The 66020-nt window shown below is 28.7% G+C and overlaps 3 protein-coding genes across 4 annotated transcripts in view; 1 reads left to right on the top strand and 2 right to left on the bottom strand.

The window, feature by feature from the left end:
* Positions 1 to 4506, top strand: part of LOC123300207 (uncharacterized protein K02A2.6-like) — a 4819-nt gene extending 313 nt beyond the window's left edge. The window contains exon 2 of the mRNA XM_044882734.1: positions 3281 to 4506. Within this exon, the coding sequence (XP_044738669.1) occupies positions 3281 to 4020 (740 nt within the window). The 3' untranslated portion in view covers positions 4021 to 4506. The remainder of the gene's footprint in view (positions 1 to 3280) is intronic.
* Positions 4507 to 5932: 1426 nt separating this feature from the next.
* LOC123299662 (retinol-binding protein pinta-like) lies at positions 5933 to 13473 on the bottom strand. 2 transcript variants are annotated; one of them, XM_044881951.1, is made up of 5 exons: positions 13261 to 13473; positions 12623 to 12794; positions 11404 to 11653; positions 7229 to 7442; positions 5933 to 6503 (listed from the first exon to the last, which is right to left on the bottom strand). In XM_044881951.1, exons 1-5 carry the CDS (start codon positions 13391 to 13393, stop codon positions 6352 to 6354), a joined length of 921 nt encoding a protein of 306 aa, XP_044737886.1. In that variant the 5' UTR covers positions 13394 to 13473; the 3' UTR covers positions 5933 to 6351. The 2 variants fall into 2 exon arrangements, with proteins under 2 accessions (XP_044737886.1, XP_044737885.1); XM_044881950.1 differs by lacking the exons at positions 5933 to 6503; positions 7229 to 7442 and adding exons at positions 9866 to 10079; positions 10672 to 10885 and having other exon boundaries at positions 13261 to 13455.
* Positions 13474 to 23493: 10020 nt separating this feature from the next.
* Positions 23494 to 35699, bottom strand: LOC123300163. Its single transcript, XM_044882667.1, has 3 exons — positions 35623 to 35699; positions 32167 to 34015; positions 23494 to 23602 (listed from the first exon to the last, which is right to left on the bottom strand). Exon 2 carries the CDS (start codon positions 33991 to 33993, stop codon positions 32176 to 32178), a length of 1818 nt encoding a protein of 605 aa, XP_044738602.1. The 5' UTR covers positions 33994 to 34015; positions 35623 to 35699; the 3' UTR covers positions 23494 to 23602; positions 32167 to 32175.
* Between the last annotated feature and the right edge of the window lie 30321 nt (positions 35700 to 66020).

The raw sequence follows: 66020 nt of genomic DNA, 5'->3' as shown, positions 1-66020 counted from the left end.
ATCCAATTTAACGATCAGTTTATCAAACAATGCTTTACCTTTAAGACCAGACCAAGCTACTCATCAAACTAATTTTTTTGCTAAGCCGAGTATTGACTCGTTCATTAATAAAGTTACTATTCTAGATATATCGATTCCAGAAAAAGTTGTGGAATTCATAGTTGATACACAACATTTAATCGACATTAATTTTTTACCGTTAGAAATGCTCTTAAAATCATTAATAAATAGATGTGCGTTAAATGCACAAGCTTTCTGGGCATCTTGCATAGCTCGTTCATTAGACTGGGAAGCAATTAAAAACAACTTACTCGAAATTTATATCCCACCTTTGACGAGGCAACTATTGGTTGATAAACTGGTACGGCGAACTCAACCTGATACAGAAAAGTTCTCCACTTTTGCTGCATCCATTATAAAATTCAGTAAAATACTACTAAAAGAATTATCTGAAGCACAGATAATTGAAATTATTTTTGCTCATGCCAATACGGCTATCTTGACAATTATGGGTTTAAATCAAATACCCGAAACTTATAATGATTTGTCAAGGCTGATCACAAAAATGGAAGAAATTCAATCTAGAATGTTGCCACCAATTCAAATTGCAAATGCTTCAACTCAACAAAAAACTAATTCTACAAACAAATACTTTTGTACATATTGCAAAGGCACTAATCACGATTTTAGGCATTGTTTTAAACGGATCAACAAAGATAATGGATCACCAAATATTTCAAAACCAAAAAACTAATAATAGACCCTAAATTTTATTTATTTAATTTAAATTTAAATTCATCTTCTTTACCTTTACAAACTATTTTTATTCTAGGTTATCCCATTTTAACACTGTTTGATTCAGGGGCTTCTATTAACGCGATTAAAACCGCAACCCTAAAAAAATTACAACTTATTGATAAAAATATAATCACTAAATCAACTAATAAAACAATTTCATTACCTGGTAATAATTTTTTAAAATGTTCCTATTTGGTCAATCTACACTTTAAAATTGACAAATTCTCTTGGAACCAAAACTTTTACATTATCGACAGTCTCCCCTTTGACGCGATTTTGGGTGTTACATCGCTAAAACATTGTAATATTATTCTCGATTTTTTCAAATCAGTTATTAAATTTTATTTTGAACCTAATATCGAAATTCCCTTTGCTGGTTTTAACAGTAATAATCGAATTATTAACACGATTTGTGAAGCCAAAATTAATATGAGTGCCAAACAAACTAAAATGTTAGATTCTTTAATAAAAAAATATAAATGTATTTTTTCAGAAATCCCTGGCCTTGCTAAGGATTATGAATATAAAATTAAGTTGAAAGATAACATTCCGGTTTGTAAAGCACCATATTATTTAGCACCTGATAAAGCTAAACTTTTGGATCAACATATACAGCAGCTAGTGAAACAAGGAATTCTTTCTGTTTCAAATTCAAATTATAGCTCACCTGTATTTTTTGTTAAAAAAAAAGATGACTCTTATCGTTTAGTCGCAGATTACAGATTCCTTAACAAACATATCGAATTTGATCCAATGAGTTCAGCTAATATTAACCATATCTTTGCCAGTTTAGGTAATTCGAAGGTTTTCACGCTTTTGGACATGAAAAGCGCGTTTCACCAAATTAAATTGTCAGAGGACACGAAACATGTTACTGCAATCGTCACGCAATACGGTACTTGGCATTATAATCGCTGCCCTTTCGGTTTATCTGTCTCAAGCCAGGCCTTATCAAGATTTTTGAACTCTAGTTTAGCCGAATTTCGGCATAATTTTTTTTTAATATATTATGATGACTTGATTGTTCATTCTTCGGACGTCGAATCTCATCTAAATCATTTAAATTTGTTATTCACTAAAATTAAAACACTCGGTATCACAATTAATTTAGACAAAGCTCGTTTCTGCATGTCTAGAGTACGTTTACTAGGTAGCGTTATATCCGCTGAAGGTCGTTTTATTGACCCTTTAAAAGTTCAGGCTATTAATGAAATGCCTATACCTAAAAACGTTAAAGAAGTTATGAGGCTCGTAGGAGCGGCTGCGTTTTATGCCAGATATATTCCTATGTTCAGTCAGATTGTAGCACCACTGAATGATTTAAAGAAAAAGAACATCAAATTCAAAATTACGAATGTGCATCTGGAAGCTATTTCAACACTAAAAAAAGCTCTAACTAATGCTCCAGTTTTAAAACATCCGGATTTTGAAAGAACTTTTGTGTTACAAACTGACGGTTCATCGACTGGACTGGGGGCAGTTTTACTTCAGAAATATGAGGATGGTTTACATCCAATTATGTACTGCTCTAGAAAATTGAATTCTGCAGAATTAAGGTATAATAGTCACGAGTTGGAAATGTTAGCAGTTATAACCGCTTTAGATAAATTTAAAGATTTTTTAACAGATCGCCACTTCATTCTCCAAACTGATTGTCGTTCTCTTCTTTGGATATTTAATACACCAAATAAATTCAATAAGCTGTCCAGGTGGATTCTTAAAATATCCCGATATGATTTCACTCCGGAACATATCAAAGGAGAGCATAATAAAATGGCGGATTTCCTCTCTAGACTATACGAATCAAATGATACAATAGTGAATAGCGAGAATAAATTAGAGCAAGAATCAAATGATAAATTTGTTAAAATTAAAGAATTGCATAGCGCGGACCCAGGTTATGCAATTCTAATTAAAAAGATAACCTCTTCTCTGGATTCATCTGATTTAGATTTGCTTAGTGAACAAATTCGGAATGATGTTCAATTGGACTCTTTGAACGTTATAAACAATACGAATTTTGATTTTCTATCCATCAAACAAGAACAACGAAATTCACCTGAATGTGAAATCATTTATCGCAACCTTAAGGCTAAGATGAATGTCCCTAATTTTTGCATCAAGGATGGATTAGTTTTCAAACTTGTGGGTAGGAATCACCTAAAACGAATTTTATTACCCGAGTCATTATTGAATTATGTGTTGAGATATTTTCACGACTCTAAATATGCAGCGCATTGTTCGGTTATTAAAACGTTCCGTGAAATTAGTAAAATCTTTTATTATAAAAACTTGTATGCAAAGGTTAGGGATTATGTCAGAACCTGTAAAGTCTGTCAGGCGATTAGACCTTATACACGTAATGATAAGGTCCAATTGAGCAGTTCCATTCCCGAATTTACCTTTCATACTCTTTACGTTGACTTTATCGGTCCTATTATTAAATCTCCCGAAAATTACAAATATATTTTTTCTGTTGTAGATGGGTACAGTAAATACGCTTTTGCATATCCGTGCAAGAAACAGACGACGGATACGGCTATTTCGATGATGCAGAAGATATTTCTACAAAATGGATACGCAACGGTGGTGGTATCTGACAACGGTCCTGCGTTTTCGTCTGTGAAATGGAAGACCTTCCTATTCAACAATGGAATCAGAGCGTCCTATTGTTCGAGTTATACGCCATCATCCAACAAAAGCGAATGTCTTAATAAGCAAATTAAGTACAACCTGGGGTGCATTCTTAAAGAGTATTCGATTCAACACAAAAATTGGTCGAAATTTCTCAACTTTGTAATATTTAACTACAACAATTCATTTAAGAATACTATAAACACTACACCAGCAGAAGTTTATTTCGGAAGAAAATTAATAACGCCATTTATTATCATCAACGAGCTAACAAATTTAGTCACAAGCTCTGTTAAACCGTCGCAACAGCAAATTAACGATGCATTAAAACTCGCCCATCAACAACGTCTTAACAGAACTTTGAACAGACCATCAGTTTCAAAGTACAGAATTGGACAATTGGTGATGGTTAAAAATTTGGCGCCGAACATCAACAAAAATAAATCAGCCAAATTTACAGCGAAATACAACGGACCGTATAAGATACAGAAATTCACATCTCCAACATCGGTTAGATTAAAACCCACTAACAGCAATAAGTCAACTTTTGGAATGTCAATCTACAATCTTCGGCCATATTATAAATGAGGTCATCATCGAAGTGGTTGTATTCGTTGACGGGTAATTTCTCATATTTCTAGTTTTCTAACTGCCTTATTTCACTAAGCTAATTTAATTTCTATTTAGTTTCATTAATAATTAGCATCTCGCTAATTTTTTTTTTGCCCCCTGGGGTGAGATTATTTTTTTTTTTGTTAATAAAGGGTACTTGATTTTTTTCTTTTAACCAAGCGACTGTTTTCGAAACAAGGATATAAAAACAAATTTTGTTAGACAAGGATGAGACTATCTTCTCACCTTCTCTTGCGAGATGTTATCGCAAATTTTTTGAAGAGAACCACTCTCTTTTGCATGGAAATTTTGTCGAGTCAACTGCTCATCATTAAACTTGAGATGTATTAAATTTTGTTTGGATTTTTATTTGCCTAAAGTTTGGGAGACGGTCCGCTATGTGGTTTCATCTATTTAAAAGGAAAAAGTCAGGTATTTTTTGAATCAAATAATGTAACACAAGGTAATATTTTCTTTTTAATACAAAATAGTAATTATAATATAATTTAATAATTATACAATTATATGTAGATGATGTTTTTTTTTTAATTTAGGGTCGTTTTTGTTGCTTTGGGCAAATCAATATTAATTTAAAAAAAAAGGGGTTTTCTAAGTTGCCTGTGTTTTGAACTTGACTTGATAAATTTGTTGTTTCCATTGTTTTAATGTATTATGAAGAATCTTTCATGATCCTTCCAAACATGGACACTATGCTCCTCATGGCAGTATTTTTTGAGTGTCAGTTAATCCATTTTGAATTATTTAACGGTTTATTCACAGTAATTTAATATTTTGTATATTTTTATATTTTTCCAAAGTATACACTGTTCTGTGGTACAAACCTTTTAGGTTAATTAATTTTTGATACCTCTAAACATAAAAAGTATCACTAACTGTGGTGACATTTTGTTTGAATGTATTATTTTCTACATTTTTATTTATTTTTCTTGAAAACAGTGGAAGTACGGTTTATCACTTCAATTTTCAAAATACTACGCATATTTTTCAATTGATTTGACATTTGATGTTCATAGAGGTATTTTAAAAAAAATAATAGACTTATATATATTTATTGGCAGAATTATGCTTAAAGTATTGTACGAGAGTTTATTTTCAAAATGATAATAAATTTTCTATTGTGATAAAGATAGATTTTTTTTTGTATGTAGTGATAATAAACTATTTGTAATAATAGTATTTATATTTGTAATAGTATTTTTGATGTAATAATAGTAAGACTGTTTAATTCAGATTTTTGAAGTTATTAAATAAGACTGAACTTTTTATGATATTTTTTTTTTTGATCATTCCCTGATTGACAGGATTTCAGGAACGCATAGACAGCCTAAAACGATCTACTTAATTCAAGGGCCCAGCATCTCTCCATATTTTTGAGTTTTAAAATATATTTTCACATTCTAATAAAATCCTTTTATGTAATATAATTTTATATTATATTTTGAAATTTTATTTTCATAAAATATAATTTTCACAGATTTTCAAATTTATTAAATAATATTATTTTTTATCATATTTTTAAATTTTATTTTCATCATCACACCGTTCTGATATATGGTTCTTTTTTTAAACAGCCTTCGACATTCTATGGGAGAGAATAACTTTAGGGACAAGGTTTTAAAAATATAAAAAAAAATTTAACAATAAACAAATAAATTACAAACTTTTATTAGCATAATAATATTATAATAGTTGTATCGAAATTTTCGACAAATACAGGCATGAGTTATACGCTTATTACGCTTGAGTTTACTAATTTTTTTATCGACAATAAATTATTAATTTATTTTAAATAACCTTCAATGTTCGAAAACAAAAAATTAAACATTAAAGGAACTATTGGAACATTGAAAGTAAATTAAATTAATGCATAAACATTATGCTGATGAATGATTTTTTTCAAAAAAAATAACTTTTTCACACCACCCCCAAAAAGTCCTTGTTCTGATTAAAAGCTCTCACGACCACAAAATTTTTTAGTGAGTAGTTTTCAAGCGATCAAATACTAGTTAAAAAATTTGATGGCCTTGAGAGCTTTCGACCAGAACGTTGTGAAGAACATTTTTGAGGCGGTATGAAAAAGTTTCATAGAAAGCCATTTTCCAATCTAATCATGCGGGGTCCTATATTATTGGCTATTGCATCGAATTGTACATTTTTATAACTGAGTGGAGAGTTGATGACTTAGCATACATTTAAAGCATGTAGAAGCCCAAATTGGATTAGTTGTATCGAAGATTGGAGTACTTGTCCACCTGGTGTTGTATCGAAAGTTGCTACTTTTAAATATTAGTCAACATCTAATTTTTTAAATGATCCGTGCATTGATCCAAAATATTCATCATCATTTATTTTTTCAATTCGTTTTGATTCGTCTGTACATGTTTTCGAGAGTTCAATTAAATTATCACGATTTTTTCTCATTACTGCATACCATTCATCTAGAAATTTTTATAAAAAATATTAAATTATAATCTTACTAAAAATCTTATTAAACTATAACCACTTTGGGACCACTTTGGGGCTCTCAACTCTTTGCGAAAGGGTTATCAACTCTCAAAGTTTGGTAACATTTGGATATTGTCCGAATAAATCTGAAGATATTTGCAAATATGTAAATACTAAAAAAACAGCTCGTTTACCTTGGATATTAAAAAAAAAAGATAAAATAATTAATTCATTCTTAATTTTAATCTATAATTAACTTTGTTTTTATAATTAAATCATATTTCAAGACTGACTAGCATCAAGTAATGTAATTGTTGATTATAAATAAATATATAAATTTCTCGCCGTAATATTCTAAATTATTATTCGTAAGAATAATTTTAATTCAAAATAATCGTAAAATCTGGAAATGCCGAAGTCTGGAGAAACTATAATAATTCGGGAGTCTCTTGACTAATTTTGTAGAGTTGATAACTTTTTTTTACGACTTTCAAACAATAACGGTTGAAGCAACTTATTATATTAATTATTAGCTTTTCCAGAACACGGATAATAGAATGTTATAATATTAGTAATGCATAGGCAATTTTGCAGGAGAAATACTTTTATGATTGTACAAACAAAGAAAATTACAATCTCAGGTAAAGGAAGAAAAAATCGTATTATTCTGTAAAAAAGCCAACATAAATTCTTGAATAAATCGAATAAAATAAAATACCTGCTATTGTTTGAACATCAGGTAAATCTCCACCAGCTGTTTTTGGTAAAAATTCTTTTGGAACGAATTTATGTAATGATTCATAACTATCATGTAAATGAAGACGTTCAAATAATTTTGGTTTCATTAAAGTTTTTAAAATACCCAAAATAAACATTCCACCGGGAGGCGGAAACAGAAAATGAACTCCAGCAAGTCGAAGACTATAGCCTTTCTGTAAAAAAAAACTATTAATTTATACACTGAAAATTTTTTTAGGAGTTTGCATACTTACAAGAATAATGTCCAAATATTTTTTTATCAAAGTTGGGGTTATTTGTTTGATCATGTTCATATTAACTCTTGAACAGTCATAAATAACAATTTCTCCTGTGTTTCGATCATATGGAATTCGTGTTTCAAGTGACATTAGATATGCTTTGCAATATGAAATAAGTACAAAATTACCATCAACTTTATCTGAGAAATCAATATAACTGATACGATTTAAGTCTTTGGTGAGCTTTGGAAGCGGTGGGCAGCGTCTAAAAATAAAGACCAAGAGTAGTGTTGCAAATTATTTGATGTTAAAGTTTTAATTTTCACAAAATCTGGTTGCATCTTTCACTAACTAATACATTTGAAGTTGCCATTATTAATTCAAATTTTTTTTCTTTTATTATTTCAAATTTGCTTTATTAATTCAAATTTTTTTTCTTAAATTTTCTTAATCGTTTTTCAGTTTAAATTATATTTTATATCGAGAGAACTGATTGCCAAATAAAAACTTTTCATAAAGGCCGAAAAGAACATGATAAAGCATGTACCTGTTAAAAGTGATCATATTAAAAATCACATGTATTTTATCATCAAAACTTAAAGCTTTTAAAGCATTCTGTAATTCTCTTAAGAATTGCGAAAAAAAATGCCCAAGGAATATTTAATGACTGGGCAATGTTAAGTGGTTTTACATTTATGAGCCTCAAATTGTCAAGATAAAGAAAAATTTCATATTTTAAAACGATTATTAAAACGATTGACATTTTATTTCAGAATGTTGATGAAGTGTTTGATTTTTATTCATTTAAAGGTATTGCTTGCATTATCAAAGTCATTTATAATTAGTTTCCATAATGTAAAATATTTATAATTACAAAATTGTTAATCCTATTTCAAATTCAGGACTACATGGATCCCAATTATCAAAAAACTCAGGATAAATATTTCTAAGCCGATAACACAAATCTAAATTTTTTTTAGTTTTCTCAATAGAAAATTTGTTAAATACGAGAAACGCTTCAATTTTTTTCCTGAATGCATTTTTATCTGAAAATAATAAAAAAAAACAAACAATTTGGTAAAAACAAATATTTATTTTAATATCTACCCTTTATTTTTGGAAAATGTGCTAGTTTTTCCAAAGATGCTAGAACTATATCCACATCACTTTGAACATCTTTTTCACTTTTTTTGTAGTATTCTAAAACACTTGATCGATGTGATTCTAACGCTTTATCCATGTTTATTGATTATTGTTTAAAAAAAACACACACACACTCCTTTTACTCGAAGTTAATTTTGATTTGATCAATTCTTCAATCTGTATAAGATATTTATAAACTTTTTGAATTGACCTTAATTAAATCTGTTTATTAATTTAAATAATAAATAATAATAAAAATGTTTTCCTTCATATTTTGGGATACCGGATTACATGTAACGCTTAAATAAATATTGAATAATTAACAAAAATTTTGCGTGCCATTTACATAAATTTACAAACTATAATATTATTTTAATTAAATATTTAACTAATATTACGCTTTATTGAAATGAAATATTAGTCCTGAGTTGTTATACATTGCTATATAGGAAATATATATGTATATCAAGGTATGCTAATTTTAGTCTCAAGTTTATAAGGCGTAGAAATATTGATGATTTTACAAAATTTTGGTACAATGTTTTAATAAAAGCACTTTATTAGTTTCTGTTTGTCCGTCTACATGATAGCTCAAAGATGAAAAAAGATATCGAGCTGAAATTTTTAAAGCAAACTCAAGACGTAAAAAGTGAGTTGGATTTCGTAAATGAGCAATATAGGTCGTTTGTGTTTTGGATTTGAAGGACCCATTTTGTAAACCGTAGGAAACTAAAGTTTAAATATAAAAAATGTTTCTAATGAAAAAATAAAAAACCTTTTTCTGAAACATTCTTTTATAAATATCATTGTTTTCCCGTGAGAGAGCAAAGGTAGGAAAAATTTTGGTGTCCATTTCCTCCAAACCTATAAAAGATATTTCTGAAGAACTAAAAAAATTCCAGAAAATTATTCGAAATTTTCGAACCAAGAACAAATGACGATCGGAAGGCTGCCATAAATGTGTTGCGTTTTTAAATTTTCTAATTTATTAAAAATAATGCAAGCATGATATTCAACAAGGGTAATACAGGTATTTCAACAATTAACTCATTCAATTGTCTATTTTCACTATCGCGGCATCACTAATTGGAGAGTTAAGTTAAAAGATTATGGGTTTTGTGAATATAAAAAAAATAATGAAACACATAATAGAAAAAAATTGAAACATATTTATTGACATAAATTAATTTATTAAAAAAAATATATCTTAAAGTTCTTTTTGAATATTTCTCAGAAGTACGATATACCTAAAACCTCGTAAATAAATTCCCAAATACAAACTTTTGATAAAATATTATTAGTCAAAATCTAATTTTTTAAACGTTCCATGCATTGAACCAAAATATTCATCGTCGTTTAATTTATCAATTCGCTTAGATTCGTCTGTGCGTGTTTTCGACTGTTCTATTAAATTATTACGATTATTTCTCATAACTTCATACCATTCATCTAACAAAAAAAATACGATTTTATAAAAAAAAAATTGAAATCATGATTTTGTTTTAACTTTTATTACACTTGCATCACATGAATTCTCTGAAAGCAACTCAAATACGACTAGGAAAAGAAACTATGATTAAAATTTAAGATAGATTCACAGATAAATAGAGATCTCAAAACTATAATAATACGCAACCTAAAACAATATAATATGTGGATCCAAAACAGCTATAGTTGTTTTAGGTCCGCAGCATCAGGATTGACGTATTTCAAAACTGAAAAAGTTTCGTTTTTACCCGCACCATGGTAGATAATATTATTTATATACATTAATGTTGCAGTGAAATACTGCTTTAATAATAAAGTTAAATAAATGATTTGGATAGGTAGGGCCGAACCTAGGAATCTTTTCCCCTCGGGACCATTTCTGAGAATTTATTCAGTATGTAATAGCTAAAGAAAAACTTTATAACTTACTAAAACAGCCAGGGTGGATAGGTTTCTGTTATACTCTGATATGACAAATGACGAATAAACGATACCATTATATCGAAATTTGAAAATATATAAATTTGGAATAAATCATATAAAAAATAAATACCTGTTATTGTTTGAACGTCTGGTAAATCGCCGCCCACATTTTTTGGTAACAATTCTTTTGGAACCAATTTATGTAATGATTCAAAATTATAATGTAAATGAATACGTTCAAATAACTTTGGTTTTATTAAAGCTTTTAATAAATTCAAAATAAATATTCCTCCAGATGGTAGATTAAGGAAATGTAAGCCAGCAAGTCGAAGACTATAACCTTTCTGTAAATAGAAAATTGTTTATTTATATATCGAATATTAGTAAATATTGGTATTCAAATTCATTGAGTTTTCAAATTGAAATTTACCCTTTTTAGAAAAGAAAATCAAATTTTTATTGAACTTCAAAGGAGATTTTATTTCATTTATATATAAAAAAAGGCGAACTACAGCCTTCAATTGGAAATATTTTCCAATTGGTTTATTTTTGGCAACTGAGATTGATATATTGTCTTTGTAAGAAATTGAAAGCTATCGGCAGCCTTGAAATCGTTTATTGACCTCTAAACTAGACAGACAAATGTTCGAGATAAAAAGTTTCAAAAATGTAAATAAATATAAAGAGTGTTACATAAAAAAGTTGTTGAATTGAATTGAAAATTTAAAGAAGCGCCCGACATAAAATTAGGTTTTTTTGTTTTTGAAAGGTAATTTGACTGGCAATGATCATAACTATGTTTCAAGAATATCTGTTCAGCCGTTTGATGGATTTAAAAATATTTCAGAATTTGTATACTTACGAGATTAATATCCAAAATTGTTTTTAGCATAGTAGGTGTTAATTGTTTAAGTATGGTCATGCTAACTTTTGAACAATCATAAATAACAATTTCTCCTGTATTTCGATCAAATGGAATTCGAGTTTCAAGTGACATAACATATACTTTGAAAGACGTAAATACATCAAAGCTATCATCGAATTTATCTGATAAATCGATATAACTAATACGATTTAAGTCTTTTGTAAGTTGTGGTAACGGTGGGCATCGACTGAAACAATTTTAAGTTACTACTTGAGAATACAGGGTGGACCATTTTAATATATTATGACTAATAGCTCGTTTTGTAGTAAGCCAGTCAAAAAATAACTTTAAAAAAAGTTGAAGAGTTTGATGGAGGACATCATATTCTGAAATTAGATTGGACCTAGTTTTTCAGGTGGATTTAATGGTCAACTTAGATGCTAATTTTCGAAAAAAATGTTAATATTGATTTGTATAAGTTTAAAGTATTATTCTATCTTTATTTTTTAGGAACGAATTTGATTATTGAAGCAACCCGGAGAACTAGGTCCAAATTAGATCCAATGTTATTTCAGAAAATAATATCCCTCATCGAACTTTGCAACTTCTGTTATTTTTTGATTGGTTAAATACAAAACGAGTTAGTAGCCATAATCGATTAAATGATCCACTCTCTATATTTTTTTAGTTTGTTTGTGGTTTAGTTAGTTATTATATGGTAGTATATAGTCTTAAACTACTGCTTTAGAGAAATTGATTGAAAATTTACTATTAAGCTACTGCTTTAGAGAAATCGAGTAAAAATCTACTCTTAAAGTATTGCTTAAGAGAAATTGAGTGAAGTCCCAAAATACAAAATTTGATTTTAGGTAGAAACATTTACAATTTTGGTGTCTAGAACTATCAATGTGTCAAAAACTTAAAGAAAAAAAAATTAATAGAATAAATTCTAGTAAATGTTATTTCCTAAGGGTCGAAACAAAAATTTCAAGTGAATTGTGAGTAATTTACCTTTACAGTAAAATCCTACATTGCCTCCGGTCTATAAAGTTTGGTGCGAGTTCGGTAATCGATAATTGTCACTCTATTTCAAGTAGTAAATACTGTTTTCGAAACAATATTTACTACAAAACATATTACTTACTACAACTTATTGCATAAAAATTTATAACAAAAAAATTTTAAATAAATAAAATAAAATTGTGCTAATAATTACTAAATTTTCATTGTTTTTTCAAATCCAGGAGTACATGGATCCCAATTTTCAAAAAAATCTGGATAAACATTTCTAAGCCGATAACACAAATCTAAATTTTTTTTGGTTTTCTCAATAGAAAATTTGTTAAATACGAGAAACGCTTCAATTTTTTTCCTGAATGCATTTTCATCTGAAAATAATAAATAATAAAAAAATATTTTTCGTTCAAATTAATTAAATTGAAAAAGAGTTTTATTTTTCTATTGAACCTTGACTAATAATGATAGTTACAAAGATACAAACTAATAAAGAGCAAAAATTTTTATTTAAAAATTTTTTATTTATTTTCATACAAAAGTTTAAAAGATTCCATACGTTAAACCGTGTTAAATTTAATTTAATTTTACATTTTTATGTTTTGGTAATCAAACATTGAATCGCGCGAAAATTAGGCATGATATGATTTTCAATATAAAAGCTGTGCTTTCATTAAATCATCGTTATATAAACATTAACATAAACACTTTAAAACAAGCATCACTTATAACTGTCTTCATTAAACTAGCTTTAAACAAACGAATAATTGTATCAAAGTATTTTCGGAGATAACTAAAGACAAATACGATGATCTAAGATATTTAAATTCAGAGGTGTACCTTTAATTTTTGGAAAATGTGTTTGTTTTTCCAAAGCTGCGAAAACTATATCCACATCACTTTGAACATCTTTTTCACTTTTTTTATAATACTCGAAGACACTTGTTCGATGTGATTCTAACGCTTTATCCATTTTTATTGATTATTCAAACACACTTATTACTTGAATTTAACTTTGTTATGATCAACTAATTCAACCAGCAAGAAGGCCACTTATGATTTTTTTTTTAAATTGACCTTCATATTATTAATTGTATTTAATAGTCAAGACGCGGGGTGGAATTGAGTACATCTGAAAAATTCCAAGTATACAGTTAATGTTGCTAAAAATGGTCAATCCACCCCACTTCTTTTAGAGGATGTAACCATATGTTTTGTTTAGTTGTTATAAAAAATTTATACAAGTGAAATTTTCCCAAATTTAAAAAACCCACGTCAAATTTTTCCGGTACGGAACCCTAAACTCGCATTTAAAACATAGGTAAGAACACTCCTCGTTAAATTACCTTTCAAACGAAATCAAAAAAATTAAAATCGGATCATCCGTTTAGGCACTACGATGCCACAGACAGACACACACACATAGCGGCCAAACTTATAACGCCCCATTTTTTAGTTCGGGGGTTAATTAGAAATATCTGCCGCTACAGCCAATTATTCCCCGTAATCAAAGTATTCCCACAAGTATTTTCCACAATTAAACTCTTCTCAGAAAATTTTATCACAGGAAAACATTCTTTGCTTGCTAATTCTTAGTAATCCAAAGTTTAGTATATGGTGCTTTTCCTAGAAACAGGGATTCTCTTGTATACTAACCAGGCAACATGGATGACTCATTTTAACAACTCAAAAGAACAATATTTTGGTTATCGAATCTAGCATACTAAAATCTACCCAGCGCTTGGTCTATATCTAAATAGTTTTTTCTGAAAATGAGAATTAATCTGTTTATTAATTTATTCTTATATATGCGTAAGCCTACTCACTCCATTGACTCTGACTAACTTTAAGTATTCACACACCAATCACTGTTAGAAGATGGCAAAATACTTTGTTATTTTGGTTAAACTCTGTATCTTCGGAATACCACTATATAGGCAATTGAAATCTTGGTTCAATGTTCATAAAGGCCAAGGGTCTTACACTTCTTTAGGATAGCGGATAACAAGCAATCCATAAAGATATTGAATAACTAAAATTAGTTGTAAAGGAATAAGATTCAAAGAAGTTATTGTAATAAGTTCGATTTTCAAAATTGAAATTTTCATCATATCTTTACGTTTCATGGTTAGGACAAGGCATTAATACCAATTTTGCAGAAAAAGTATGTATGTGTGTGTGTGTGTGTGTGTGTACGTACGTATATAAATACGTACGCCCGATTACATTTTTTGCATCGTCGATATTGTGCGAATAAAAAAGTATCGACTAAGTTCAGGCGCCGATCGAACAGTATTAACGGCAGTATGATCCGAAAATAATTTCATAACATTCAGTCGAGTCGGTCGAGTTTTAATGTTTAAAAATTTTTATTATGCTGGGAATTTATTCGTGTTGACCTCAAGAGTCGCACCAGACTCTACTCACGGCTTGTTAAACTAGAGATTAGTCTTGGGTCAATGGGAGACAGTTTGGAAAGTTTATTGGCATTTTACGCAACAAAGTTTACGCATATTATGTAATATTAATGTGCGATATAAAACATGTATTGGTCAAAATTAGACTTTTCTCCGTAATTCGAAATTTTCTCTAGCTTCTTATGCAAAAAATAACATAATACATACATTTAAAATCTGAAACTTGCCTCATGGTTGAGAAAATGAAAATGCTAAAATGTAATTAGCTCTCCCTTAGATATTTAATTTAAATATTATAAATTTATGGTTGCTTTATAAATTTAATTGTGAATGCAAATGTGAAATGACGTGTTGTTTAACATTTAGTGTTATCAAACAATAAATATTATAATTATTTCATTATCTACAGAAAATTATTTCTAAGGCATTTTAAAATTACAAAAAAAAAAAAATGAGAACTTGTTTTTATAATAATTATTATTTGATATTGATTAGAAAATTATTTTTTAAATGCAAATTAATAAAATTTATAATTGACTTATTGTGTAAAACAATTAATTTTGTATGTAAAATAGTCATTTGTGAAGTTCTCTTTTGTAAGAAAAAGCTATTTTTGCATGGAAAAGCTATTAAAAAGAAATAAACCAATTCTGCTGAAGCTGTAATAAAAAGAAGTTCTGAAATGAAGATCTTTCCTCTTCGATCGGTGGGCATTGGGTCCAAAAATCATCATGAAGCGTTGACAAAATTCGAATTCAGCAGAGACTTACATGTTATACCCCTAAATTACTAGATAAGGCTTCAAAATTAAGTAAAACGAAAGGATTTCGTTGTAGCCCCATGGATAATTTTATACAACTTTCCCTTTACCTATATTGTGTAATTCATTTTTGTTATAATCTTATATTGACAACAAAAATAACGTGCAAAAATAATGATTTTTCATTTACGCTAATGGATAATATTATTCAAATACCACACCCCTTAGTAATTATTAAAAGATATTTTAGATGTCGTGTAAGCTTTTAAAGGGATTTAATTAATTACATTGATAAAACAAAAACGAAAACATTAATTCTGAATACATATATACAACTGTTAATTATTAGCGAATTTCGAAGGAAATGGAGCTATTGTTATTGTAGTGATGATGGAATTTTGAATTTTTTCTCCAAATGTTCATCGAACCTACTTAATAGATGTCAAAAATGACCATCGTTAAAATTTATATGTATAACTTAACAGACGAGAAAACGGGGTTTCATACAGAGGAAATGGCACTATTGAGGCCATTGCCGGCTTCTGTAGTCTCGTCTGCCATACTTGATCCTTATTACAAGGTTATATTAGTATTAACAAAAGAAAACAAAATTTAAAAAACCCTCGACAAATGCGATTGATTCCTTGTAAACCGATTTTTGGAAACTAAGCTATAAAATGTTCTCAATGAAGTCGGTTCGTTTAGGGGCTACGATTTCACTGAGAAACACACAGACGCAAAGATAAACACTTTAAACTTATAACACTCCTTCTTAAATCAATATCCAAGTGATGGTCAAGGACATTAGATGAGATGAAAAGAATACTTAGAGAGCTATCATTTTTTGGGACAAATTTTTGGAAAAATTTTAATTGAAATTGAAATATTTGAGCTGATTTTGTTCTTTTGAATTATTGTTTTGAATTACCTAATTATTTTACCATTTCACTTTTCGAAATGAATTGAGCCAGGTTTATTTGACCATTCATTTCCATGGTAATAATTTATATGTTAAAATTATATGTCATGCCTTTTCCAAACAGAATCAATTTTGAAGATCCTCGCCAATTATTTAGTTTTCTCGTATACGGAAACCTAAGCACGCACTTGAAACATAGCTAAGAACACTCTGCGTTAATTTACCTTTCAAATGAAACCAATATTAAAATCGGTTTATCCGTTTATGCGCTACGATGCCACAGACAGAACGCACACAGACACACACACACATAGCGGTCAAACTAAACACCCCTTTTTTTTTTTGGGGGTTAAAAATAATAAACGGACAAAATTTACTGATGATTTTAGTTTATTTTTTTCGGTAATCACATATATTTCTATATATATAAGATTGAAAATACAATTAATTAATTAACACAAATATTTGTTTTTAATCTGAATTATGAAGTCTTATTCTTATCCACACTCAAAAAGAAAAAAAATAATACATACAAAATTATAATGAAATGAAACACAATCATGGAAAAATTTGGGACAAACTCAAAAATACAAAAAATTATCTATAAACATACCTACAATATTTTAAGAATTATTATTGAGTTGAGATAAATTGAGATATACAAAGTTTTATATATTATGGCAATTAAAAAAAAAATTAATTGAAAATACAGTCAAACGTAATCTTTTTTTTTTTTTTTTATAAATAACAATTATTAATATAAATATTTTACAAATCACATACAACTGTCCTTAATTGATGTTTTTTGAAAGTTTTCGATAGGTAGAATCACCAAAATATAGGACGGATTCATCTATTATAGAGTTTTAAAATTGGAAATCAACAGCATTTACATGAGACAAAATCTTAATTGAAATTGTTTGTTAAATGTCATTATATGAATCGAATTCGAATATCGAAATTTTTAACTTCTCAGAGAAAGTTAATGTAATAGGGCCGATTTTGAAAATCTCCAGTTTTACATATTTCCAGGAACCAGTTATGAAATTAACAGGTGCGTGGACTTATTCGACGCGTAATCACGTATTTAAGCACTGAAAGAATTTTCAGCAGAATAAGTTGAGCCGTTTTTTCATGGTAATAAAAAAACTGGAAAAACAGTATCTGAAAAGTGGATAGAACACATCATCTATGTAGATAATGATCGTTCCAGCATAAGCTGCAGTACATGTTCGAAGAATAATCTATGAAGGCTAACAATACCTTTTTTTATTGTTCTTTCCCTCTCTGAGTAGTTAGTCGTGAGGACTACAGGGGTCGCACTCACACGACTTCAGTACCACACCGACTATGTACTGCCAATTTATTTAATTAAATATGATCTGCATTGTGTGTTGAATATTTATTTTTAGGTCTTTAATTGTTTGTGGATATTTTACTTTTCAGATAAACTCAAAGAAAATAGCCCAATTGAATTATATGATTTTAAATGAAACCAAACGCCACTGTCCCTCTGATTTATTTTCACTTAAAACTCCAATTACAGATAATTCATCCTATGTTTGTCTTTGTTACTTTCATGTTCTACAATTTTTTGATAAAAAACATGAATCGAAAAACTTGCTAGTCAAAGAGACAGCCGCTCAAAGCTTTGTTTGTGCAAGTCAGTACAATCAATTTTAACATAAAGTCTGAATTTGAATCGGTTACATTTTCACTTCATATTTGAACTACAACGGGTTCAAACTGATAGACTCAACTAACTTGTAGTAACTCAGAGAAAATATACAGGGTGTCTTTTTTGGTTTATGATATGCGTGAAACTCGAAAAATAAATTTAATCGAGTAAAATGTTTCAAACTGAAATGTTTATTTCAAAGATACGCATATTATCCGAGTATTGAATTCAATCTAAGTTTTCCGGTTCAATTAAAACCATCTTCTAATTCATAACTGGCAAAAAATAGATAGTGGTTTTTATAAAAAACGCAAACATTTTTTGTTGGAAACTTTTTTTTGTAAACCGAATGGTTTAGACAGTAATTGAGAGAAAAAATACCATAGCTTTTGCGCGTTTCTTAATTCAATTTTGACAAAAAGTGTCTGGATTTTTTCGAAGAGTGTCTAGATTCCGCAGAAGATATACGAAAAAACAATTTTTGAGTAAAACTTTTCAGTCTGTTTTTGCCTAAACTTTTCGGTTTGCACAAAAATGTTTCGAACAAAAAATGTTACCCTTATAATGAATAACAAGTTTCTTATTTAAAATTTTCATCTATCTATTACCAGGCATGGAATAGAGTCAGATTTTCATTGAGCCTGAAAACCTTGGTCAAGTTTAATGCCTGCGTAAAATGTGCACCTATATTTAGACCCAGCAATTCCTGTTGAAGTATTGTTATCGATTAATCTGATTTTTTGAGTTTCAAGCATATGTCAACTTAAAAGAAGATCCCCTGTGCAATTCATATATTCAGCACAAACAAACGTTTTCGACCGATAATCTCTTATACTAAGTTTTCAAAATATACATATTTCTTAAGTTTCTATTGAAAATTCTAGATTTTGTTTTTGGTTTGTGACAATTTATTAAGCACTCTCTCTCTTTCTGGTTTCTAGTGGTGGGAAATTATATTGATTTATCTCAAAGTGATTTTGTGTTAAGTATTAGTTTAAAATAATTGTTCGATCAACAACTAATCAACGGCACATTTGCGTTCTGAACAAATATTGATGAGGAAAGTTTTTATTCTAATTGCAAGGTGCAAGGTTCTAATACAAAGCAAACGTCTTGCTATAGCAGATTAATAAAATATGCACTCCTGCATGGTTTCCAGCACCAATACTTCCTCCTCACTAGGATCAAATTTATGGATTTTCTCTCTGAGAAAGAAGGGTGAAGGTAAGACAAAATAGAAATTCAGATAATTAAAAATTTAAGACTTCAAAATTGTGATAACGTTTTAAACATATTAAGTGGCATCAAAAGTATTTAAAAACGATAGCAGGGTTTGATGTCGGGCTAAAATTCTAGTCAATAAAGTATGAACTCTCGGAGCATCGCTTCAAAGACAGTTATAATCTATTTTCTTCTGAAAAAGACATAAATATCTGTTATAATAGAAATCTTTGCCTTGCTGAAATTCATGGCTTGCATGGCTATTCATGGCTAATTTGATGAGTTCTCAACGTAAAAAAATAACTTTTATATTTCTCGGATTTGGTGATCAACAGTCGCCAAGGTTTTATCAGTGAAACTACTGGGGTACCAAATACGACGATATATCTTTGAAGTAAACGTTCAAGATATTTTTTATGATAGCTACAAAATTTTTGGAAATAAATATTTTTTCATTTGAAATTTATGGCAAAACTTCTTAAACTTAGCTCGAAAGAATGGATTAGGTGATCATAGAAATCGGAAGTTTGACCGGACAATTGGAAGCTTGAAATCACCCATCACTAGAAATTTTAGAACATTAAACCAAATAAGTATTTCCATAAATATTTCATTTCAAAATTTAAATTTTTGTTATAACCTTTACAATTTTTGTTTTATATATCGTCTATAAAATATTAATTAATTTTTCATATTTCATGTTTTTATTCATTTTTTTTATTTAAACAATTATTTTCTTTATAATTATTTGTATGATAAAATACAAATTTTAAACAATATTATAAAAAGTAATTATATTTATAAATGAAAAACACTAAAATTAATAATAAATTTGTAAGTAAAAATGTATCACAAAAAAACTTAAAAAAATGACTCAAAATTATCATTAAATTTTTTTTATTTTACATACTATAAAGAGCGATATTTATTTATTTATTTATTTATTAACTAAATAAATCAATTGTATAAAATATAATAGTTTGACTTCATTAAAAATTTTCGTTTTAAGTTCTTTACAATTTTTTTGATATATTTTCTAAGGTATCAAATTTTATAAACTTTTTTCATAAAGTTTTGTATAATAATTTTTTTTTTATGCAGTACGTACATTAATTATAATTTATAATTATTAGCACACTCAAAAAAGTATAGAGACTTCGTTGTGTAATTAAATTTAATCAAAACATATTTTGGATTTTTTTAAATGAACTTTTAAGTCTGTGAAGAGTGCAATATTGAATCAGAAGAAGTTCTGAGCTTGCGATGTGAAATTTTTAAGTGAATGCTTTGGGTATTGGAAGTTTGCTTAATGGTGCTTGCATACGCTACGAAATGACAATTGTGTCTTAGAGTTAATGACTACTTCTTCTACTAGTCAATCAATCAAACAAAACCTCATTTCAACAAATGAAATGAACTGTTAAGCTGTTATCAAGGTTTGTTATTGCCATATTCATATTTGAGGATAAACTCCAAAGTGTTCGAAAAAAAAAGAATACACAAAAGCAAATAATTAATAAAATTTTGTATTGCATGGTAAAAAAAAGGAAGACACAGCAAATTTCATTTTTTTAAATGGTACTATTTTCTTCTACCAACAAGTAGGAGTGCTTTCCATGGCCACGTAAGAATCATGATTCAAATTAAAGACTTGTTGTTCAAAATATAATTACGACCATTAATTATTTTATATTTTTACCTATTACTTAGAAGAGCGAAGAAAAATCAATTGCTAAAAGAACTCATCAAATTAAGAAAGAAGTTTGTTCAGTTGATAAACAAAAGTTTTTCCTTCCAGGATACAACGCAGGAAATTAGAAGCAAAATGTAAATTTGGAAAAAATAATTTTCTGAAATTTCAAGCAATACTCAGAACACTCAAAATAATTATTTACGATACTAGTGGGATAACTATCAACGTGCGCATGCGAAATCGCAGAAGTACGTTAATAATACGTTTTTCAGACGTATATCGTACAAAACTTTATCTGCGCCTCTCAAATGAGAAAATAGACGATAATTATTATTTAAAGTTTTTGACATGACTTATTGAGAAAAATAGAAAATTAAAAAGAATAACTTGTTTTATTTGACAGTACTTTGTAGATAAAATGTTTTAGGATGCTTTAAAAATTGAAAAATGCAGTTTTAATTTGCTTTCGAGATATGACAAAGAGAAGAAACTGTTTTTTCGTCAGGCTTATTCCAAGTTTTTTTCACATTTTAATAAAGTTTGGTGCATATTTATTAACCAAACGTAGATTTTTTTTTGCAGCTAGTCTCAATGTCTAAATATAAAAAATCAAACTTCGTGTGGAAATACTTGTTTTCTTATTTTGAAGAGTTCTTTTACTCTTAGAAGTTTTTCTTATATTATTTAAAGCTCAGCGATCTCTGTCTTTTTTTAAAAATTATTATTCTTTTAATAACAATGTTTTGATTACTTTTAATTATCCAAGAATCAATTATGATTGATTTTATTATTGAAAAATGAATAAAGATGTATATCACTTTAAAATTTGAATTCCATATTAAATTTTTCCTGGTACACATCATTATTTTTTAATCAATTTCACATAAAATTTTTGAAAAATTTCTCAAAGCATTCATTGCTTTATGAAAACATATCTCGACAATATCTTCGTTGAGTTTCTTATTCGACGAAAATAATATGTATGCCAGTAAATTATTAAATTTTTTACAAAATTCAGAAAATGAAAGAAATTGATTAAAATTCAATAATAGCGTTTTGATAAAACATATTAATTAATAATAGTAATAATAATTAATTATTATAACAATAGCACAAAAAAACCACAGTGGTATTACACAGAATTATAGTTTTGTTTTTGTTATTTCTAAACTATTATGGCATTAATTTCATTACTGTGGTACTGTGGTAAATATTTGTTTATACTTTTTTTAACATGTAAATAAGCAAATTATTTTTATTATTAAATAGTTGGTAGAAAATATGAAAATATTAGCTAACACAAATTTTATAAAATCTTCTTTTTTTTTTTTGAGAAAATATACTTAGAATTAGTGTATGATTAATTTTTTCAATTTTTGAAATAAAATTTGTGTTTACTAAAACAAAGTATTCAAAATGTTCGGTAAGGTTCCATAAATAATTTTCGAACTCTCAATACATTCTAGGTAAAACCTATTAAACTATGGATTTAAATAAAATTAAATCAAATAAAAAATTGAGCTGGCTAGAAATGGCACAATGCTGCCGTACACAAGCACCAATAAATATCCGAGAGTTCCTTTTGAGAGCTGCAAGTTGCTCCTCAAAGAGGATATCTTAAAAAAGGCCAATTATAGATGGAGGGAGAAATGTACTTGTAGTGCTACAAGACAGCTATGGTGTGAGTATAATCGTAGGCGTTCCGAAGATCTTATATCACTTCCAAGGACCTCTGCTAGCAAATTTGTTGCGGCCATTACAGGACACTGGCATGCTGCACGCCAGGGCCTGGCAGTGTATCACGACTACTGCAGGAGCTTTCACAGTGGTGAGGAGGAGACAACAATGTCTCATCTTCCCTATCACTGCCCAGCTCTTGCCACGAGGAAGTGGACTTACTTGGGCCAGCCGTTCTTTCACGACCTCTCCGGCCTAAAATCCATCGACGTCAAAGCTGTCCTGCTGTTTTAAAACTCAACCATTTTTCGATATTACAACGGACCCTATGGTCTAAATATGTCCCACCACAGGACAGCCACTCTAACTTAACCTAACCATATTCAAAATTGTCAAATACGAGGATTTGATCGATACTGATTTGGCAGAACAAATAATATTGCACCATTGAAAAAAAATCAATAAAAGTCTTAATGAAAAAATTACCGAATCAATGACGAGTGAACAAATTTAAGATATTTACCATAATAATTCTGTTATAGTAATTACGAAATATAAATACTCGTGTTGAAAAAGAAAAAGTTAATTTTCAAAATGAATTCAGTTAATTTTGAAAAATAATATATTATACTTCTAAAAGTTAAAAGGCTTATTGAATGTAATGATTAAGTTTTCAATTATTTTTGTATATCAAAAAACATTTTAAATACTTTTTATTATAAAATATCCTACCAAAATATTATTTTATTTAAACGAGATCTTCAATTGATTAATGTGTACTTCACTTAAATTTCTGTTCTGACTTAACGTGAAATATCTGAAACAAAAAATTAATAATTAGTTTTAAACAATAGAGTCAAATGAAATTGGATTTGATTTGATAAAGTAAATCAGTCGTGGTAGAGTCGGACCTAAACGATTAAACAAAGGACGAGGCAGTGAATTCTAGTTTATGTTTCTGTTTAATATTCCTAAATTTGAAACTTATGTGTATGCGGAAATAATGTTGCTATTATTTCATCTAAGGGTATATAAATGATGCTATTATATCTTATGACCTTGTGAATTAAAAGAAGTTCATTATTTCTTAATCCTAAAGCTTGCTAAGAATTTATAGGTACTGTTCCATTCTTTGGCTGAGGATTTCTTGTAAAATTTGAGGATGAATATAAAACAATAATTAATGGTATTCACTTTATAAGCTAATAACTAAGGCATACTTCAATGACGCATTTTGTAATGTGGTCTAATCATCCGTAAATATCATTGGTCCGGTAAATGTTTTTCTCAAAAGAATTTCACTTTTGAAACCGCATGACAAAATTAGTAGTTCGGAAATTATCCACACTATTTTTCGAGTAACCATTTTTTTCGGCTCATTCAAAAATAAACAGCTTTTTGTCGTTGCATGAAAAATATTGGACAAAAGAACGACTAATCCCGGACTTGGCAGAAAAAATGTAACCAACTCATGTAGGCCTATTCCAACTAGAGGGGTAAAAAAACTCGAATTTCATAACTCCGTTCTTAGCGACAAAGTAAATAAGCTATGAGCAACTTGAAGCACACCAATGCACTTGTTGCACAGCATACAATTTTGTTTACTATAAACATAAATATATAGGCAATAGTATTGTAAAAACGATAAAATCATTGTATGAAAACTTAAATTAATAACATAATGAAATGATATACACAAGAACTTATATATAAAGACGGGAAACCTTCTATGCCGAGCTACAAGCGCCTGTGGCTGAATTTACGGCACATAATTGTCGCGTACTTTGTACTGCACCTCAGGCTGTCTAAGTGATTGAAATCAATTGAAATTAAAAACAAAAGACAGCCTGATGCGCAGTACAAAGAAGCAACGGCCGAGGACTAGACCTCGCCTAGATAGGCGCCTTTTTTCCTGCTATCCTCTCCACTTAAATTTCACGTCCTTATATGTTCTTAGATATAAAAGTTATAAACATTTCCAACTGCGGCGATACTATTGGTTCTGCACAGAATGAAGCTCTCTCTTTATTAAGAACTCAATATGACGAATTTTGGGTATGAGTGGGGAGCATAAATTCAAAGTGCAAGACATGTGCAAAAAAAGCATATAATTAAATAGTCTAGAAAGAAGTACGAGCATAATGGCAACTTTCAGTAAAGGGCTTGATTTTTTTAAAATATGTTGTTTAAATGAATTCTGAAAATTTAAGAGTTTTTGACCAATGTAGGCATATGTAACACTGACGAATGTAAGAAAAGTGTAAGAAGAAGAAAGAAAAACCGAAAATTGATAATTTTGTATTCATTATTTAGGGCTCGGCATTTTGAAAAATACGCCAGACATCGGAAAATTTTAATTCGTACTCATTAAAGTTGAAAATTTAATAGATATCAACCTTACTTAAGCTACCCTGCCCAAAGTTTATTCAGAAAATGTTATAAAATGGTAATTTAAAGGACATATGTCCAGCAGTAATTATTATATATTAATACATGTTTAAAGAATAAATGAAAAGATTATATATATTATTTCTCCTAATAATAATAAAACATACATACATGCATACAGTAAACTGTTATTAACTTCCGGTGGGTCTACGGAAGTGAGGTCGATTGCCTTTTCACATGAATTATTGAATAAATAATATGTAGTAAATAGTAAATAGGTAGTAAGTATAAGTTTTATGAAGAATACCTTAAACAGTAGACTAATATCTATTTATGTAATCAATTTGTACTTGGTACTTCTTTTGAATATGCAAATTTTGTATTTTGTTATCATCATTTACAATATTATTGTTTACTAAATTTATAAATGCATTACAGTTTTTGAAAATTTTAAACTGTTTATAAATGACTTATCGATGTGCGATCAAAAACATCTTTTTTAGTTAGTTTTTTTTTTTGTCCACGTATGCAGCGTCTATAGAATGCGTGGAAAGTAAATGCATTTGTAATATCATTGTAATATGTTCGTCAAGGGAAAAACTCTTTTGAAATAAATTGGCAGTACATAGTCGGTGTGGTACTGACGTCGCGTGAGTTCGATCCCTGTAGTCCACACGAATAATTTCCCAGAGTGCAGCTTATGTTGGATCGATCATTATCTCCATAGGAAAATGATGAGTTTCATCCACTTTTCAGATTCTGTTTTCCAGTTTTTTTATACCATTAAAAAACGGCTCAACTAATTCTGCAGTTAATGTCATAACTGGTTCGCGAGATAATCGAGGCGAAAGAATCCGAACGAACATACGCACATACGAACATATGCACATACGTACACACACACACAGACATCACATTGAAAAGGTTTGATTCGGATATTACGGTCTTGAAACCGCGGAAATATGTAAAACTGGAGATTTTCAAAATCGGCCCCATTACATTATCTTCCTCTGGGAAGATAAAAATCGCAAAACCGAGAAAATTGAGAAAAATATTTGAATACCAATTTTGTTAAAAATCAATAACTTACATATTTTTAACCGAAACATTACAAAAAAACATTGCATTCAATATTAATATCTAAAATTTAGTTTTCGAGATATATGCTGGAGCTTACTCTTAAAATGGAGAATTTTCATAGTAAGATAAGGTCATATTTTGAAAATTGTAATTATTGTGTTTTGGTCAGCTCAATTTTGATTGAAATCGAAGACAAAATAAAAGCTTAAGTTTTCATGAACTTTTTAAAGGGTACGTCCCCTTTGGACAAATCGAGAAAATCGAGAAATTATTATTACCGATTTTGAAAAAATGAACTTGTAAATAATATTAGACATTTAGTTTTCAAGATCTATGCTACTTAAATCGAGAATCTTTGAATTCCTGAATCCTATACCTGAATGACTTTATGAGTTCTGAAGTATTATTTTGAGTTCTGAAGTTTTTAATTAATAATTTATTTGTAACGATTTTTTAAGTATGTAATTCTTTAAAAAAAATTCGTAAATAAATCTCATTCTGAATACAATGGCCAGTAATAAAAATATAAAATTTATAATTTTTCAATTAAATAAAACTATTTCAATTTATTTTTGTTCCCAGTTCTCACTTATAATTATGATTAAAATAATAAATATAAAAAATAACTTGATACATGTGTGTAATTTCTTCCCCTTACATGAAATACTTTACGATGAACAGAAAGGGAAATTGTTTCACTTATTACACACACACGCATAAGGTTATACTTGTAAAGTAAATTGAAACTTTTCATTTCATAATAAGACATATTATATGATTTTATAATAATTTTTTTTTTAATAAACGTACCAAATATGTGGAAGAAGAAGATATTCATCTACATATACTTTATGTGTGTCCGTTCGTCTGTCCCAGGAGGTTATTCATCATCAACAAACAACTGTATGTAGGGAAAAGTGTTACACCTTGGTAACAATGTAACTTGAATCACTTTTCTTTTCTTTCATATGTGGGAAACAACAGCAACTATATGAAGCCAAAGTTAACATACTAGAAGGCAATAAATAAAAGCTGCTCATGTGCATTTAGACAATATTGTGGTCTAGAAATTTGAAGAAAAAGTTTAGACACTTAAGAATATGTCCTTAACGAAGTTCGAATTGATCGCTCTGTACTGTGACCTTCTGCTGCTTCAAAAGAAAGCAAATCAGCACAGTTAGCAGAAATAACTTTGCAAAACATTGCATATAAAGTAGAAGAAGGTCTAATGTATGAATCTGGAATCGCCGATTAATCCAAAGTGAATAATATTATTATCCGGGTTACTCTGCCGAAATTTTCTATCAAACTTAAGACGCGTTTTTCTTGAAACTACATTTTTCGAGGTGGTTGACCTGATATATTTTGAAATTTGGTAGGAATTTTCTGTATAAATTTTTCTGTCGTCTGAACCTTGGATTTATAAATATCACATGAAAAAATGGGTACATAAAAGTTTTTAATTTTTCTATAATCTTAGTTTAAATAAAGCCTACAACATAGGCTTCTAGACCAGAATACCCCTTTGAAGATGAGTAGTTTTTTATGCCATATTATCATCATCTTCGTTGAATCAACGCAACATAGTGTGCTATTGATTAATCATTATAGGTAAGTGTTCAATGTTATAAAAGAAACTTGTAAGATAATGTTCCCTAGAGTGGATCTGTACTACCTCATTCACCTCGGACCGACACCTGAGTTTAGCCCCACACTGTTTGTTTTCGTTCTACCAACTTGTTCCGGATCCAAGGTACAGCATTTTCATCATACGTATGTATGTATATAAAATTAATTACAGTTTATTATTAATTTAATAGTAGCATTATATTTTATTAAAAGTCTTATATTACAAAAACGTTTCATAGATGGAGTGGAATGACCGTCAAACAAAAGAATATATATATTTTTTTGTATTTATTTTTTTTTATTTTTTCATATTTTTATTTTCAATAGTTGTGTGTAGTAGTAACAAGTTACTGATAAAAATCAGTAAATATATTCATACATGTAGTATTGTTAAAATAAAATAAATATATTGTAAATATGGCATCACAAATACATATTTATATACAGAATGTAACAATGAGAAGAGTGCCATACTTTGAGGGAAGTATCTACGTCCTATACGTATAAAGTTTGTCAAACAACTGTGTGATGGACTAAGAACACAAAATTGTGCAAAAAACTAATCTAACGTAAAATTATAAGTATCTGACAAAGTAGGAACTTTAGAAGATGATTTATCATAAACAGAAAATGTTTAAGCTTGCTGAAAAAATGATTATTGAGTTTTAGATAAAAATTCTTGTTCTGGAATCGTTTACGGCAGAATCAGGCAGGTTATTATGGTTTACTAGACTCCCAAATATTTAGTAAAGGTTTCAAAACAGCAAAACTTGCTATCTTATTGCTAAAAAGCATTAAATTATAATTTAAACTTTCGTGAAAGAAATAAACAACACGAGAATTCACATTGAACTAGTTAAAATCCTTAGCCGAACTTTTTCCTTGTCTGATTTTCTCTTTATTGCTAATGAAAATAAGGTAATGTCTAATATTATCCTGAATTAGGAAATATCGTGGTTGCTAGACTTCCTATCCTAAACAGAAAATAGTATAAGTCATATGAATAAAGACTCGAAAGAATTCGAAAAATTTGTCTTCGTATGTAATTTGTCTTGGATGGGTGTGGTATTATTCCTGAAGATTCGAAATGAAAGTTATCTGTGCGTTGTTTTTGTAAAATGCAAGGGTAATTCGCAATTATTATTGTTTAAAACGATATGACACACCCCGGTGAAATCTTACTTAAAAATGTTATAAATCCTCCTCTCCTTCGAAAGTATTCGTTTCTGCGTATGATACATTGATATCTTTTTCTAAGACGGTTATTCAGGATAATAGTCTTAGATGTTCTCTTCGACTAATCCTCGATTAAATTAAATTTTTCTTTTGTATTACATTAACAACAGTACCAACTGTTGTTACATACTGTATAGTTATACAAATTGAATAATATTAAGATTTTCGGCGACTTAAATTGGAAAAAGCCGAAATTTTTAGTTCGTTAAGGCCCAAATATTTTGTAATCTGAGTTTGCACGACTAATCAAAGTACATGGTTGCATGATTTAGGCTTTTATTTAAATTTTAGATTATCATTTCTAAGCTGGTGTGTTGATGGTCAGAATTTGATGAATTGTTGATTAATTTTGTCAAGATTTATCAATACTTTTCTCAATTGTGGACGTAATGGTGAATGATAAAAATTGTGGAAGTGCTGGAAAGATTAACGATAAGAATTTATGGGTATATTCGTAATTTCAAAATATATACGAGGTAAAAAGTTTACTGTTTTACGTTAGAAATGTTTTAAACTTTGTAAATATTGGTGTTTCTCTTCTGTGTCTATAGAAACTTCTTCTCGAAACAACCTATATACAAGACACAAAACAAAACATACGATAACCATATATATATTATTTTATAAACAAAACGCATAAATAATAAATTTACGTTAAGAGTGTTAAAAGATTAATTACTATTCAAAGCAGTGAAATAAAAAAAATAAAAAGAATATAATACAATACACACATATGTGAGTATAATATAATAACACATAATACACGTATGATGTGTGCGAGTACTGCGAGTGTGTGTAAAGAGATGGTGACTTTGACAATGCCAAGGTTTTTATTTTTATTTTATTATTACAACCAACTACCGGCGTATAAAAACACATAACATAACAAAAACATAGGTAATAATATTATATATACTAGTACTAGACAATAAATACAAACTAACAAGGTAACATTGACTTTTTTACTATTCATATTGAGAGTCAGTCACAGGCCTATCTATTGTTTAGCTTATTTTATAACTTTTTTTAAAACTATCTAATAGAAAACTGTTGTTTTCACACAGAAAATCAAAAGATTAACGTTTTTTTTTAAGTTTTAATATTTGGTCCTTCGAGCCGGATACCGATACATATTCAAAATGATATATTGGGTAATAGTTGTTAATTATGTTGTAAGGAATCAAAAACTTTATCGCTTTTGTAGATAATCGACAATTTACACTTATTAAACTCACTATTTTTTATGCTACAAGTTGCCAATAGTTTATTGAGTACGTTGAATCAATTCGACATACAATTCAAAAGTAAATTTCTGATTTTCAAGCTAAATTAATTTAGCTGGATCAAGAGACTGTCTGGTTGGCTACTCCACAGGATGTATGTCTTATTTTTGATTTTTTAAAACAAGGATCAAGTATCCGAAGTTAATTTAAGAGATCCGAATTAGTATTCATATAAAGAGTTTATATTTTGGTGGAAGCGTCGAGCAGTACGGATAGATAACGAAATTTGCATATATGTATAAAAATATGTCCCTGAAGAGAGAAATTGTATTAATGCCATTTATAATAAATGTTTTTCATTTAAATGAATTCTTAGAATTATAATTACAAGAAAAAGTTACTTTTAATACTTTAAAATACTATTTTAGGAAAAATCTTTAAAAAAATATAATAATTTATAATATTTATATTCATTTTTCACCAGGAAATTAAAATTAAATGTATATTTTGATCTAAATTTTTGAATTGTGAACCCCAATTAACCATCCTGGAAAATTGGAATAAAATAATCAAGATTTAGATAATAATACTGACAAAATATGTTAATTATCTTCGTACGTAAAGTAAAATACTGGGATATTGAGGTCATACCCAATACAAGAGTTTCAAAATTGTATATCATCGCAGTTTTGATGAAAACACTTCATTGATATAAATCGCGAATCATTACGTGATGAATTGAATTATGATTCTAGACTTAATTTAAACTATAAAAAAAAAAGATTCTTTGTTGCTTGTAATCGATTTGAAATGATAATATCAATTTACTTAATCAGAAAGTTTTTGTTATAGCTTCTAAAGATAATATTCATCACGGCTTGTTTTATATTATATTATGAATCTATTATTAATTTGTATGATAAACGGGATTAGAAATAAGTGAGTATATTTCATAACATTTCATAATTAAGAAATTATTATTGAGAACATTTAAATTAATTATTATTTTAAAGAAATTTTTATGATGAGAGAAAGTATTTAATTTTTTATTTATGAAAAGTGAGTACGTTCATCTCAAGGTTATAATTGGTTTTGCATTTTAAAATTGTAGTCACAAAACGTTGGTCATAAAGCAAGACTTTGATCATAAAACATAGTTTGGTAATAATACGTTTACCATTGTTTAAAGCGAGATATTTTACATATTTTTGAATTCTATTGAACTGATTGCATTTATCAGATTTAGAAAAGTTTTTGTGTACTGTGGCAAGAAGATGGTTCGTTTTTGAAATATAAAAGTGCATTGAACGGTATTTATATAAACATGAAATAGTTCTATGTTATTTTACAATTTATTCTCTAGAACACTTGCAAATAGTGAAATACTGGAATCCCATGAATATAAATTCAAATTTTTCGGTTAGTTATTTAGATATATAGAAAATGTTATTTTAAACATCCTGATGATACCCAAAATTGTACTGATTTATCGAGACGACCTTTCATTCAAAACAGAGAAACAATTTTTTCTTTTGTTTTAAATATACCTATGATTTTCAGTATTGAACCAACCAGGTAAACACAAATTAGATGGCTTAGTCATTGAGGCAAGATTTTAAGTAAGCATTTTATCTGGAATAAAGTGGGAAGAATGGAAACGTGAATAGATAATAAACAGTACCCATGTAATAATTGCTATCCATGTCAAAAGGGCTACGTATTTTTTCTGCGTATAATTTTTTTCTGTCTGTTGCATTCTCTTCTCTAATGCGTACGTTAAAGGACATCCTAATGTAATAAATGAATTGAATATTGAAATACTTACATAATATACTTAAAGATACAAAGTTCCTGCCCTTCTATGCCCACCAATTGTTAATTTATTCGATGATTTTCGATGTATAGGTGTAACCTCAGGTTTACTCTTTGGTGGCGGTTGAGGATGATGATGATGTTCCGTTGGTGGTTTGCCCCAAACTAAATTTGTTAAACTTCTAGGACGTGAAAGTTTACGTGACCGTTTTTCAGGTAATTTAGCACCTGCAGAATCACCCGAGGTACGTCCGCCAGAATGACTTGAATCTAAAGTACCACCATTAATAATTCCAGCATGTAATGCATCCAATTCCATTGCTTGCTGTAAATTTGTTAATGATTTATACCTAATATTAAATAATGGTGAGCCTAACTTTGAAGCTGGACTTGGTGGACCTTCTTTCATTGGTGATGCACTTTTTTGGCGTAATAATCTTGTCTTTTGTGCACTACCATTTTTTATATATAATTTTGGTAAGCCTACAACTTTCTCCTTATGTTCAATAATATTGGTGGTTTCAACGGTGCGTCGAGTACGTTTTATCGACGCCGATTGTTTTTTTGTTGGTATTGTTTCAATTGGCGGTGGCTCTGGTCTCATATCTAATTTCGGTGAAGATGGCGTAGATGATATGTGACATGTGACTACAGGTTCCAATACACTTTTTGGTAAAGGTGCAAATCCACGAACATAATCATATATTTGATCAATTTCATCATATTCTGGTGCTAAACGTGAAATAACCGGTGGTGCTTTATTTTCATCACGCCTACGCGAAGAAGCTGATGAAGAAGATGATGAATATTGTTTATGAACAGCGGAATCGGATGAAGCACTACGACGTAACCAATAACCACTTCGTGGAACAGCTGCTAAACGACCTTCTAAAACATGTACTCTATCGCGTACGTCAGTCAATAGTTTGGTTGTTCGATCAACGAGCCTTCGAAATTCTGGTAAGTTTTTCAACTGTTCTTCATTACGAGTTCGTAATAATTTTAATGGCGCCGCTAATGGTAATGCCACTAATCCAATTGATTCTTTTTGTAATGGTAGAGCAAATATATGCTCCTCTTCACAGGCAGCTAATAAACGTAATTCTGGTAAAAATTGACTTGGAGTTTTAAGGCCACGAGGTGCACTGCCATGAACTAAGCGTACAGTTAGTGGTAAACGTTTACACAGTAAATTTTTTGCCGTATGTACACCACTGATATTATCTTCTCGCGCAAGGGCTGAAAATTTTGCACGTTGCTCGATTGGAAGTAACAAATTATCACCATGTGAATCGACACAACGTAAATATTTTCCACGTGAACCTGTTAAACCGGATTCACCACATGGCACTAAAATTTCTCCTGGTGATATTGTTCGTGCACCTTCGGCAATTGGTAGTGTCGAATCAATTGACTCAGGTTTCACCATAACGGCACGTACTGGCTCTCGAACTAAGCAACCATGTTCGGGTCTACGACGAGCTAATTCTGCAACACTTTCAATACACCTCACTGCACGACCTTCTTCGCTTAACAATTCAAAATATCCTGAATATGTTTCTGGAATTGCTAAGCGTGGTCCAACTGGTATTAGACGGCGACCTTCTTTTAATTTTACAGCTTGTGCAACTAATTTTCTGGTCATACCAGCTGTCACCAATAACGCTGTTGATTGTAATCCAGGATTTGGTAAAGATGGTACACCTAATCCACTATACTGCCCTTTGATTATTTTTACCACTGCGGGTAGTTGATGTTTTGTTATAAATTCACGTAGATAGTGACCTTCTTCGCACCATCGTGCTGCCGCAATCACAATTTGACCATCCGTTGCAGCCATTGTTTTAACAAATTTCCCACATCTGTAAAAAATAAAAACGAAAATTAATTTCTTGTTTCCTCCTTTAAGTTTTTTAAAAATAAGTTTTTATAAAATATATTTCGTAAGAAAATTGCATGAAAATTTTATAAATGAATCATGTTAATACACAGAATACAATGAAAATTTAAACTTTAACAACTTATCCCAAAGGTTCTAACAAAAATTTCATTAAAACAGGTTCGTTGGTTGCTCGGTGTGGTACATAGTTCCTAGGAGCGTAAAAGTTTATGTAATGGACATAAAAATATATAAACTTGTTAGGAATTTCCAAATAACGACTAAAGGTATCCCGAGCGGATTATAATGAAATTTATTTTATAAATTAATTTATTAATGATTTGCATATTTATATGCGTGGGTATAAAATTATGAAGGTAAAATCTAATTGTTTTAAGTGGATCAAATATCTAGTCTTCGCTGTAAAAATTCACCATTTATTATTTACAATTATTTTATAACAAATCAATAGCTTAAACATTTCGCCTTTTCTCACTTTCTTTTAACTTTTAATTTTCGTATATATTACGACAAAAATTTTTTTTCTGGGAGTATCATTGTATCAAAATTGATTTAGCCTTATTGTGCACCGTAAATATAAAATGAAAATTTTCTTGTACAAGTTGATTCCGAGACCAATTTGCAAATGGTTCGTTTTGCTCAAATGTGTATTGGGGCCTTTTTACCCCCTTTCTCTTAACTCGTAGTGTCTGCGTGTTTGCCGAAAAAACTTGGGATAGATTTTTAACCCTTTTTCTGTGATCCAATCGAGCTGAAACTTTGCTGGCAGACTCATGGAGACGATTTAAAGAACTTTCTTAAACAAAATTAAACAAAGAAAGGCAGTATAATACAATTTTGATTTTTATGGGTTACTTTTTTTCAACCACGAAGTTCTTCTGACGAGAACTAAAAGATGATCGCCACCACTGAGACTAGAAATTTCAGTAGTAAGAACAAGCTACTGGAAAGTTCAGTCTTGATTATAGAATTTTTGTACAATTTATACAAAGTTCACAACTGAGAAAGATCATTAAATTGTATTTCGATTAGGCCGAATTAGAATGCACTCGAGAAGAGTTTAGAAATAATGGAGTAAGCAACGATCATCATAATTTATAGATAATACCGCACGTAAGGTTATGAAATCTCAGTTCATGTAATTTACAAGAATATACATGAAACTGGGTATGAAAGTTTTCATCATATGGGAGAGACATTGAAAGTTGAAAAGAGTGGTCTAAGTCACACAGTTTCACTTGAGCTCAAATAGAAATCAGTTGCTAAAGCACTGTCAAGACACCAAATCGTAAACCAGAAAGAGGCCTTAGATCAGAGTGGATTTATTATAAATGTTAAGTATCCGAACGTGGTCTCTTTTTCTACTTTTCCAAAGGATGTTTCTTTTGGATTTAGATGCTTGAAGCACGTAGATAGGAAATACTCTTTGCAATATCAAAACTCAAGCGCGTGTTATTCCCTTATTAGATACCCTTAACTAAGTTTTGATTTGAGCCTCTTATTATTATTAGTAACCCTCAGCTTTCTTAACTTTAACCGCACACAGTAAATATTAACTAAAGAAATAACCTGATTTTAAGATCATCACTATTCAGGAACAAACAACACTATCAATAATTATAACACCAATCACTATTTTATATTGTTGAAACTTAACAATGATGGTAAATTATTATATATTTGTGGATGACTTGATTAATAATTTCAAAGAATAACAATACGCAACACTCGCACACACTCACACTGTCTAAACTATAAAATGTTTCGCTAGCATAAGCATAATAAACACACAACCAACCAATGAATATAATAATAATCGACTGACTGACATTAAATTTAAAATACAAATTGGTGCCGGTTACTGGTGTTCAACTCATACATACATATATGCATAAATATATATTAAAGGTGTTTCTTTTTGATGAATTAGTTTAAGGTGGTGGGAGTTTTGTTGAAATTCATTATAATACCTGTATGTGCCTGTCTGCTGACTGATTTTAATCAAGCAGACATTGGCGTACGAGTTCTGAAAGCTATTTGCCTATAAATATGCTTTTGGAGGTTCTTCGAAGGATGGCCTCCTTCGAGGAAATGAACTTGTGGATACTAATGAATTAGGGACACTCGACGATATAAAACAAAGCGAGAAGGCAGCCATTGAACTATCTGACAAAGAATTAGTTGGAGAAAAGTGTCCATGTATATATACACTCAAGATAGGATTGCGGATTCATATATCTTGATGCATCGGCGCGTCGAGAGCAAGTGTAAGCTTCTAATCAGAGGTACCGAGCCCGAAAAAGTCTTTTTGGCTAAAGAATCGCTATAGCATATGGCAGGTGGAAATCTGCGCAATAAGAGAATCATTCTATCTCAAAAGCAACAGGGACAGGCTGCTCAACCATAACCAAAGTGCAAATAAATGCATAGCAGCATCGAATGTGACCAGATTAAGTCGGTACGCGCTGTATTGGACGCAGCAGCAAAGTTTGTTTATTTCCACAGTGATATTGAAGAAAACAAGACGATGAGTAGCCGGAAAAGCTTTTAGCATGAAAGATTATGGGTATTTTGGACTCATCGCTACTACCAACCTTATCGGTAAAGGATTTTATCGATGCAATTATAAAAGAATAAGAAGGAAGTCAAACGCAAAAAATCAAGGATCGTCTAAATAGTCGGAAAGAGGCAGTGGAAATAGACATATAAATGAGGTTTGTTAAAAGATGGAGATCATACGGGAACCCAATTATCTTCAAGCCAACGATTGATATTGGATACCCAGCTTCTCAACCAAACTGTTCTGAATCTGAAAAAAACGTGGTTAATTTACTCCCTTCAATGTTCGTAGAAGTTATTATGCGTTTTGTTCCCATAAAGCAGCTGTATAATTGTATTCATTCAATATTGTAACTGTTGAAGCTAAAAAGGTGGGAAGGTATTCTTATCAAGCATTACAAAAAAGAAACCAGTTTATACCAAGTCTTACACATATCCGCGAAAGACCATGTTGCATTCTCCCGCCTAACTGGGCGAGGCGTAAACGAACCAAGCTAACAAATGGTGAATTGACAAAATTTATTTCCGTATGCATCGATGGCTTTTTGTTCTTCATGCGCCGATACGTACTACACTATTGCTGCTTTGCGTATATATTTATTTATTAATTTGGATGTTTTAGTTTTTTCTTTTGATTCTAATATGTATGAATTTTAACGGTTTCGTTGGGTCAAGGATTTATTTTTTTGTAAAATTTATTTTGTGCAAATATTCTTCACCCATCCATCCATCCAGTTTAATATAATATATAATATGTGATTTGATGAGTCAATTAAATAATTACTGTTGTTTTATACACATATAGTTGTATTTAAATTATATTTGTTTTTTAATTTGTTTATGACGTGAAATTGTTTTATTATAATCATAAGTTCACTGACTTAATACATTTCAAATACTGTATAAGAAGATATTAAATATTCTTTTTTTTATTTGCTAATACAATATAGAATACCGCGGATTTTTTTTTCGAATTTCTTACCAAAATATGAAAATACTGTAAAAGAGATGACAAAAAGTGAAATTAAAATTAAAATCGACCAAGAAATACAACCAATATAAGCATTTTAAGACAAATAAAACAATATAAGAACTGCAGATATAAGGCAGGGAAATTGGACGTCATATACTATGTTTTGCCATAAGAACTCCACACTAAATTCTGTTTTGCTAGAGATATAAATTTTGATGGCTTTTATCTTGGTTATTTTTATAGTTATTCGAAAAATAATTCTTCTGTGCTGCTTGATAAATAAATGAGCTTTTATTAAAGAAAAAAACTCATCGAACTTCCCTATTTTAAATAAGAAAAATACGTTGGTAGAGCATTATGAACGCTCCTCATGAGTTCTGGATTTCGATGAATGTTTTTGAAACTTTTGACAAAAAATCTGATCTCGTAAACGCCTTGACGATAAGTTCCAATGCAGTCAAAGGTAAATAATGAGCCGTTTCCTAATTATTTTTTACTAATGTTTATATACAGCAATATATATACATATACAAGTTTTGAAAATTTAAAAACTGTAGGCGCTTAATGTACCAATCATCAGATTTCAAACATTTTCATTTAGTTCATCATGTTCAAATTCTTTATTGTGTAAACAAGAATTAAGAATCCAAAATATATCAAAAAAATTATAGAAAATCTATTTTAGTATAAAGTTAGTAAGTCTAAAGATAATAATTTGGTGGAAGCGTCGTGCAGTAATGATATGTATATATGCACAAATGTATAAAATCATTTCCGCTGTAAGGTAAATAATTATAATTACTTTAAAAATACTTTTTAATTATTTCTTAAAACTGTAATCATAAAATAATCCGTTTAAGAAATTGTAAAAATATTTATAGGAAAAATCAAGAAAATAAATTTTTTTTTATCGAAAGTTTTGATTTGGGAACACCAATTAGTCATACTAAAGACATTTGGATAAAGAAACTAAAGTTTAAGTGATAATACTCAGGAAATATGTAAATTTACTTTAAGCGTAAAACTCTGGATAGACTGTTTCTCGAAAATGGGAGTGAATTCGGCGGAACCTTTTAAAATGTTAATGGGAAGGAATGAAACTCCTACAATGTTTTAAATATTATTTTCTAATATCAACGTTATTGTGTGTCTGTCTGTCTGTGTGTGACATCGTAACGTCTAAACGGATGAATCGGTTGAGATTTTTTTTGTTTCGTTTGAAAGGTTCAATGGACTGTGTTCCAAGCTATTTTGCAAGTGCGAGTTTAGGAACAACTTAAAAAATAGTCGATGATCCTTAAAATCGGTTCAGTTTGGAGAAGGCTCCAAGGAAAAAGATAATTTAATGAAGAGTTATCTTAGATACGTTTCAAATGCAAGCTTACCATTCCGTACTCGAAAAATTTCTCGGGGTTTTTTAAATTTTGTAAATTTCACTTGTTAATTATAAAATAATGTTAATAGCAATGTCAGCACTAAAATGCAGATGAAAAATTATGATAAATTTTATTTTTAGCAAACTTTGTATATTATAATTTTTTTATTGTAATTTCACTAATTCGAGAAACTTCCAAAGACTTTTCAATTTACATTTTATGTTTTATATTACAAAGTTTTGAACGCTGTCCCCAAACTGAAAATCATTTTTGAGCTTAAAATATTCATTAAAATTTTCGGCTCTCTATTTTTAATGTTTTTGAAATAATTGTATGTTATATATTTTAAGCGTTACAAGTTTAAAGCTGATAACATTATTCAATTTATAAATATGAACAGCAATATTGACGTATTATTAATAAACGGGTTTGATTTTGATGAGTAATATAAAAATTATAATCATAAGGAAAAAATGACAAAAAGATGATTCCATATGATTTTTTCCGTTCAGTTTTATAGTTACCTACAGTTATTCAACTTATTATAGAAGTTCAATAATTTCTACGTACGAATTTAAACGTCATTGATCTATTTCTTAGTGAAAATTTAAAGGTTTAATTTTCATAAGGCGTATAAGTTATTCAACTTGAAAAGGGTTCAAAAATCTCGTTGATAATTCTAAATGTCATTGATTTTATTATATGCGTTGAAGTGAAATTAATAATGATCATTACTTTCGATTAGTGGTTCGAAATCATAAGAAGAATAATCCTTTGTTTTTGATTATATACATTTTCTTTATATCTTAGTTATATATGCTATGACTAATTTCAAGTTTAATAACATATATTTTATTCAAAAATATATATGTACGCGCCAATACATAATTATCATAAATATAAAATTCTGAATGTCTCTGATTCATAACAAAAATATTTATTTAAAATACCTAACGTCTGCTTGCTTCTAATAAGAGGTTTATTTATTTTATATTCTTGCAATATGTAGGTATGTGATAGTGTCGTCTTAATGATATTTACATAAAAAATTCGTTTACCTATTAATTTTAATAAACGGACAGAATAATAATTAGTTTTTTACAAGCTTTTATTTAACTTCAGTTGTTTATAAATATTCGTACGGGGACGATCAGAAATTTACTTTAAAGAAATTTTTCCCAAATAAAAAGTTAAAGTTTGCATATAGTTTTTGATTATCGAAAATGGTCGATGATTTCTCGAAAATAGTAATTTTTTGTTGCATAGATCTAAAAAGTACCTATAATCATATTTTTCCCGGAATAATTTATATTAAAAAATTCAAGAAACTTAACAATTAGTTCCAGAGCACTTCCTATCGACTTTTTAAGTAACTCGCACTTGGATCATGGCTAAGAACTTTCTGCATTAAAGAACCTTTGAAACGAAACAAAAAAAATCAAAACCGGTTCATCCGTTTAGGCACTACGATGCCACAGACAGAGAAACACACACACATAGCGGTCCAAATTATAACACCTTTTTTTGGTTCGGGGGTTAAAAATCAAATTTTTAATGAAATATATAAATTTATAAATAAACTGTAGTACTTATTATTTTTCTGTGATAAAATATTCCATAATCCTACTAATGAAGTTTAAACACAAAAACGGTAGTTTTGCATCTAACGCTTTGCCAAGTTTTCGTCTAAAAGTTGTTTTCTTATACCCCTAAAAAGAGAGCTATATAAATACGCAAATTTGCGCAATTAACTTGACTTTATAATGACATAAATTCTAAAATTTTGCCAGTAGAAATCCAATGTCCGGATAATAAATCATTAATCAATTTATATTCACGAAAAGGAAAAATATATATATTTTTAAATAAAAACAATTGTTGGGCAATTTGAATTTTTCGATTATGGCAAATACATTAAAGAAAGAGAACTTATAATGGTTTGTTCGTTATTTGAGGAAATCAATAAATCCGCCACTGGGTTGTTATAATGACATTTAGTAGGTAAATCAATTAGCAAACAATAATTTTAAGAAGGCAGGTAATAAACATTATTTCATCATAGTTTGTAATTTAAAAGTGAGTGTGTATTCGTTTAATGGGATATACTACTAAGAATTTAATATCGGTTAATTCACTAATACTCAAAATTTGAAAGTAATTTTGATTATGCGTAATAAAATATATTATATATATTAATAAGTTTCCTAAAACAAAGGACAAAGTTTTTTTTTTGAAATGAAGAAGCGTCATTAAAATTTTACAATATTAATATTATGATACCAAATTCTTATAAATTTCCTTCAATATTGATGACGTCTGTTTATAACAGTAATAGATTTTTTCTTCCACATTTCTAATTATTTCTCATCATGCAATGAAATTAAATAATATATAAATCCACTCGAATGTTTCAATATAGGCAACAATATTGCCAATATTGACTATATCTATAAAAAATAACATCATTATTCAAAAATATTGGCAATATTTTTACAGTAATGATACAAACATTGTGTGCAAACTCCAATAGAAGGTGTGAAAACTCCAATAGAAGGTGTGATATTTCCGCCAGGGTGTTAAATTTGGTTCTACATGCAACGAATTGACACAATAATTCACAAATAAAAATCTATAATCAATTTAGTCTCTAGTATAGTTTAAAGTTAAAAAAAAAACAAATTTCCATTTTTATAATATTTTAAGATATACCGAGATATATAGTTGCTTTTATGGTGATTGAGATTAAATGATTAGCTATGGTCCTGAATGTTGATTGATGCGAATGGATTCTTAGCATTAAGTAAAATTAAGTGATGCACAAAATATGTTTCTTGGGGAAAAATATTTAAAAATTACCTACTAAAAAAGCTATTCGATGAATTTAATAAAAATGTTGTTTATAATTTGGCATATTATTAATTTAATTTCATAAAAGGTTATATGAATAAAATTATATGGTACGACGGACAACGATAAGGTACCTAACTACTAAAAGTTGAAAAATTCTTTACATAAGCAAAAACAAACAAAATTTTAATTTTTATTATAATATACATCTTTGAAATTTCATTCCATGAAATATGTGAAATAACAAAAATGTTGGGTACACAATGAAAAATACGCTTTACGTTTTTTCACAGAAAATCGTGCAAAAAGCAAGAAATTATTTGGAGTAGAATGGATTATCAATTCATAAATTGAATAACAAATCGGTAATATTAAGTTATGATCCTTATATGAAACACCGTTCAAGAGTCTGGTGAATATAGATTATGAAATCGAAAATTCTTTTGGTGGTTTTTGATGCATTTTCATGAACAGTGAAAATATGAATAAAAATTGATTAGGTAAAGACAAATCAATATGATATCATTTGAAAAACTTTATAAAAAGTAATTCATATTCTTCTTTATCAATAAATAGAAATTATGGCTGTACTAATACCTTTACAAAAAAAAAAAAAAAAAAAAAGAAAAAAAAAGAAAACAAGCAAACAAAAAACAATGTATGTGGTATCACAAAATGTAAAATATCTGACGGCGATGAGAAAACACATTGAAATATTGAGAAATTTTTACATACAGGTCATCTCTAAAAAGTTTGTACTTATTTTGTGCTGTACTTTATCAGGTAGAGCATTGTAGAGAACTTTAATCTTCCCTCAATTATCGAGGCGCAAAAATCAATTTTATTATTTAATTATTTATTATTATCAATTTAACCATTTATAAAATTGTTTTCTTATAATAATTTCTTAAAATTTTGCAAATTCTCTAATTTATACTATTTCGCAGAAATGGAGTAATTTCGAGGTAAAATTACCAAGCAAATGTTTTTTTTTTTGTATAAAAAAAAGCAATATTAACGTAAACATTATTTAAAATTAACCGCAAAAATTATATTTACTATAAGGTTATTTTATGTGTTAGTATTTTCTTGATTAAAGATTAGTTCTGTTACATCATAAGTATAATGTTTAGGATTCCGTTACATATAATAATCTCATTGAGCTTCTTAAGTTTTCGCATACTTGGTAGGATCTTACAATCCCCAGAAAACTTTTAGAGATTTTGACTTTTTTAATCAGATACCAGAAGTAGTTAAAAGCATTCAGATAATATGTGCGGCTGAGTTAAGAAGATTATCGGGCCTAATTTTTTACAGATTTTCTTCATAATTAATATAAAACTGAGAATCTTCCCAAATTGCTAATATTTTATAAATTCGCAAAATTTTTACAGAAACCCTAACTCTTGAAATGCTTTTCAAAATAAATTTCTTGAAATTTCAAGGTTTACTTCCAAAAAAGCAAAATGATATAATTCATGGTTCAGAATTATGAAAAGTTTAAAACAAGCAAATGAAATTGAGCAAAGAAGATTATACTGCAGATTAAGATGGTAGTAGGCAGTTGAATATGATGTAATATCTGGAACATGTCGCATTATAAATTATAATAAAGTGGTTAAGCGAAAATTGAAGTGTTTAAATTTATTTATTCACATAACATATTTAATAAAATTAAATAAGGTCCTAACCCTAAGTTAGACGAGGGTAAATTATGTCCAGCATAGAGATACTCCGATCGATACTCCATTACGATGATGAAGAAAAATAATTAACATTTTTACATAAAAAATTAATATACCTAGCTAGAACCTTGGCTTAATAATTTCTCTGATTACTCAAATATTTTGTTTTTTCATTTAAATATAAACAGTTATTTAAAATATATTTATTTATCAATAATAATTATTTTTGTGGTTATGATTTTAATTTGATTAATTTATATTTGAAATATAAATAAAATATTAATTATTTCATTTCTTTTGATTACTAAATATAATTTTATCATAATTAGGTTTTTATGGCCTAGAAAACTTTTTTACCTTCCTTCGGTTCGTATGTTGTTTGATTAGAAGATTTTCACGATGTAATATATAGTTTTATATTTAAAACTATAGTTTTGTTTTCAATATAAAACTACATATCGTGAAAATCTTCTAATCAAACAGTATACGAAGAAAAATAAAAAAGTTTTTTAGGTCATACAAACCTGATTATGATAAAAACTAAAAAGCCCTGTTTTTTTTTACTTTTATACTTGCAGCGACTGGTCTATGAAAATATTTTACCGTTTAAAGTTTGATTCTAAATAATGGGAGTAAAATATGATGTATTATGTATTGATACATAATATAATAATATGTTATCATTTTTTTTTATTTATGAAATATAATTTCTGCACAATGAACTTTCTGGTATAAAATAGTATAATATAACAACATAAATATTAAGTAAAATAAATGAATACTTTTTATTGTGCACTCGATAATGATCGGAAGTATTCGTAAATGTCCGACCTTGAACTGGAAAAAGCGTCAAGGTCATTTATATATGTAGTAATAATAATAATCATAACAATAATACTGAGAGAGTAATGAATTCTATTGCTGTGTTCTTGTACATTGTGTACTCGTTACAAGTAATAATTCTGTTTATTTCTTCATTGTACGTATGCAGAGAGATGATAAGTTTGTGTTGTTTAATATGTTTGTTTTCTTTTCTTTTCTTTTTTGCGCTACATATTCTTTTACTTCTGTATTGTATGTTGTTCAGAAGAAGTGAAAACATAATATTAAATTAGTTTTTATTTTCAAAAGTATAATAATTTATAACTGTTTATTTTTAATTTAGTTATGATTGGTATGGCAGCAAATGAATTCCATTCGATTTTTGTCCGCATGAATGTTATGGAAAATGGTTTTCGATCAAACTTTCTTAAGATTGGATTCTAATTGTTTTATATATTTGAGTTTTCTTTAGAGTTCAAACATAGTTATAAAACATTTTTTACGCAGGAAAAATTGCAAATTAAAATCACCTGCCAGGATATTTTAGCTCCCACCAAATCATGCCTGGTGATGGTGTAAAATGGTGTAGGTTTCAAAGTGCCTCAAGAACATTTTTTGCATAAGAAAAATTGCAAATTGAAAATTTCAAAGGTCACTAATACCCCCCAACCTCCCAGTCAGGTTGTCGATTTCACCATCCACACACTCGCAAGTTATCAACTTTAATATTTTCAATGTGCCTCAAATATGTACTCAAAAAAGCCACTCAGCTCTTTAGCTATTAGATATTAAGATAATTCTGGCAAAAAGTAGCTCACGCTGTTTAACAATGAATTATTTTGTAGATTCTAGACCAAAATTTTTTTTCTTTGCGTTTCATTAAAAAAAAAATAAATACCATACTTCCTATAGATACTTTTCGAAATACAATGTAATAGAATTAATGTATTTTTTCCAATAAATCCTTATTTTGACGTTCAATCTCTTCCAAATATTACATTCTTCGACCAAATATTAAATTACAATAGAATAATTCGACAATTATTTGGAGGATTACACATGCTGATATCCATACGTATAACAGTAAAAAGAAATTTATATCTCAGTGTAAAATAAATAAAATAAAATTTCAGATTATTTATCATAATTGACAAATTATACGTATTATAATATAATTGGATAGATTAAAAAAAAAATCTTTTATATAATATAACGGTAACAATATTGAGTTAAATAATAGAACAATTATATGTAAACAATAAGTATATAAAATTTTAACAAATTTTATCATTTTAAACGATCTATTTAATACATATTTGTTTGTATAATACAATATTGATTTTAAAAACACCATTATTATTTGATTTTGTTAATAGTATATTAACCTTTTATGGAAACGGGAAGTTTCATATGGATTCTAAATAAACTGAAGTTATTCGATCGATAAATTAATTTTTTTTTTTTAACTTTTATTTTATGAAATAAATTATATTTACTTATCTAAAGTGCCCTAAAATCAAATACAATTCATCCTGTTTCAAAACCTTCGTCTGATAGTGGAAGGTTGCAAAAATGCAAGCAGTTAAGAGTCTATCTAGCAGGGCCCTATTTATTCACTAGATCTCAAATAGAAAAATTCAATTAAGTGTATTCATATAACTTAATATTTAGGAAAATTATTCGAAAAGTCAATATTTTCATAAAAGATTGAAAATACTAAAGATTGTTGTCAGAAGTGTTCCCAGAAGTAACGAACACTCTTGTTGCATCAGGTAGAAAATAAGATTCTATGACGAAAATTCCTCTTCTATTTTTTGATTCGATGCACGGATACTTAGCTATTAACTAAAATAGGCGTCTAATCAGAAGCGTGCTACAGCGGCAAGACGATGGGGGGTGGGTAGTAAGAAACTGCGAGAGTTAGAGCTTGAACGTTACGCTGGGTATGCATGCGTGTGCAAGGGTGTGGATGTGTAGGAAGGGGCGGATGTAAGTACATCGTATCAAAAAATGGAAGAAGACTTTTCGTCTAAGAATTATATTTTCTACTTGATGCAACAAAACAAGGATGTACGTTACTCTGGGACATCTTGTATAAGCTTGTAGTGAATTAATGTATAATTTTTAACTATAATGTACATTTCAACTATTTCAATACAGCCAATTTACATTGTACGATGAGTTTAAAATTCTGTTAATATAGTTATTTCTCTGCAACAAAAAAATTGTTTAATTTTAGAATATCTTAACATTAGAAAGCGAAATAATTTTTGCTTTTCTTTTTTTAACTCAGAACAAATACATAAATGATCAGTTAGTTTTTAGAAAATTTATGGAAGTTAGTTTTTTTTTTTTATAGAATTAAAAGACTTGTTAAAAATACAACCTCTCCTATGCTATACTTGTTAATGATCCAAACTAGTTTAGGGACGGTCATTCGTCTTCAAATTTTTATGGTAATTGTATTACCATATCCTTCATAAGTACAAAAAACTTTGTAATGTTCTGACTCTAGTTTAATGTTTACATTTTTTGCGGTTTTTATTCTTTTCGGAGATATGATTCACCATCGCACATCGATCATTCAAGAAAATCGTATGATCTATTAATAATAATAAAGTTATTTTATCTGATTAATACCATAGACAATTTACTCATACATGAAACGGTAAACATAGTTATTTGTATATATTAATATGATTATATTATTAATAATATTAAGACTTGTTGAAGGATATTGATTTATTTGTGATAAAATACAAAAGACATTAAAATGTATTAGAGTAAAACCTATTATGAAATAGATTTAGTTCTTTGAATAATAATATTAAATATATATTGTAATGAATCAAAAACGTATTGCGAAAAATAACATTATTTGACCTAGTTATATTTGTAATCCTGTTACTCATGAAACAAAAATATTTTATTATAAGAGCCAGATAAACGAAAAAATTGTTGGGATTCCAATTGGTAGGCATTTTTATGATCGAAATGAATTGATAGATCAGCATTTGATTTTACATAAAAGAAAAATAGTAAGTTACCTCCTTGAACGAATCAGTAACTAAAACAAGGCAAGTATTGTTCTGAAATAACAGCTTGTAGCCATTTCCAGCATGTTTTAAACTTGGAATGATTTCAAATTTACTACATACGATAGTGTGTTCGTTTTGTTTAAAAAGACGCTTAATAATAAAAAATTTAGTTGTTATATACCTAACGAGATTGATGCTGTTTGCTTTTCATGAAAATTTTTTAGTTTTTGATGTATTTCAATTGGCTGTATCAAAAAGCGTAGTCACCAGGAGGATAAACGGACTGTAAATAAATTATCTTAAGGAAGAATGCACGTGAATGGTACTTTTAAAAACTCATGAAACTAGTAAATTTCTTTCTTCTGTCTAAAGAAACTTTCTTAATCTATGTATTGTATTGTTTTGGTGCTTCAAGGGGATGTTTTTACTTGTTTCTTTTCACGAGATAGGAAAGGAATGCTGATATCCAACCATTTAGCGCATCCAAACTGTCAGAAAATTGCAATTAGCCCGAACTTTGGAAGTAGCTTATCAGATATGCTGGCACTTAGACTATTCTATGAAACAATATTGAAACAATACAACATACGTGTAAATGATATTTTTGGTTTCTATTTATTATATTTTGCTTCTTAGTTATCATTTTTTAATGTCAATTTTACTTCACGATTAAGTGATAACCAAAGTGATTCTGTTCTTAGTTTCTTATAAATTATAAAATATCTTGATTAGTAAAAAAAAGGAGGGAAGAAAAAGAAAAGGATCCCTTCATTGTGGTTTTTCTCCCCTCCATAAAGCCTTATTTCCTGGCTGTTTTTCATATGGTCCGTATCAATTTCAAAATCTATAAATATTTGATTTATTATCGGAATAGTTTGTGAAGTTAAGATATGTATAGTACCTCTAATTATGGACATACTCAGCTTTTATTCCAAGAGAGGGTAAAACAGAAAATTTTGATCTAAAAATCATAGTATTTTGGCGTCCTAGTCAAGAAAATTGGTAATATTCCAAGGCCCAGTAGGAGCAACTGTTCTTCTCTGCCTTAATATTAGCCAATATGCTTGAAATATTTTCTATTTTAGCTTCAAAAATCGTAATTCCAGTAAATTAAATATATATATATTTTTAGGGCACTACTTCACCTACTTCACCTACTTCAAATTTATGATATGAATCCATTAGGTATAATTATATAGGTGTCACTTGTACAAACGGAAATAAAGAAAAGTAGGGCATCAGTATAAATATCAACGACAATATGGGATTTTATTTTTTGTGCCATTAATTAAACACTTTTTTTTTCACTGTCACAGTTACCTTGATTATCATTGCTAATGATTATTATTCTTGTTATTTTAAAAATATATAATGAAGATATATAATAAAAAAGTAGTTAGTAATAATACACTTTTAACTAGTAATTTTCATTTTTGTCAATGTTAAAATCATTTATATCAAAGTCATTTCAAGTATTTGTAGAATTTCGATTAATTACTAAATTATTTTGAATGTATGGTTGGTTGAACATCTTCTTCAATCTTATCGAAGGTGCGTAATTAGGCAGAAGGATGTTGACACAGTTTTCAATAACATATATTTTAATAAGACGTATGTCCAGAAGCGATTGTCTTTTTTGGAGCTAGTGTCCGCGATAAATAACGGCAAACTGCGTGCTTTATAAATGTCGAATAATATTCATAAATTCTTCTTAGGGCTCTTCTCATTATAGCTGCTATTATGAGTAACGTAGTTGATAAACACCAAGGACAACTAAACCAAAATAGTTAGTCAAAACCCTCAATTCAGGTGAAGATATGCATTCGTATGAGAAATCCAAAGCTGATCATAATATTAGGCACAAAAAACTGTTTTAAAAATCATAGAAATCGTTAAAAAGGGAGAGGGGAGTATTATATCCTCTAAAACCTTTCTTAAAAAAATAAAATCTAAAAATATCGCTTAGAAAAAATTTGTTTAAAATAACAATTTTCATAGGAAAGAACTCTGTGGAACAAATTTGTGATCGGGGTAAGGATAATTTTGTACAAATTTACTACTTTAATATTTTTGATGCCGAGGTCGAGATAGATACGCCTCGCATCGCCATAGCATCCAATGTATTAGCCTTGAGTTGTACATAGTTTTTCTCGATTCATTCTCAGTTGTATTTAATTCCGGAATTCGGGAATTCTGGGATTAATACATTTTCTACAGTCATAGCAAGCGAACTTGTATTTACCACTCTTATTCTTTTATGAGCATTATTTGAATTATGATATAATAATATTTTGAACTTTGATTTCCAAGAAATTAAGAAAAAAAAATCTAAAAATCTATGCAACATGAATTTGTCCCTAACCTTTATATAATTTTATAAATAAAATCATGATAATCGATCGATAGACGATGATGGTGATGAGGAAGCAGCGAGACTAATTTTCTATGCGATATAACAAGAGAGTACAATGTCAAAAATTCAGTTTTTACGTGAAAATATTCTTATACTTACAAACTAATAATCATTAAATTTGTTCTTATAATGTAATTGTTATTGTTATAAACATATTGTTATATTAATAATGTGTATTATTATATTATTTTAATAAAATAATGATCAATAATATATCATCTATATATTTTACAGAATGATTGATTCTTTTAACAGTAGCACTATTACCCATCATAATCTTAATTTATCAAGAATGAACAAACTAAAAAAGTAAAAAGGATATAAAACACTAAAAAATTGCTGAGTTATTTTAATAAAAGAGGATTGAAAGAAATACACTCGCCCAGGACTCGAACCCGGACCTATTGGATTCATGTCCAGCGCTTTATTCAGTTCGACTATACGAGATAGTGTACAAAACATATATAATAAATAAATGAATTAATGTTGACAAACAAACAAAAACAAAAATTCGATAAGTTGAAAAAATTACACTCTGTGTGTAGAGCCCATATAGTTGAATTGGATAAGGTGCTTGGCATGAATCCAAAAGATCCGGGTTCGAATTCTTGTGCGAGTGTATCTTTATCAATTCTCTTTAGTTAAAAATTTTCTCTAAATGATCAAATATACGTGACATTTTCATTACTATTTACTTCTAATCATGCAAAAACAAGTAATATGAAATTTTTAACTTATTAGGCTGCTAAATCAATATTGACCGACTGTAATTTTTTTCAATATAAATGCTCGACGTTTGTCAACGCATACTGTTTAAGTCGCCAAACACACACAATATAAACAGCCTGCAACGAATCGAGCTTTGAATCCTAGTTTGAGTCCTAGCGGAAAGTAAGTTTCCATTCGACTATCGTAACTCGTTTCATGCTTTTACTTATCATCTTTGAGGAGGGAAACTTTCACTCATTTTTTGCTACAATAAAAGCTGGTAAAAGTATTTTTGATTTAAATTCGTGCTTGTATTCATTAACTTCCCACTATAGAAAAGTTCGTCTAGTTGGTTCGAAAATGAAAAACTGAATTTTCAGCATATATTTACGTTTGAAAGTCATAGTATAATAACTCTACTTTTAGATTGATGTGTGCACACGTGTGTATGCGTGCGCGTTTGGGAACATCTTTTTGGTTCACGGTTACTTGAATTTGAATGAAAGGTAATAGCGATCACTCAGATTTGTGTCAATCGTTGTATAATAACATGAACATTCTCTGAAAAGCGGCGATGAGCTCGAGGCCTTGGGGTATCCTCTGATCATTTTTTCTGTAAACTAATATTTATAGAAATATTTACGATAATTGATTTTATAAATTTGTAAAATATTAAAAAACATTTTTCCAAGTAACATCTTGATTATTTCAATACTTATTCGAGAAACAATTTTTCTCTCCTGTTTGTTCCATGGATGAGTTTTTACTAAAGCAACAGTAAATCAATATTTCCTATTATGAAAAGTTATTTTCATCTTCTGAGACGTTTAATGTGTAAACAATAAGTGTTTGCCAAAGCATTGTATCTGAAAGTGTATTTAATTTCATATAATTAAGACAATCACCTTATACTAACTACATGATTGTTTTGTTTGATGGTAGAGTTACACATTTATATACATTATATGTATATATGGTGTTGTTTCTGTATTGTTTATACCTATTCGTCCGATTGTATTTGTTGTCAAATTCATAACGGTAATGTATTGTCGTTTATAATAATAATAATAATAATAAATTGATAATATTGTTATATTATAGTTACCTTTATAGTAATAAAAAATAATAGTTGCGATATCTAGCGGTATATATTTTAAACAATACAAAACCATATTATTATTATTATTATTATTATATAGATAAAGTCTATATAAGGTGTGTCATTTAAAAAATAATACCTAATTATTAAGAAATATCCAAAAATAATGTAAAATTAAATATTGATACTACAGTCAAAAAGGCGTAATATTTATTATTCCATAATAAAACCATAATGTACTATTGATCAGTCCCTAGGTATCTTGGATCATCCTCACATATTGTACTTATAGGCGCTCACTTTAGCAAATAAAGAGTTAGTATAAATCAGTGTAGAGAACATTATTGCAGACTGTCTTTAATCTTTCGATTAAATCTAATGTAACAAACAAATAGCTCATTTGGTTCGCCATATTCAAGCTCTAGATCCTTTAAAATAAGATATTCAATAAAGTGTAGATTTTGTTTTTAACACGCTTTTATTAGATTAGTATGTAACGAAGACTTTGAACATGATTTTGATCCCCTTCAAAACGTCAGATTAACTCGAAAGGCATACTTATCAAGGACCGAAAACAATACAATAATTTAAAAAGTTTATTTGATTATCCTGATCCAGATTTTAAGGAATAACGATTTCCTTTTCTGAAAATATACACAATTATTTGCGCTCCCACCATATTTATATCTACTGAATTTTTGATAAATAAATAATAGTCTCAAAAAGGAAAAAACACAAAATAAATAATAGTTTAAAAAACACGCTTTTGTAACGAGAAAGAGAAAAGGTTTGTTACATTTTATACCAAAAACCATTCTCTCATTGGCTTTTCCCCTGGTATGTAAGCATTGTCTGCATTTTTTTGATTTCTCGTAGTAATTAATATCTTCCAAGAAACTGAATCAACTTTAAGAATTTAAAGTAAAACACTCCTTCCTAAAATTCGCAGTAAACTTCGTACAAATTGACTGTACTTGAGACAATATTTTTAGGAAGATATAGAAATATTTGAATTGAAAACAACTACCTTTATACGCTACTGAATTACCTGCTGTAGGTATGAAATATGTTTAATTTATATCCACTCTGAATAAAAACCCAACTTTATTTAAACGAAAACAAACGGGTAACCCTAAAAAATATATCTAGATAAGTTTTCGTAATGGAAATTGACATAAAGTTGATCAATTATTTGTTAAAAATCACCATGGTTGAAATATTACTCATTGATAAAAATGTGAATGTTGTGAAGCTACTAAGATCGATGGACACGATTTAGAAAGACTGGGAGTCACCAACGCAACATGCAATGTTTTTATGAGGAATTTGATGACGTTCTACTGAAAATTTTGTGGGTATCACTAACCAGTATGGGTCAGACGCCCATTCTGCATTGACTCATCCGCCATAACTATTGCTTATGTTACTATTCCCACAATACAGTATACAGTATGGCGTTCACAGCAATTCTATGTTTCCAGTGCAAGCGTACGTCCGTACTCGGGGGTTTTTTAAATTTTGTAATTTTCATTTGTTATTCGGCTAGGCTTAAAAATAATAATAGTAGTAAAAAATAAATTTCATAATAATTTATCAATGATTACAATCATTTACTCGATCGGAATTTTGTATGCTTGAGATTTTAAGCATTTGTACGAGAGAGAAGTTATCAAGCAAGAACTTATATGTTCTATGCATGTGGTCTTATATTAGTGCATGATTCTATGGTATAAAAAATTTATTTGGTCGTTACCTTCGATGGGCCATTCTGTATATATAACTGATTGATTTGATTTGATCTTCTAACAACAATAGGTTACATTTCAGGGTTCATTGAGCTCTATCATCTTCAATAGTAAAGATACAAGATACAAGATACACATCGTTAAGATATTCATATTATTATGTAGATACATCAATGCACTTAAAACTTAAGATCATCAATAATTTATTTTGTATTTGTATAGATAGAGTTTTGTAAATGTATATTTTTAAACATAGTCATTTTTTGTCGTTAATATATTATACAATAGGTAATTAATAAATTCATTTATTTTAACCATAAATATATACATGAAATAAAAATATATAAGCTTATTTTTAATAATGTTAATTAATTAAACAAATAGAAGTGGTAAGTTTGACCTAAGCAATTTTTATTTACGGAATTTTAATGAATCCGAAAAATGTGAACTTTTAATTTAAAATATATTTATTATGAAAAGTGGTAAAAAATTTTCATGGATCGTGGGATAGTAAGTAAATGGTAGTCAAATCAGAACTGAAAATATTAGAATTATAACATGGGAAACTTATCGAAGTGGAGTTACGTATTATTTTTTAATTTTAGTACTATAATCTATCTAGATGGAGGGAGGAACGTTCTTGTGGTACTACAAGAGAGATATGGTCTATGGAGTACAATCGTAGACGTTCCGAAGATCTCATATCATTTCCAAGGATCTCTGTTAGCAAAGTTGTTGCGGCTATTACAGGACACTGGTTGGGCGGCAGGCATGCTGAACGTCTGGGCTTGGAAGTGTATCACGACTACTACAGGAGCTGTGACAGTGGGGAGGGGGAGGAGATAATGTCTCATCTTCTCTGTCACTGCCCAGTTCTTGCCATGAGGAGATGGACGTACTTAAGCCAGCCTCTTTTTGTCGACCTATCCGACCTGGAGTCCATCGACGTCAAAGCTCTCCTGCTGTTCTTAAACAGCTCCAAATGGTTCATGGAGTAGATATATAACGGCACTGTAGCAAAACTCGATTGGGTCTGCAAGAAAAGGTAGTTAAACAGAACATAATGCAGTCATGCTTTGGGTTTGTCCTTGCTTTTACACTGAGGAAATATAAATAATATGCATAGACAAAAATCAATGATGACAAACAAACAAATGAATTTTGTTTAAATGTACTGCCTTATTTGTGCCCAATAAATATTCGATTCACTTTGACGATAATGGGACTCAAACAGCAAAAAATTGTCTCAATCTTTTGCCCGAAGCGTTTTAGAATAAATTTGACGATTGTCTATAATTTGTTGACGATTATAAATAAATGAATATTAAAATAAAACAATATAAATAATTTCAAAAAATATTTATTTAAAATAATATAATAATTAAGATACATATAGGTATAAGACTGTAATACACGTGTTGCCCTTCAGCTATTTAATAAAATCATTCAGATAAAACGCGTTATGTGTAGTATTCTGGTTCATAATATTATACCATACCATACACATATGTGCTGTTGGGTGTAGGTAAATAAAATATATACAGTGTATCGCATTTAAGATGAAGACACCCTCATATTTTCGTTATTCATGGGAATATCGATTTGAAATATTGCACATATATCATATTGGGTGATGGGTCACATTTTTTAAGTTTCTTATACCGAAATCAGAACTTTAAATTCATGCTACTGAAAATTGAAAACGAGAATCGATTCTTAATACTTCATATAGCTCAGAGATGGTTAGAGATACCGAAACAAAATAATTCGGAAAAAATACTTTTTTATGCCCATTTTGGTCCATACTCAAAATTATTACTAGTTCATTGAAATATTTGTATAAATAAAACTCTTAAATTATCAATTTAGCTTCCACTATAAAAATATGATAATAATAATTAAAATTTTTAAAAATTTCACTTTTTTTTCTATTTTATCAAACGAAAAGTATGTTTACGGATGAATTACCTTCAAAGAAGACTTTAAAATAATATGTAATAATATTATGCAATATTAATATTATGTAGAAGAATCAATAATCAATAAATACGTTTATTTCATACCTAGTAGTTAGATGGATGTAGCTTGCACATCATATAATACGCAACCATATAGTAATAATCTTTGTATTTTTTTTATTATAATAATTTATGCTTTATTATTTATATACATATATTAATTGTATAAGATTATAAATAGATTATGTATGTACATATATTTATATTGATTATATCCATAATGGGTGTATTGTTACGCTCAATTAATATGTTTTTTATAATATACGTAATAAAAATTTTTATGTGTGTACATGCAAAGTTAGTTCAGAGTTATTTGCAGATTCTAGTTAAAAATGAATTCACAACTTTAGTCAAAAAAATATATTTCTTCCAATTTTTCTAACAAGAAAATTTACAAAAGTACGGAACCGTAAATTCGTACTTGAAACATATATAAGAACACTCTCCATTAAATTAACTTTTCCCTTAAAACATTTTGAAGATCGTCGCCATTTTTTTAGTTTTTTTCTGGTACGGAACCCTAAACTTGCACTTGAAACGTAGCTAAGAACACTTTCCAAAAAATTGCCTTTCAAATGAAACCAAAAAAATTAAAATAAGGTTCATTCGTTTGGGCGCTACGATGCCACAGACAGACACACACACATAGCGGTCAAACTTATAACTCCCATATTTTTTAGTTCGGGGGTTAAAAATGGATTTTTTATAGATTTACATAGAGAATATTTGCATTACCGCAAATATATATCGAGATGAAAAATATCTAACCCGCCTTTTTGAGATAAATCCTATGAATACTACATCCAAGCTAAGTACCTACATTGTAAGTCTCATAGTTTTGACCATATGCAAGGATAAATGGAAACCATCATAATAGGAAAAGATATAAGCTAGAAGACTCGAGTTCAAAACTATGTTTCTTCTTCAAAAAGTAGGAACATAAAATATAATGTTTAATGAAGATTTCTAAGAAAAATGAAACTATGATAAAATAAAAAGTTTAAACATTCACCGCATAGAGTATACTTCAAGTTTAGATACGGGTTAGTAAAAAACAAAAAATTGAATAAACTTTTAATCCACTTGTTTGGTATACGTGAAATAAGATAATTTAAGGATGCAAGTATAAAAAAATAATGTATTAAAAATAAATTTTCCGGCACGTCTATGATTTTTATTGATTTTCGTATATGAAAAGTTTTCAGATTGTATATTGAATATACATAACTGAAGCACTGTGCAAAATATTTAAGATAAATAAAACTATGCTTGAAATGTTGTAACAGTAGATACAAAAACTATTTCTTTCCAATACTTCCACAATATAGTCATTTATACATTTTTATTTATACATAATAAAACATGTATAAATACTTTTTAAATAAATTATCAAATAAGGCTTTTAATGTACTAATATATAAAAAATAAAATTTAAAGTGTCTCTTTAAATTATTGGGTCCTGTTGGCTTTTTACCCGACTGTGAAAGAGGAGTTATGTTTTTCGTGCGTGTCTTGTATGTACGTATGTATATTTATAAATTTCTTTATAACCTCGTATCTTCCAAGCGGCTCAACGAATTTCAACATTTAAGATCTCATTATATTTGTCACAAAAACCCAAGTGTTCTTCGATAAGTGCTTGAAAAAATAAAACAAAATGGCGGATTTTTGCAGCGATATAGTAATATGATAAAAAAATTAACAAAACCTGTACCAAAATAAAGGAAATTTAAAAAATATATATAAGTTATGGCCACAAAACTCGAAAAGTAGTCGATAGGTTGACATGAAATTTTGACAGGTCATTGCATATTTACCCAAGAGTTTATAACATATACATAATCTTTGCATCCCAAGAAGTTTTCAAGGGAACAAATATTTAAAAATAATTGAAAAAAGGGTTGGGAGTCATATTAATGTCAAATGTGTTTCTAGACTATTTTTATTTACTCTACTTATAATTAATATCAGACAGTTATTCCAGAGTTTTAGGTTTTCACTTCTGTCGGCAGTGTAGAGCACCAAACTTACCTAGTAAAACAATTTTATGTAACATAAAAATTCTGGACTATAATATAAATCCCTTTCATGGTCATGCCTTAAGCATTAAATTATAAAAAGTCAGAAAGAATCTTTTTTAAAGTCATATAAATAAATATACACATATCTTTTTTACTCATCATTATCAATGTTGTAGCGTGAAAAGTGCACGACCCTCACACGACTTTATTTGCAACATAAATGACTACATACGTATAAACTTAAAAGCGTACTATAATGCTATGTCTAGATGAGTGAGGAGTGTAACTTTTATTATGATAACTAGCGATTATCATTATTAAATATCATAATATTTACAACTTTAGAAACATACATGTATATGATGTATACATAATTAGGATTCCGTTCGTCTTTTCTTCTAAATAAATTTATATTTTGTAAGAATTTTAAATGGCTGTGAAACGTTTACAGTTCAGACTACAAGGTCCCTAATTTTTACAAGTCTATTTCGGTCTTATGGTCCAATTTTTATGGAGAAAAATATATTTTCCAATTTTTTGAAGGATTTTCATACTATTCACGTTAATTACTTTAAGAAATAATTTAAGTAGTCTTGACGAGCATCTTAAGATATGTTTTTCATTTAGCCCTTATGTGAATGGTAAAAAAAAAGTTTAATCTGAGTTGCGAGGCACTCGAGTACCTTCATATAGTTGACGAAATCTATTATATATATTTTTTGTGTTCAAGTCTTTGGAATTGAACTCTTCCTAAACGGATGGACCAATTTTTCGTGTTTGTTAAAGTGGTGCGAGGATAGTTTAGATTCGGTTCACTACAATTGTTTTGGAGGGTTCCGGTACAAATAAAATATAGCTTCATTAAATGGTGGGAGCGCATGTAAATAATATCACAACAAACTTAACTGCCGAAGTCTCCAGCCAGGCCGAAGTTGGGATGTAGCGAGAGGGATAGGAGGAAAAAGATAAGAGTAAAATTTGTATTTAGTGGGCTTAGTGGGCTTAGCAGGCAGGCATAGTATAAGTATTAATGAATTGGAGTTATGTTTCCACAGGATAACGTCTGTCGGGTCCGCTAGTGTAAACAATAAAATTCTGTTTAATAATAGTGTAGTAGTGAAGTGAAAGCACCCGGTACCTTGCCACTATTAAGTGAATAAGTTGACGCGGTCAAACTATAAAAAAATATGGTTTACAAAAAGTTGAGAGCTCTCAGGAAACCGCAGCTATTTAAATGCATAAAATATATTTCTTCTTTTAGTTGAAAATGCAAAAGGTATTCGAGTGCCGCGTCACTCACATAAAAGTTGAATAATATTTTAGTGCAATGCAATCTGTTTCGTTGCTCCATGAACACTATCATGATCACGTAAACATTTAATAATTTTGTTTTTCATTTTCGCACAAACTGTCAAATAAAGTTAATTGGGGTCCACAGAAAACTACTAATATCCAGCACCCATCAACATTTCCAAAAAGAAATTAGCTTATGTAATTTTTTAAGTTTTCATCAGAGATTGTAATACAGTAAGAGTCTTATAAGGAAAGAGCTTGCTCGTCGCTTAACAGCCTTTTGTTAAAGATGCTATACGGCGTGATTATCTTTTGGCGATTGTCTTAAGTTATTTTTACTTTAGTCATTATAACGGACTATTCATAATATTTAATAATGCCCATATTTCAGACAATATAAATTATTTTCCAAGAATATTATAAATTTTATCAGGAAATAATACAAAATATTAATGTAAAAACATAAAAACAAATTCAAATAAATATGATTATTAATTATAAAAATTATTCAATATTGCATACCATGCAACTTAAGTGGTAGTGTTTGTGATTCGCATCGTTTGTAATCGTAAAGTTACAACGAAATAAAAATTTGTTGCTCTTAAAATGTGCTCTAGTCACTGTATTGATCCCTGACTGTATAGATTTTATGTAAAAATACAAATTATTCCATATAAACCTATGCCAAATGGATTTTTTAGCCGTTTTATAATTGAAATAAAAGATTAGTATCGAATTAAAAGTGTAATGCAAGTTCCCTATTTCTTGTATAAGCAATTATGTAATGAAAAACAGCTGCTAGTTAACAGACCAAAACAATCAGTAATATATTTTATTTACGAGTAGGTATTTGTAGAAACAATAATTAAAAAGATAAAAATATTGCCCCTATATTTTTACAGAATGTTTGTAATTTATTCGCTTATCAAAACTGCAAATGCTTGTTTTTATTTTCCTTTTTAAAAATTTATTGCTATACATATTGTAAGGGTAATTATACTTATCTCCTATTTCCGTTTACGCATTTCATTTTTTTTAAATGAAAGAAATAGAAAATAAAAACAATTTCCCATACGGTTACACCGTAATCATATATTAGATATATTTATCAAAAATTCTATTAACATGCTATTTCAATTTATATATTTATCTACAGCGGACTTACACTTTTTTATATTTTTTATTAAATACATTTTGTTATGGATTGTTTGCAATCAACGATTGTCAATGGCAGGCATTCTCACAAAATTTATGTCACGCAGCTTTACATAAAAATAACATGGAGAATTAACCTCTAACAATTAAAAAAAGCAGATAACAACTGCTTTTAATCGGCTTGTGATTACGCAAGGATGATTAGCTTTATGCATTTGTATTCTTCTTTCAATTATACAGGGTTGTTCATGTTATAGGTACGACACGGAAGATTATAGCTAAACGGGTTAACAAAATTTTCTTTTCTGGAAAACGTACACAGCTAGCTATAGAAAAGTTGATTTTATAGCCAACGGTTATAATTAACATTTGATGTTGACATAAACCCGGTGCTGTCAAATAATTTTTGCTTGAAATATTTTTTTGAATCCGACTTAAGAATGATTTTTTATTAAAAGGTGGCTAAAACAACTGTATAGTAAAAACTGCAGACATTCAAAATATTGTTAATATATAAACGTATTGCAAGTTTTTCGATATACGTTACATTATACACGTTAAAGCGAATAAAAAAAACATTAGCAAGAAGATTGCTGTTAATTATAACCTTTAAATAATTCAAACTTTAACCCAATCAACAATCCCAAACCAAAATTACATATTATGTAGAGGTATCCATGTGATTTTTAGTGTTTTTTCTGTGTTATCTTTGGTTGTTGTCATAAAACAAAAACCTGTTTGTCAAAATACCATACTTAATTTTTGAACAATTTTATTATGAAGTGTTTCGCGTTTCTTCATTTTACAACCACATCCAACTGTCAATAAACTTTTTTAATTCATCATATACATGGGTACATTTTAATGATATGTACATATAGTCGGATAAAGGAATACATAAAATAGCCATTCTTAGGAAGTCCTGAATAACAGATCCGATTTTGATGATTTAAAAAAAAAAAGATTCTTTATATATATTAATTAAAATCAGAAACATCAGAGGGGGGGGGGATAATAGGCAATGTCGGGACTGATATATCGATGCCCAGCCTGAATTGCTAATGATAGAATTTTGGAATATCGAGACGATATTTTATACTGTAGGTGTCATATAAGAAAGATTTTTTGAAATTCATCCCCTAAAACGGTGAAATAGGGGAAACGAAGAAAGTTTGTATGAAAATATTTACAAACCGTCATTTTTAAGTTAACTACTTAAACGATTTTAAAAATTCTTTCATCTATAGAATGCTACATTATCAGCAAGTAACAAGATTATATTATATTTTCAAAAATAAAAAATCATCAAAATCGCAGCTGCTAATGAAAACTCCCGAGTAAAAACATTCATTGATGCGACTAATACACACAATATATATATCATAGTGTCGTTTTTAGTCATAAGTGGTTCATCGACAAAAAATACAAAAACGTTCTGCAACATAACAGACTAAATTCTCAATAAAAAGTTTATGTAAAATGAAAAAAAATTGCCAATATTTAACATTCTTTCAAGGTTTTGTTACATAACGTCAAATGTATAAAATAAACAATAAAAACCCAAAATTAAATATTTAGTTAAAAACTGTTTGTTTCTTAGATTAATTTCAATTTTGCACCTCGAACTTATTCCTAAAGAGTGTATATGCAAATAAATGGGATTTGTTTTCTTGAAAATGTTCTTATGTTGTGGCGAAAGCCTTCCAATTATGTGAATGATTGCTATTAATGCACGATAAGTGACTCCGTTCGTAAACTCGAAGAAAGAAAACATAAAATATCCAAATTCGCCATCAGCATCGTAACCTATATAATGTCCCTCAAAACCCATTTTCTTTTCCTGATAATATTGGTGTGGTGAGTGATGAACAAGGAGAGAGGTTCTATCAAAATGTGAGAACAATAGAAATAGAAATACCAAGGACGGTGGTATACAGCTACGATTTTTGTTATCGGCAGATTTTTTTTGGTTCCTCAAAAAAAGAAGATTCAACGTACACACAAAAGGCAAAAATCACTTACCAAATTAGATTTGTTTCTCTTAGGTGAAAATACTCTACAATAAGTGAATTAGGTGAAAATTCTCTTTTCATTATCTTGAAGAATCGTTGTATCAGCAAATTTAGACCTCTTACAATAAATAAATTCACTTTCAGTTTCTAATTATATCAGGCAATTGTAATCAGTTGTATAAAAAGTTTAAGATTTGTTCCCTTGTGTAATTATTTCAAGTAACCTTGGGGTGTTTTTTAAATGTATAAAAGCTTGATCCGTCAATTTTGGGTAACTAACCTCTATTGTCAGGGGTGAACTACCTTAACGCATGTTAATTTTATTGACCATAAATGAGAATGTGGGTTTTGTACTGGATACAAATTCTATTCAACTTAGTACTAATATAAATCGCCCGTCAGTTAAACGAAACAAAAAAAATATACAATAAGACATAAATAAAAGACTGCAACACTCACATAATAGGTATGCACATTTTTTTTAAACTCCAAACCACCTAATTTGAAAATTTATCATATGTAATAACATACATTGGGTAAATCAGATGGACAAATCTACCAAAAAAAAAGAGTATCCAACTCTTATGTATATGTTGAGTTTTTTATTTTTTATTATTTGGGTACACTCTTTTAAATAGATAGCAACAACATTCGTTCAAACCGTGAATCAAAGCCAATAACCCATTGTATGCTAAATGCAACAACAAAAATATTGTTGCACTGTGCAACAAACCAAAAAAAAAAAAAAAAAAAACACAAAACAAAATAAAAAATAAAGTTAAAAATCGCAAAGGTGGATACACTCAAACTTTTTGTTAAGTTTTCAGAGGTGTGGTTTTTTTAAAATATTGTTAATAATAATTCTTTAATGTTATAATAGGTCTACGGCCTGGGTAAATTTTGGCAAATCATTTTAATAAGGACAACAATTTTAAGAAGTTTTTTCTCAACAGAAATTCACTTTCCAACACTTTGGTGTTTGTCGCCCGATACCTTCTGAAACTGCAACTTTTAAAGCGCCTGGTTGCGATATCTTTTCTCTTCGAGTTTCGAACAAAATAGTTTTAGCATTTGTTATTCAATTTTTTCCTTATTAACCTAGTATAGTGCAATTAACAAAATTTCGAGCCCACTGAAATTAAAAAGAATTGTGGCAAGCACAAGAAAAAATATTTAAAATTTTTATGGCTTTTTTTTAATTACGCGAGATAACATATATGGGACTAAAAAAAAATTCTTGCTTCAAAAGAGTTAGCCTTATTGTCCACACCAAAATAGACACATCATAGAAACAAATTTATTACGGTTACACAACCTTTTATATGAAGCACAATCTCTACATTGTACAACCTCTATATCTCATGGATGTTGAACAGTTCGCTAGGAAAGTTTTTCACCTGGAAAAAATTGTTAGATACCACCTTGAAAAAAGTATCTCATATTTATGCCCTTAATAAAATGAGTAGCCAAAATATACTCTGACTCTAGTCCTATTAGTTTTGCACAGTAAATTTTATGGAATTTTTAATTTAAAATATTACATAAAAAGTAATTATTTTTTAAAATGTTTTAATGAATTTTACTTACATTTTAATTAGAAATGTTGTGGAGTTTCGGCGAAACTTATATTTAATCTGTAAGAATATAAAAAAATATGTAAATATAATACACTCAATTAAACAACAAGCGTCTTTTTAAAGTTAATGTTAATGTCAATGTCAAATATTTATATGAAAAAGAAAATTTATCTCAAACAGAAAACTTTTCTGCGTGGTTGGTTAAAAACTATTGTATTTTTATTGTGGAATGTAGGACATATTTTATACCAATTTTTCGATAATATATGTTAGGAGTGATGGGTAACTACAAGACTCTCACCAAGACAATTTTTGAATGGAAAATTTGAAAATAAAAGTGTTTCACCCACACCATTGTTTGGAGTATTGTTAAGTAGGTCTTTTAAAAAAAATGATTTTTATATATGATTGTATGAAATATTTTCACGAGAACGCCATATAACCTCTACTATCAAAATTTTATTCCTTCCTCTTTGTGGGTTTTATAGAAGATTCAAACAGAATGAGGTCATCATATTAATTAAGAAGGTTGAACAGTAAGTAATTAACAACAAAACAAACTATTCAAATAGGATATTAAAAATGAAATAATTGGGAACACACGCAAACTTATTGGAGCTATTAAAATATAATATACATTATTTTTTAATCAATAAATACAATAATTATAAAATTTTAAAATACCTAGAGGTGAATATAAAATCTATCAACTTTTTTTCTTTATAAGAGGACAAAAAAATTATTTTTTTAACGACAAAAGTGATATGAAAATATATAAATATTTCTTAAAATAATTATGATTCGATAAAATTATACTCCTCCAAATGCATACGTTTGAATATATCCGCTTTTAAAGATTTATACTTTTCAACTATCATATTAAAAGAACACTATTTTCGACGTATATATGTGAAGGTTTAAAAAAAATTGAAGGTACTAAAACAATCTGACCAGGACCGAATTTTAAAATATTTTACTTGGGAAAATTATGTTTGGTATAATATTTGTTCCTTGCTCTAAACATTGAATATAACAATTCTTACATCGGGAGTACTATACATACAGTACAGGAGTACTTCTAATTCTCTTTTCAAAACAACCAGGATTTTGTCGGCTTAAAAAATACAGATTTTCAATAAAAAAAATTGATTTGAACCCTTTAACTACAGAAAAAACCGTAAGAAACGTTATTTTCAAAAATGTAATCCTGAAATGAAAAAGGCTTAGTTTATTTAAAATGGTTCATCCTATGTATACTGTTTGAAAAAAAAATATATATTCTTTATTGATTGAATATTTATTATTGATCATAGACAATTAATTACCATGATCTTTCACCGGTTTATGAATAAAGAAATATTAAAATAAAATGTTAAAATTCTAGACATTCTGTTAATTAACAAATAAAATTTTACAAAAACAGTAGGATTTTAACTTGATTTTAATAATAATGTCAAGGTTATATTTATTTATTATTAATATAATATTTATAATATAAATAAATAAAAGATTTCTCTTAAATAACCATAAAACTATTTAACTAATTAACTTTAATAAAGAATGACCTAATGATACTTTAAATCCGTATTTTGGTTGATTCATATAATAAAAACAGAAGTAGCTTTATTACATGATGACGAATCATCCTAATCATTTTCGTTTATCGAATCATTCTCTTGGTATTTATTGGACGATAAAATATTCTTGTTTAAGATAAGTTAAAGAAGAATAAATACGTTACTTGATGTCTGGAATTTTATAATTTATATTATTGTTGAAATGAATTACTAATCTTAAATAATTTCGGAGGTAATACTCGTTTTTGGAGCCAAATATTTTTATTATGAATGTATACCAAAAGTTTTGCGGCTCTGGATGTGCAGTAATGTAAAAAATGTATACATTTACGTCCAACAATTTTCTACGTAATACTACGTAAAAAGTACTAGTTGTAAGAAAATATGTTCATTTTCTTGAATCAATTTCCAAAGCTACATTTTGGCATTAATTTAGTAAAGAAAAATTGTGCGCTGTAAGGCCAACGATTGTGTTTTTCTTATCACCTGATGTATTAGTTACTTACAGAAGTTCGAGGTTCAAAAATTTATTAAAGTAAGGACTGTTTATTTATTAGAAGTAGACAGATTTCAAATGAATAAAATGCAAAAAATGTTTAGAAATTGGCTTTATTGGACCATGATTTCTACCATGATCGCAATCTCAATGTCGTTATAAACCATTTAAAACACATTTTAAAAGTAAAAAGTGTTCAATTTATGCCGTGAAATTAAACAAATTTTTTTCTAGTTAAATAAATAAACATCTTACTTGAAATACGGTTTTTTTTCTTCAAATTTTTAGTACACCTATGTTAAAATTAAATTAACACCTAATAACACAAGAAGGCATGATACATATCTGTTATGTTTATTTAGAATGCACTCAAAAATATCTGTCATATTTGCTTATCAAACAAAGCAAAATATACAAACGACCCATTGAGAATTTGAACTTTAGAAGACCAGACCAAATATTTTTAATAAACTAACAAATTTTATATAAAATACAGAGTGAGATACAAATTTTTTGATAAACTAACAAATTAAGTACTTTTTAGCAATTTAAA

This window comes from Chrysoperla carnea, chromosome 5, assembly GCF_905475395.1.
Source record: "Chrysoperla carnea chromosome 5, inChrCarn1.1, whole genome shotgun sequence".
NCBI classification, from domain to species: domain Eukaryota; kingdom Metazoa; phylum Arthropoda; class Insecta; order Neuroptera; family Chrysopidae; genus Chrysoperla; species Chrysoperla carnea.
This window is presented reverse-complemented; position numbering and strand designations above follow the sequence as displayed.

Coding starts and splice junctions, on each gene's coding strand:
- LOC123300163 (XM_044882667.1), bottom strand. CDS start 33,993: ATGGCTGCAACGGATGGTCAAATTGTGATTGCGGCAGCACGATGGTGC.
- LOC123299662 (XM_044881951.1), bottom strand. CDS start 13,393: ATGGATAAAGCGTTAGAATCACATCGAACAAGTGTCTTCGAGTATTAT. Junction 11,654..12,622: donor GAAAAAACAATGAAAATTTA/GTAATTATTAGC, acceptor AAATTGTTTCAG/TCGATGCCCACCGTTACCAC. Junction 6,504..7,228: donor TGATGTTCAAACAATAGCAG/GTATTTTATTTT, acceptor AAAAATTTCTAG/ATGAATGGTATGCAGTAATG.